We start from the raw sequence: 72,089 nt of genomic DNA, 5'->3' as shown, positions 1-72,089 counted from the left end.
ATGCCAGCCCTTGCACACACATGGGCATGAGCCCCACGCTCTTCCCTGCCCCCATCACCATCACTGCAGCCAGCTTTAAATGCTTGGCTTTGCTAAGAGTCAGATCTGAGGATGGTAGAAAACTCCATTCGGAAGAACTGTTCCTATCAGCATCCGACAGAAGGGCCACACCACCCAGGGCCAACAGTACCCAGGACCACGATGCCCAGAGCCGCCTGAGGAAGTGCTTGGTGGATCAGGAGGAGGAGGGAAGGCAGTTGGGCATGAGTTACTGTGGCTTCTGTGGGGAGGTGGAGAAAGGCCCAATGAAAAGATTCAGGTAACTCATGTTGGACAGTGTCAGCTGACTCGGGCAGACTGCGGGTGAACTTCAAGAGGTAACATGGCTGGTGTCTCGGGGCAGGCTGGTTTGTGAATGAAAGCTTCTAGGGCAGATTGCTTAGTGTTTTCAAGAACAAGCAAGGCCAGAGGAGGCTCAGCCTCTGCACTCATCAGAGCTTCCAGGGCTGGCCTGATTGGTGTGGGGAGGGAGTCAAGAAAGGACAGAAGCACAGACACGTGTATGGAAAAGCTGGGATTGGACGGGCTGGGCTCTGTGCTGGAGTAGTGTTCTCCACAGCTGAACAGGGAAGCAGGGCCATATACAGCTGAACAAGGAGTCAGGTTCACTAGGTCTCAGCAGAAGTCTTCAGGCCATAGCTTATGGGAGAAGTCCACTCTAGGCATTTTTGCATACAGTCTACATTTGTACTTTGACCCAAGGGAGGCCTTGCCATCTCTCTGACGTCAACAATAGTCATCCACTCATAACCTCCCTCCTTCCCTCCCTCCCTCCCTCCCTCCTCTCAGCCAGGGCAAACAAACTGCTAGCAGTCTGTGGTTAGCATTGGCCCCCACCAAAATGCCAGACTGGTCAGGCAGACTGCAAGCTCCCGGGGGCTGAGTCCAGTCACAAATCTGGCATGTGGAAACTTCTGAATATCAAGAGCGATGTAGCCATACAAAAACATTTAGAGCAGGATTCTTTACCAGAGGAAGGAATTGGGGTGGAGAGTCACGAGGAGGGAAGAAGGGGGTGGGGAAGTGAGAAAGCTCGTAATTAAGAAAGGAAGAAGAAGGGGGAGAAAGGAAGAGAAGGGGACTGGAGAGAAAGCACCCACTGGTCCTTCGGGCTGGCTTCCCACTTCCTTGTAGCTGGTGCATTACTTCATGGTCTAGTGGCACCCATGCCAGAGTTCTGTGTGTGACAGTAACTCTTCCCAGTCTTCTGTCACTCAGGAAGTCTCAGAGTGTCCTCTGACCCTCAGGGCAGGGCACGGTTTTCAGCATATTTGCAGTTGACCTCTCACTCCATCCTCAGCAGAACCAAGTCCTCTTCTTGCCAAAATGTGTCACTGGTGATAATTAAAGAGGTTGATTTATGGCCCTGGACAATGGCGCCTCTCAAACACAGGAAGGCAAAGGGCAAGCCTTGCTCAATGATTGAGAAGTTACCTTTTTTTTGCATTTTTATTTGATATTTTACGTATTTACATTTCAAATGTTATCCCCTTTCCCTGTTTCCCCCTTCCCACTTCCATCCCCCTCCCCCACTTCTATGAGGATGCTCTCACTCCCACCTCACTACTCTGGCATTCTCCTACACTGGGGAAACAAGCGTTCACAGACAAGGGCTTCTCCTCCTATTGATGCCCAACAATGCCATCCTCTGCTACATCTACAGGTGGAGCCATGGGTCCCTCCATGTGTACTCTTTGGTTGGTGGCTTAGTCCCTGAGAGCTCTGAGGGGTCTGGTTGGTCGATATTGTTGTTCTTCCCACGGGGTTGCAAACCCCTTCACCTCCTTCAGTCCTTTCTCCAACTCCTCCATTAGGGTCCCCTGCTCAGTCCGATGGTTGGCTGCAAGCATCCTCATCTGTATCAGCAAGGCTCTGGTGGAGCCTCTCAGGAGAAGTTACTATGCCACTAGATATACAGGCCATGACAAAGTCTGAGGGAGCACCAATGGCTGTGTTGAACTCACCATCTTTTCTCGGCAAGGCTCCTTTGGCAACAAGGCTGGGAGCCCAGCTTCAGGACAGCAGAAGCTGTTCAGGGTTTTCTGTCCATTCCCAAGCTTCGCTGAAAGAGCTGACTGCCCAAGGAGCCATGTATGGGGAGAGGGTTGGGAATGTGTTCAGCTAGTTAAATTCAGAGGGGAAAGGGGACTGTGATTAAACCTCCATCCTGGCAGGGAGGTGGAATAGAGAGCTTCCTTAGCCCTTTGGGAACCGGATGTTCTATCTCTGCCCTGAGGGCTGGTGTCAGCAGCTGTCTGGGCTCCCTGCGGGCCTTGGGCTCCCAGTCTTCCAGTGGGAAGACCAGCAGCTGCCAAGATGGACAAGGTGGAGTCTGAGGCTGCCTATGGGAGTTAGAGATGTGCAGAACCCAGAAATGACTTCCCCGAGGGCACCAAGTGTCACACGGCTTCCCCCTCCAAGCCTAACCTTTCTTCCTACATTTGCATCATTCATCCTCCATTTAGAGAGGAGGGAAGCACTGTTTTCAGAGCCACCCTGCCTCCCAGCCTACTTCTAAGCAGGCCTCACACTCTCTAGCTGAGTAGACCAAGAACCTTGTTTGCCTCAGTGTCCGGGCAATCAGAGCAGCTTCCATGCCTCGTCAGGTACTCAAGGCAACTGAAGGGGATGTGTAAGTGTGTAATGCATCCGTGACACACACCAATGCATGCTGATCACCCTGCTCTGGCTTGGGAACTGTGAAGCCAGCCATTAGCTTCTGGGTGGGTTCTGGTGGGCTGGGTCTCTCTGCTAACGGTACAGGTCCTCCGAGTGTCCCTTTCTATATATCATGATCTCTGAAGTGTCTGACAACTGCTCCCTTCTCTTGGTCTTTCCAATATGGAAAGCCTGTCAGCACCTGAGAGCCCTTTATTACCCCAGCATTTGAACTCAGGGCAGGTGGAGGAAACCTGAGTCAGTGGCGACTTCTATATGTAAACTGAGGCTGAAATCTTCCCACAGTGTTCCCATGGCTTTGTGGCTCACCTTCCTTGTGTGGAAAAGAAAGAATGAGGCTCCTGCGTTACTGGAGATGGGTGTAGCGTTGAGCAGACAGGACAGAGCCTGGGAAGGGAGTCTGATAGTGTAGACGGAGCTGGACACTGTGGTGAGAACATAAGGTTTCCGTGAGCAGCTGCTGTCCTTAAATGCCCTGCATGGTAAACCCAAGAGTGTGACCGCAGCCTCCAGCAGAGGTACACTGTTGAACCTGTCCATGAGCTCAGGGCCTGAGGCACCACAGTCACCTGAAGGGACAGCAGTGTGTGACTAAATGTCTGTGGCTGTGAGTGGCTAGTGTGGGGGACAATTTGTTTTGCAGCATTGCCGGTGGCAGTAGCTGACAGATACACAGCTCCCAGCTGGAGTCAGGGAAGGAGCCGAGACCTTGATTTAGACTGGCAGCCAACCGGTTCTTCAGCATACAGCCTACTGGGAAAATGCTTCAGATTCTAGAGGGAAAGACCCTGCACATCTGTGGCACTCAGAGATGGAGTTCTTACCTCCCTCCTCTCCCTAAAGGCCAAAGCTACACAGAAGCAGAGCTGGGGCTAGACTTTCCTGGCTGCTGTTTGTACTTGGCCAGGCACCCAACCCTCAGCCAGTAGGCAATGAGGCCCATAAGAATTGGAACTGTGGCCAAGCTGGGGCTGCGTCATCCTGGGTCTAGGAACAAGTCTGAGGTCCCCACTCACTGGAGTTCAATGTCAGAGAGTGCCATGGCCAAAGCATTACTGTGCTTTGCAAAACAAAGTAGCTCTGTGTGAGTGAGTTAGTGTGTGTGTGTGTGTGTGTGTGTGTGTGTGTGTCCCAGCCACCAGGGCAGTGGTCTGACATGAGTGCTGGAGTCTGACAGAATCACATTTCCCAGTCCTGCCCTGTTGCATTAAATATTAAAAAAAAAAAAAAAAAAAAAGCATCATCTCATGCTAGCCCCAGCTACTCTCTGGCCCCAGAGGTCTCCATGGCTAGCCCCATACAGAGACCGCCCATCTTGTGGCTCTCTTGCTGTGGACTCTGCTCACATTCTCAGCCACCTGCCCCCTGTGGTTATTGTCACAATTCCCAGTAACCGGTTAAAATCAAAACTCGTTAGGCTTATAATTTATCAATCAGATTCTTATCAGTAAATTCTCACCTCACAAAAATGTCCACACAATAAACTCAGAGCCAATTGATATTGATATAAACTGCCCACCTAGATAAGACAAATTGTCCTGTAATTATCCATCCCTTATAAGATATTCACAGCTACCTGTGGCCATTTAAAGCCACACGGATCTGGGTCATCCTTCTCTTCCTCCATCTTCCTTCTCTCCCTCTGTAAGCTTTCTAGCATCTCAAAAACTCTCAGCCCGCCCTCTTTTCCACTGCCAGTCTGAGGCTCTAGCCTTGTCTGTCACCATCCTCTCCTGCTTACAGACAGCAGTCTACACCGTCCCTTCTTGGTTATGACCTTGGTCTCCTGAATCTATCCTAGCTGTGTCGATGGCCGCTGCTCTGTGCATCTCCGGCAACGTCCCAGGACGTTCAGATGCCGCGACCTTCACTCTGTTGTGCAATGGGGGGAGACTGGAGAGGTTGGAAGTGACAGGGAAGGTTACAGGAGGGTCTCTGAGACATGATGGCCAACACCCTGTCTTCAAAACCTACGACAACACACCCTTTCTCAAGGAAGGAAGTCACTGGATGTCACGGACCCCTGATGTCCTCCTCTAGTCTTCAAGTGTAAACACCTACCGTGTGCACCTGCACACACATGTGAACACACTTATATCATGCACACATATAACTTATTAATTAAAATAAATGAGAAAAATAGCTTGAGACATCAGCAAACGTCTCCCTGGTCCTATAATTCGTCTCTGTTAGTTAGATCGCATCTGGGGTTCCCTGCTGAGCTCAGCTCCCAGCAGCAGTCAGGAGGCTCTTATGGGGCTGTTTTCATTTCCTTGTGTTTAGTTGGCTCCCTAGAGATTACATAATAATTGCTAATCCTATGGGGAATATTCGGGGCTTATTGTCAGTTTAGAGACTGGAGGAAGGCAGCCCCAGCCTTCCTCTTTCCACAGGTGTGTGGAGAATGGGGTTGAAACCACACACTGGGAAGCCAGGCAGCCTACACTCAGATCCTGTGTGAGCTCACATGGATTTCTTAACTTCTCTGTGCATTCACTCTCCTGTATTTGGTTACTGTGAATAGGGAGTGATTAATCTATTCTCAGTTTTCCCCCAGAGTCTCTCCAATGAGCTACTACAGTCTCTGAAGACCTGGGTCAATCTGAGCCATTCAGTAAAGATGAAGGGTTCCTAGCACCATCAGGAGGACTGAAATTAGTTCATTTGTACTTGGAGAGTCACTCTAAGTCAGACACCATTCAGAGGCATGTATGATTGTGTGTGCGAGTGTGTGTGAGTGTGTATGAGAGATGGGGGAGAGAGAGAAGAGAGAGGGAGAAGGCAAAAGGAAGGGGAGGGAGAGAGGGAGAGGGAGGATGGACGTCAGAGAAGGGAAAAGCAACAAAATTTAACAGTAGAAAAGGGACACCTTCTACCACTCTCTGAGGCACAAGGGAAGATTACAAGAGCCAGAGGGCTGAGGAGAAGGATCTTCCAGACATGACAGAGCTGCTGGACTCATGAACTCACAGAAGCTGTGGTGACTGGCACAAGATCCACCCAGAATCCAGCAAGGAGAGGAGGGACTCAGAAGGCCATGCCCCAGCTGAGAGCTATTGTAGGTTGAAGAATTATGGAGGGTTATGGAGGGTTGTGGAGGGTTGTGGGGACTATGGAGGGCTGTGGAAGGTTATGGAGGGCTGTGGAGGGTTATGAAGGGCTGTGGAGGGTTATGGAGGGCTTTGGAGGGTTATGGAGGGCTTTGGAGGGCTGTGGAGGGTTATGGAGGGCTGTGGAGGGTTATGGAGGGCTTTGGAGGGCTGTGGAGGGTTATGGAGGGCTGTGGAGGGTTATGGAGGGCTTTGGAGGGTTGTGGAGGGCTGTGGAGGGTTGTGGAGGGCTGTGGAGGGTTGTGGAGGGCTGTGGAGGGTTGTGGAGGGCTGTGGAGGGCTGTGGAGGGCTGTGGAGGGCTGTGGAGGGTTATGGAGGGCTGTGGAGGGTTGTGGAGGGTTGTGGAGGGCTGTGGAACGTTGTGGAGGGTTGTGGAGGGCTGTGAGGGCTGTGGGGGGCTATAAAGGGCTGTGGGGGTTATGGAGGGCTGTGGAGGGCTATGGAGCTTTGTGGAGGGTTGTGGAGGGTTGTGGAGAGCTGTGCATGGTTGTAGAGGGCTATGGAGGGCTGTGGAACGTTGTGGAGGGTTATGGAGGGCTGTGGAGGGTTATGGAGAGCTGTGCATGGTTGTAGAGGGCTATGGAGGGCTGTGGAACGTTGTGGAGGGTTGTGGAGGGCTGTGGAGGGTTATTGGGAACTATGGAGAGTTGTGGTGGAAGGAGGGGTGTGGTCACTGACAGGTTGCCAGTGCTCCAGCTGATGGCCCTATACCCGTGTGCATACAGAAGGTACTCACTGGACTCACTGGTTTACAGAAGAGGGAACAGTGGTAGAAGGACGTGGGAGGAGGTGAAAGAGTGGAGAAAAGGAGGGGGAAGGAGAGGGAAGTAGGGGAAGAGGAAGAAGATACATAAAGTTGGGAGAAGTTTAGGAGCCCTGGAGGAGTTGGAATGGAAAATGGGGACTGAATAATCTAAATGCATTGATTTGTTTATCAAATTACCAATTTACAAAGCCGAAGAGGGAACTGAGTGCGTATCCTCTGGCAGAGCATCCCTAGGGCCCCCTCCCCCTTCCCTTTGCAGAGCCTCTGGGACTTGTCAGGTCAGGGTAGAGAGGAAGGAGACAGTGTGGCCTCAGACCTGGGTCAGCCTGCGCTAGGTCTCCTCCTCTACCTCCTCCTGAAAGTCGCATGTCCTTGAGCTATATCTCTCCTTCCTCACCCCCTCTTTCTCTTCTTCCTCTGTCTTCCCTCCCTCCCTGATTCCTTCTCTTCCTCCCAGCTGCTCTTCCTCTCTCACCTGATTTCCTTTGATGAGGAAAGTGTGAAAGGGGACAGTGAGGCTCACATTCCTCAAGCCCTGGCCTCGTAGAGCCCCTCTACCCACCTCACCACCCTAGGAGGTAGATGCTGCCTGGACCCATTTTAAAGAAGCAGAAACTGAGGCTCAGCTAGGTCAAAGAAGATATGGAAGGTCGCCAGCCTCTGAGGGTAGAGGTGCAATGTCAGTCTAGGTGGGCTTTAGAGCTCACCCCTTTGGCACTGGAAAATTACCTCTGGAGTTCCAAACACAGGAAAATCTGGTTGTGTGTCAGCGCATGCTCAGAACTGAGTTTTCCTGGGGATTCTATGAACTGTTCCTAAAGAGGTCAGAGATAGCCAGAGAGGCTGCAGCCTGTCCTCAGCCACAGTCATCCCAGGACACTGGCTGCAACAACAGCCGGCACAGCGGCAACCAGGTCTTCCTGCTTCCTGTCTCAGCTTCCTTCCGAGGCAAGGGCTCTTCCCTGAGATTCGGTCCTCCCTGGGACAGCTCCCTGGACTTCCTTGTTTTCCTCCATTTGCAGGAGGACCACACCCCTGCAGTAACTCTGAAACCCCTAAGTAGTTCTCTGTCTACATTCCTGTGGCTCTTTGCCAGAAGGGCTAGCTCTGCCTGAGGTCTCCCACTGGAGCAGGAAGTTCTGCTGAGATCTGTCTGTTTCCCCTCCTTTCTTCCGTCCAGAAAATGACTGTGTGAATGGACCCCAGACAGCACACAGGACTCAGATCAGGTCACATCAGCTGCATGCAGAAACCTCCATCTGATACTCAGTCTGACTCTGCAAGGTTCTTCCACATTATAGGTGAGGAGACTTAAGGCACAGAGAGGTTGAGCTCCCTCCCAGAGGACACAGAGAGCTACAGTCCAGAGACTACTACGCCAGTTTTCCTTCTCATCAACATGTCTGGAGACTGAACAAGATAATTAATTTGTGGGATCGGGACCTCTTACCAAAATGGCTAGGATCTTCTTGCCATAGACATCAACAGAACAGCAGGTTGGATTTTATGGCATCTGGACTTCATCCTTCCCTACCACGTCTTCAATCTCCCCCTGCTCTGCTTCTAGAGTCATGCCCACCTACTTGTCCTCACTCCCCGCTACTCTGAACGACACCCCTTCACAGGCACACACAGGTTTAAATCCCTGCACATTTTCCATGTAAGGGGCTCTCCTCACAGCCAGACTGTGGTCATCTTAATAGTCAGGCATGCCTACTTCTGAGCCCGGTGGAGCTGATTTCCCCCAAGGATGAAGGGTGGGGAAGGTTACTGACTCTCATCTGGGTATCCAGCCATGGGAGATGGTCAGTGACCATGAACACTTGCTGTGTAAGTTTAAGGATCCCAGCCCGGATGCCGCACAAATGCCCGTGTGAAAACCTAGGCCTGGCCAAATGACCTTGTCTCTGGAGACCTGGGGAGGATGGAGGAGGGAATTAAATGTGGGATGAGGAAGCATGCAGCTGTATTTAATGCTCATTCTAGCTCATGCCATCCTCACAAATCCCTGGAACAGAAGACACAACTCATCACCCAGTGCACGGGGAAGTCGAGGCACAGAGCAGAACCAAAACTGTGAACCCAGTCCTGGGAGTTTGACACCAGGGCTCTCCCTTTTCACCCATTGCCCCTGGCTGACAAACTCTCAAACTCCCTTGTGCATAGGCCGGTGTGGAGTGTGTGGGACTAACCTGGCCTTTTCTATCTTTCCACCCCAGAAGCCAATGCTCTCAAAAGACAAGAAAACAGGACCAAGGGAGCCTGCCCCTCCCAGAAACCTCCACTGGGGAGGAGGTGGGAACCATCCATTCTCCTGCCTGCCCCTCCTGTGCCTCAACATCCCCATTCCCAAGGAAGCCCTGTTTGTTCCCCTCCAGCCTCTTGGCAAGGGAGGATTTGTAGCTTTAATAATGCAGGTTTTCTCCAGCTGCCTCCCTTGCTGCTCGGTCCCCTCTGAAGATCCTCAAAATTAAAACACTAATCAGGAATTTATTTTCTCATCAATCCTTCCCTTCAGGTTATGAGGCCCTGGGTGTTTTTCATGACCCCCCGGCTGGCCTCTGGGAGCTCTTTTTCAGAGTAGGAGCTGGGGACAGGGAACAGAAAGATGTGGTCCGGATAGGATTGTAAGGAGACCGGACAGAGTGAAAAAGATGACAAGGATAAGGATGGTCTGAGAGGATCGACAATAAACAAGATGGTTCCCAGAAAGAGGAGGTCAGAGAGCCACCTGATTCAGGGAGGGGACAAAGGGAGGGAGCCTGGAATCAGACACACAAGTAAGAGAGGAGGGGGTGAGCAGAAAGCCCACAAGACTAGAGGGAGAGGAGGGGAAAGAAACAGGGTGAGAGATCAGGGAGAGGTGGAAAAGAACAGAAAGCATCTGGCAGGTGAGAGGAGCAGTTGGCGGTGTGGGGGGGATCACAGCAGCCGGGGGATGCACCCCTACAAGCCTGTCCCTTGGGAGGGGGATTGTGAACCATGTCTGTCTTCACAGTGATGTCTGCTGTATGAAAGCAGGATCTGCTGATCTGTGTCTGCATGAGTGAACTGGGCCAGCCCCAAGCTCCTAAGTGAAGTCCCTGAATCCCGGAACACCCCACCCCCGTGTCTCTCTGTCTCTGTCTCTGTCTCTGTCTCTCTCTCTCTCTCTCTCTCTGTCTCTCTCTCTCTCTCTCTGTGTGTGTGTGTGTGTGTGTGTGTGTGTGTGTATGTGTCCCCACCTCTTCTCCTTCCCTTCTTCCTCTTTCTTCGATAGCCATCTGAAGTTTTCTGGACCCCAGGTCCTTCCCTCCTTCCATAGACACACCTCTGAGCAGGCAACACCCCACTATACCAGTCGAAAGCACCTGATCTAGGTGTCTCCAGCATCTTTACCCCTGTGTGAATCTTTCAGCTCACCCTAAGCACTGTGCACAGAATCTGCTTGGTCATGTTTCCTTTACACACTGTGATAACAGGCAAGCTACCCACCCCCTGAAGTCACCAGCCCTCCAGTTCTTCCTTTGGTTGACCTCAGTAGGCTCGCCCCATCCTTGATGGTCAATGGTCCAGACCACTTCAAAGACCCAAAAGAAATGAGACAAAACAAACCAACCAACCAAACAAAGCCAGGATTGCATTCATTTGTCCAGAGCACCAGGGCCTGTGTGTGGCCTGTTAAAGTGGAGTATGCTGAGCCTGGCATTGGAGGGATTTCTGTAGATAGCCCTGAGCCAGCTTTGCCTCTGGCTTCTTCTGCTTACCCACCTGTATAACAGAAGGAGGTAGCACCCACCCATCTTGAGTGCTCAGGGCTTTGCCAATCCTGCATCAGACGCAGCAAACACCTTCCCAGAAGCAGGTTATTCTACAACCCAGCACTGACAGCCCTGCACGGGCCTTTAGCTGTGCTCAAAATTAGCATTGTCCACAGATCTGAACTTAAGGAATATCTCAGTTCTAGAAGGTTTTGTTTACACTGGCATCAGATACAAGTTAAAGTCCAACACAGGCAAGGTCAGTAACCTTAGGCAAGCCACTTAGCCTCTAGTGTTCCCAACATCCATGTCATTTAACATAAAGCTTGAGGCTTAGGTGGGCAGCTCAGAGGAAGAACTGGCCACAGGAAGATGTTTTACAAAGCTCAATGCAGGACCTGGTATAAGTCAGTTGAATGCCAGGAAGCAAGAATCTAGAATGTCAATGTGACACACAGGGGTGACCTGGAGTCCCAGGGTACTATTGATGTTTTCAGGGCAGAAGTTTTCATGGAACCCCAGAGACTAGGTTGGGCCACCCATCCCTAGCAAGCTAATTAAAGCTGGTAATGGTGAATTTCAGAGGGGTTTCTTTCAATGTGGCCACAGTGAGAAGAGAAGCAGATAATGGGGTCCAGAGACTCCATCCATCCTCAGGTACTGACACAGGACACAAGCTTAGGAACATGAGCTTCAAGCTTAATTTGGGTCAGAGAGAAGTATAGGCATTTAGGCTGTCTGGTCAGGGCGTGGGCTGCTGTGTCACTGTCTCAGCCCCTACTTTTGCTTGTGGTCCCACGAAGTTATCACCACTGTTGCCTGAGGAGCCCCTGAGTGTGTTGACTCCACACAGTAGGACTAGCCTGGCTAAGTTGAATAATTGCCTTCACCTGAGGTGCTCTGTCCAGCAGGTCCTATTGTTGTTTCCAGCAGTTAACCAGCCAGTCCCAATGCCCCTGAACCCAAGGCGATGGTGGGTCTAAGACAGCAACTGGGGGCCCATTTGGGACGGAGGAGCAGGACACTAAGCACTGATAAGAGATGCCCAAAGCCAGCTAGATCGTTGGTTAAGGCAGGACCAAGCTCTCATTGCGCTGGTTACTCCCTGTAAAGCAAAAGTAGTTTCAAATGCCCATCAGGGCTACTGGGCAGACACAGAGACCCTGGCTTCTGCCCGTGGGCTTCAAGGCTTGCCAGGTCTGGCATTTGCATCCTCCACCCTGAGTCAGCAAAACCCAGGGCCAAGCCAGGCCTCCCCTTCCTGCCTAGCAGCTTGTTCCTGCCAGGGCCCAGCTTGTCAGCCTGATAGGAAATCAATGTGTTTATGATCTGAGGCCTCTGGTACAAAAAGAGGAGGGAATAGCAATGTCCCAGAACTTGGTCTGCTGAGGTAGCTCAGGAATCCTTCTCATTCCAGACTCAGAAGGAGGCTGAGGGCCCTTCACGCCATACCTCAAAGTCTAGGAGCCACCAAGGGTTCCCTTCTGTTTGAGAACCAGGGTCTGTCACATAATATCTGGCTGGCTTGGTTCGAGGAGGCTCTGAATTCTGACATAACTGCCACCAACTCTAAGTTAGATCCCTGTAAAAAATATTTACCCTGGGGGGAGGTAACTTTTTGTACAGAGGAACCAAATAATTAGGTGGTTATGTGTCCTCGTACACTGTCACCATACTCAGAGGCACCCCTGACACTTCTAGACAGTATAATACAGGATTCACAGATGAATTTAATATCCTAGACTTTAATAGAATGTACCCGAATATGGAGACTTGTGATGGAACACACACACTGGGAGAAAAAATGAAAGCACCTTCCAGTGATGCCCCCTATAAAGGGGGACTAACCTGAAGGAGGCTTGGATCGAATTAACTGCAGGTGGATTATGGGTTTTACTCAACAAGAAAATGTCTGCCATGGAGGGCAGATAGCAAGAGCTGTGGAAGCCAGGGTTCCACACTTAGCACCAGAACATGAGAATTTGGTGCTGGCTGTTACTGGATGACCTGCTGTCTGTCTCAAGTTGGACCAGCCCCTCTGTAGTAGCTAGAAATACGGACGTCCAAGTGAAGGGTGCATGGGTGACCCTTTCATGGGCATGCAGTTCTTGTCCAGGGGCAGGAGTGCCCAGAATTGGGAGGGCCTTTGGTAAAGTCCCTGGATGACTTTGGTGCCTGGTGGACAGAACACACACTGGGAATTGGTGTGTATCTGTCACAAGGGTCGGGTGGGGGTGAGGGCCTTTTCTGGCAGTTTCACCCAGCTTGTCAGCAAGATGTGGAATCGTGGGAGAGATAACGGATACCTAGTCAAACTAGACTAGAAGAAGACTAGTCTCAATGGAGACTCCTGAAGGGTGCTGCTGTTTGAGGCTGAGTATGTGGCAAGATAAGGTGACCCTAAGCAGAAAACACAGGTGTCCCAAGTCACAAGTGGTTCCTCTGAGGACCCCAGGACGCACAGGCCTGCACCCTCCAGGCCCTTCTTTTGAGGGCTACCTTTGATGAGGTACCCAGGCAGACCTCAGAGCTTCTCCAGTGCTGTATTCTAGCTGGAAGAAACTGGCTTCATGAGCCTTGCCATCTGGGTCCTGAAAACAGCTAGTTAGTATTAGAAACAGACCTTGTCTATTTTAAACATGAAGCAACCAGAGGGGAAGGTGCTTCACCCAAGTCACACAGCAGGTAAAATTACAGGCCACACTAGACTGAAGCCTGCAGTTTTAGTACACTTTTCTTATTGTTTGTTTAAGAGAAGGTCTAGTTATGTAGCCCAGGTTAGCCTCAAACTCACTATGTAGCCCAACCAGGGGTTGAGCATTCCTTATTCCTGCCTCGGCCTCCCAGGTTCTAAGACTGCAGGTCTGTACCACCATGTCTGTGCTTCCTTCTGCTCCCCACTTCCCAAGGAAGCCTGCAGAACCTAGAGAAGCATTGACCGCCACCATCAACACACTTGTGGCTACTCCATGGGTTCCTATTTCTACCACCCTTTTCCACCCTTACCCCTACCATTAGGTAGGAGAGAAAGAAGGGCTAGGGGAGAAATCAGTATTGTTAGACTATTTCCTGCCAATTGAGGGTGTCAAGTTCCTTGGGGTAAATTTCGTCTTTGTCATCAGAGTATCTCCATCCAGCGACCAGCATCAGGAGGAGGAGGAGCTTCCACTTCTCTCTTGAGGCTCTTGCATTTATATAGCTTCTGAAGAGTCCCCCAGAATTCCAAACATCATACACCTGCAAAAACTATCTGCAACTGGAAAAATCACACCCTTGCCAGAGCATGAGCCAAATCACAGTTTGCTGCTGTGGACAATTCAAAGCAGCCCCATATCCCACACCTAAGATTAAAACATATTTCCATAATGACTCTGTGTTTTGAAAAAACAAAAAAAAAAAAGAAGCCACCAAAACTCTCACTACCTTGGGCAACAAAATAGTAGAAGGAGGTGTTGGGGTAGAAACCCAAAAGCAAGCCTGAGCCTCAGCGAGAGGAACGTATAGAGGAGAGACTGAAGACCGTGTGTGACAGTCAGGGCAAGGATAGCCTTGTAACAAATGAGCCCAGATCTCAGGCCCTGAGCTCAGGAAGAACCTGTCTCTCCATGTTTGTATGCACCTGTGTGGCCAGGGTCGAAGTCAGCTGTCTTCTTCTATTGCTGTCTGAACTATTTATTTGTTTATCTGGATGTATGTGATATGCATGTGTATGTGCAGTTGTTCAGGCCCATGCCTACATGTGTAAAGGTCAAACCTGGGTGTCTTCCTCTGTGTTATTGTCAGAGACAGGATCGCTCACTGAACCTGGAGCTTGCAGTTTCTGCTAGGCTGACTACACCAGTCTCTGTTTTCCCAGCCATGAGGTTACGTTACATACCACCATACTTGTCTTTGGCATGTGTGCTGAGGATCCAAATTCAGGTCCACACCGGCACAGCAAGCACTTTACCAGATGAGACGTCTTCCTAGCCCTATTTAGACACCTTTAGAACAACCTATTTTCCTGCGAGCTTTGGGTGTGATCTGGCTTTGGGAAGGAGATGCTTTGAGTTCCGATGCTTGGAGAGGGAGCAGATGCCAGGAAGGGGGTGGCTGTGTGAAGGCAGCTTCTTGAAGATCTCCAGCAATGAACTAGTTTGTCACCTCGCCTGGGCTTGTAACTTGCACTTGTTAGTCAAAACAATCTCAATATAATCTGTTTCTCCCAGAGAAATGACACAAAGATGCTCATCTCTAAAGAGCCATGCTTTCTGTTTCTTTCAAATGAAGAGTGGAGGACCCGGAGATTCGGAGATTTGGAGATTCAAGGGTGGGGAGGAACAACCTACCATGAGGAGCCTGCCCTGCCACCTGAGGCCTTGGTGAAGTCCCAGCCCACGCTGCAGGTAAGGGCCAGGTCTGGGTCTGTGGTTGTGTAGCAGTACGGGTCTGTTTCAATGGTTCATACACTACCAAAGACCAAGGGGGCATCCCTGCTCTGGGCTACCGCCTGGGACCATATTGATGTCCAAGGGCTGTGCAGGGATGGTTCCATCCCCCACTGGCTGCTGGGCTTGGGGAAGCTGGCCCAGAGGTCAGTGGGAGATCTGACTCTAGCCCTTTCTGGTTGTAGCATTGGGTGAGTTGGCAGGGTCGGGGGGCAGTGTTGGAGAGCTCATCCTGGTGGTGTGGGTGCAGGAAAGCAGGTGAGATGACCAACTCAGCTGCTACTCGGGGCCAGATCCAGGGCTCAGAGTTGGCCTGGTCGAACATCTGTTCATCTGTGAACTGCTGGAGCAGGTGAAAGGGCCAGTCCTGCAGACCCAAAGCTGCAGGGTCTCCATGACACAGAGAACCAAGAGGATATACTGGAGGAGTCCCTGTGAGGATATAGTATCGAGAGTGTGGCAGAAGCCAGAGGCCTCGAACCAGACCAATGGCTCACTTCAGTGAGCACTTCCAAGTAAAGAAGTGTGGACAAAGGGACAAAGGCATACACTGTGGGACATTGTGAAACACTATAGCTTCCATGGCAAGATGTTATATTTTATTTATCTGGTGGAGAGGTTGCAAGAGGAGAGGGCCAATACAAAGGGACAAGGAAATGGGTGAGATTAGGGTGCATGATGCAAAATTTACAAAGAAGCAACAAAAAGTCTTTAAAAAGAAAAACCAAAAAGAAAATTAGTCTTCTGGGCCTCCTGAGGTTGGGACAGGGGCTCGATTACTTAGTCTACAATTTTGTCAATTGCTTTTCTAAAGTATAATGTTTGCCCTTTGCGGAAAATAATGATCACAGATATCTCTGTCAATCACCCCAAATGGCATGTCTAGATTCTGGGCAGTGGCTAATTCCTGAAAGGGCTTCTATCAATTAAACAGAGTGACCCAGAAACCTACATAAAATTGATATAAAAGCCCCAACACGGGAAGTTCATCCAAGCCCTTAATTTTCACCTGGTTTCCTCTGTGATTAATAACGCCCCACGTTCTGAGTGTGTTTGCCACGTGTCACACATTACTACCAAGTTCTTTACTGACACGTGTCATTGGGCCCGACCCACTCTTAGCTTGGAAGCTGGAGATCTGAGAGACTGATCACCCCTTCTGTAGTAACTTTGATAGTGATTTAGAATCATCTTGATAACAGACTACTGGACTGTGGGGGAGGGGATGTTTCCAGAGAGAACTGGCTAAGGAGGGAAGACCCACCCTGGATAGTGGTGGAACCAGTCCCCTGGGCCAGGATCCCAGACGGAACATAAGGGTCAAGGCAGGACACCAGCTGAGCACCAACTTCATCCCTGCTTCCTGGCTGTGAATGGAAGCAGTATGAATAGCCACCTTGGGTTCTAGTCCCCATAGCAACAGCCGATCTCATGACCACATTTTCCCTGTCATGATAGACTCCACCCTCAAACCATGACCAAAACAGCCCCTTCTTTCCATAAGCTCTTGGGTATTCTACAACAACATCAAAACTGCAATACCACTGGGAAACGATGACAGGCTCTTCAGACCTTTGACTTATTTGAAGAACCTCAAATTATGGCTTCCAGGTGAGGGCGGGTCTGTCAGTCCACACTGTAACAGCTCCAAGCAACAGAAACTTTAGAGTCTCAGAAGGTTTTGATTTATATACACCTGTCAGTGTTCACCACATTCAGGCGTAGCTGAATCCAGGTGCTCAAATGAAGTCCGACCCCCACCCCAAGCTCTCTGACTTTGGTTGAATCCTTAAGTAGATTCTTTATATGTGGTGAAACCAGGTATGTGGCCCAACCAGTGGGGAGGGGTGATGGTGGCAAAATGCCATATTCTGACAATTACAGCCAATGTCCTGAGGCAGGCAGAAGAACTACCTGTCTGGTTGATTTCTAGCAGCACTGAGGTAGCAGGTACAGTTTTAACCTTGACATAGTTGACCGCTGGCTTTGGGTGACTTCCCTTAGCCGGTGAGAATCACTGTCCCCGCTTCTGAGTCTCACTTTCCAACCCATTCACAGCCCACCTGCTCCAAGTGCTGCCTGGGTGGCACCATGGTGACTGTAGGAGCCTCAAATCAGCAAAGACATGGCTGTCCCCAGTGTTTCCTGTCTCTACAGTTAATATCAGGGCCAGACAGGAGATTTGCTCAATGGAACAGGTGAAGACAGCAGGCATAGCTCTGTCTTCTGTCCCCAGCCCCAGGAAAGAGTTTAAAATTTAGAAGCATAGCATGTCCACCCTCTGTTTCTCCACAACCAGCTGGAGGGCCTGCAGGTGAGCCAGCCATTCTGTTTTGCCAGGGGTGAGGCTACCTAACCATATTTTGAATTCTCCACACACTTTCCCCTATGAGTTATCACAGGACTTGGAGATCTCTTACCCCAACCAGTTTATGATCCAGCACAGAGACCAATTATTCTGGCAGATGGAAGTTCTTCCTGTGTGAACTTGGTGGCTGTGGGCAGCAAGAGGTTCAATCCTGGTGGTCTGCTCATCCTCCAGAAGGCCGAAGTTCCCTGCTCTCTAGTGTTCCTCTCCCCGTTCTGGTCCTCCTTCTGGCCTCTGGTCAGATACCTATCCCACCATCATCCTCTCCTGTGATACCTGACATCATGAGGATGCCTGTCCCTACCAAGTCACAGAACTCTTGGGGCTGGGAACAAGACTCTCAGCTCGTTAGCACTGATTCATTATGGGTGTGATGGTTTGCATATGCTTGTCCCAGGGAGTGGCACTATTAGAAGGTGCGCCCTTGTTGGAGGAAGTATGTCACTCTGGGACTGGGCTTCAAGACACTCATCCTAGCTGCCTGAGGATTCTCAGTCTGTTCCTGGCTTCCTTTGGATGAAGATATAGAACTCTCAGCTCCTCCTGCACCATGCCTGCCTGGATGCTGCCATGCTCTTGTCTTGATGATAATGGACTGCACCTCTGAACCTGTAAGCCAGCCTCAATTAAATGTTGTTATTTATAAGACTTGCCTTGGTCATGGTGTCTGCTCACAGCAATAAAACTCTAACTAAGACAATGAGTCTGCCCGGATGATGCCAGCAGAGGGTAAAGAGGTACCAGTTCATCATGCATTTCCCATCCATATATACATTGTGGGCTGGCAAAGACATACTGTCTGTTTCAAAGTGATGCCTGCCAGGGTACAGCACTGAGCAGGCTCTTCCTCCCTGTGCCCCTCCCTTCTCTGCCTTTGTTCTCTTCCTTCTCATGCCTGTATTCACTCAGAGAGTTACTGAGCACCTACTATATGTCAAGTCTTGTGCCCAGTGCTGAGCCACTGCAAACCAGACGGCAAGGTATTTATGCGGGCTGAGACACAGAGAAAGGCTGTGAGCCCAGGCCTCACAGCCATGAAAGTGCAATGGAGTGTGTGCCACTCATGTGAATGATGAATGAGCGGGGAAGGTAGTCTGGTAGAGGAAAGAGCTGGTACAGGGACCCCGGGGCAGGGCAAGACTTGGCTGCCTGGTTTTGAGCGAGCACGATATGCCAGAGTCAGGGTGGGCCAGGGGCAGGTGCCTTAGTTGAGGCCAAAGGCATAGACAGTGGGATAGAAGAAAATGCTTAGAGTCAGTACCCACCCTCCCACACACACACCAGACCACACACACACACAACACATGCACACACTATACCACACATGCACACACCACACACATACAAACACACCTCACACACAGCCCACACTACACATACACACCACACACACACACACACCACACACATACCACACATACATATACACATACCACACACTACACACCACACACATACCACACATACCACACCACACACCACACACAAACACAGCTCACACACAGCCCACACTACACACACCTCACACACAGCCCACACTACACACCACACACATACCACACACACACATATACACACTGCACACATATATACATACCACATACACACACACACCACACACACAAATACACAACACATACAGATATACATACTACACACACACACACACACACACACCACACAGCATGCCAGTAGTCATTCTTGCTCTAGTCTTGACTGGGGAATGAACTTGCTGGGTAGCCTTGGGCCCGTCTCCTATCCTCTCTGGGCCACCTTAACTGTGACACAAATATACTGGATCGAGTAGCAGAACAGTATTCTGTGCTTAGATGCCCTGGGGAACCAACAAGAAATGCAAACAAGAAAAGAGGCACCTGAGAGGCAGGGTTATAGGTCTCCAAAACTCAGCCTTCTCTCCTGTTACCTTGGGAACTTGTGTTGAAGTTGAGGTTTCTGATAATTCTTCAAACCTTTTTTTTTTTTAAAGACAGGTTAGCCCAGAACTCCAGGCAATCCTTCTGCCTCTGTTTCTGGAAATTTGGGATTCTAGACATGCTTCACCACACCACATCCAACTGCCAACTGATTTACATCAGCACTCAGGAAGTTGGAGCCAGAGGATCAGGACTTCTTATCATCTTTGGCTACACAGTGAATGAGTTCTAGGCCAGTCCAGGTGTACGTGCAACCCTGTCTCAGACACACAGAAACAAAACTCACCGTTTGGGCCATTGTACAGGCATGCACAGCCTACCGCAGTCCACTTGGTTGAGACTCCGTGTTCTGAAAGGGGAAAGACACCAGGTAGGAATGGAAGAGACCAGGGTCTCTAGGCCAAGGGCCACTCTACTCTGGAGCCTCAGAGCTGCAGGGACATCTCCATTAGAAGCTGAGCTGACTCACTCAGTACAGACTTGTGAGTTGGCCCACTGCCCAGGCCTTCGGCATACCCTGTAAACTTATCTTTCAGAGTGGTATAGGCAGCCTAGTCGGGGCCAAGGACAGAGAGAACCCCACAGCTAGGCTCAGAGAAGTAGCAGAGGACAGAAATCCAGGGGCTACCCCTCAGACAGGGTTTAAGAGTCAAGGGTAGAGATGTGAAAGACCATGTCTACTCTGCCTGCACTACAGGGAGATGTTTAGTCTTTGAGGGTCTGTTCTACTACTGGGGACATAGACCCCCATTGGCCTGGATGTACCTGGTGGGTGGTACAGCGCTATCAGGAGCAGGGCTTCAGGCTGAATGTGACCACTGTGATCATAGCTAGGTCTGGAACACAGCTGAGGAGATGAGAGAAAGGGGCCCTGGCATGCCCTTTGACCCTCGGACCTGCAGGTGATCTGGCAACAAGCCCTGCCCCTCACTGGACTTACCAGCTCTGCCTTTGTTTACATTCTTGATGCAGAGTTGGAGCATTGGGGAGTGAGGCTTTGAGCTCTGGAACTTTATATTGTGGGTATTTGGTGAGAGTTAAAGACAAGGACCAAAGGCAGGTGATGTCTCCAATCAGAGCCAGAGGCACTAGGGTGAAGGGAAGGAATTGAGACAAAGGGACGTGTTGCTTATCCAAAAGATCCTGAGACCACGGGGATGAATCAGCCATGTCCCAGGCAGGGGACAGCTGGAGAGAAGGCCTCCGAAGGAGACTGGTGGGAATGCATTGAGCTCCAGGAAGCTACCAGAATGTTGAGTCTGGGATCCCTTCCCCCACTTCTCCTCTGCTCCACAGGAGACCGCGGGCTGCAGCCAAAGGAAGATTGAGGAGAAGCTGCGCTCTGAGAACTGGCCCTTTAATAATCCCAGGTGGGCGCTCTGCACAATTGCATTCTGAAGATCCCAGCTTGCTTAGCAGAAGTGGAAAATTACCTTATCGTCTCCTCTGCGGTGCCTTTGGATCCTGATTTCATCATTCAGATGTACAGCGGCGCGTTTTCAACAGGGACAATTTAATTACGCTCAATTTGTGTAACTGAATTATTAAAGACTCATTTAGAGAGAGCCCTGTGTCCACGGCTTGCTGAGCTTCCCAGCTGCTCACATTCAGCATGGCACCCCTTGAATGACCCTGGGTTCCAGAATGTTCTCCCCCTGCCCCACCATCCCCAGCTTGCCTTGTTATTTCATTTTCATCTCGTTGAAGGAAACATCTTTGGCCAGCTTTTGACAGCATCTCCTGTAATAGCTCCCAGGGTTTTTGTATGTTGCGGGTGTGTGTGTGTGTCTGTGTGTGTGCTCCCCTAGCAGTACTGTGGGATGGGCCACAGGGCCTGCAGACCCTGAGAACAAATGCACATGCAGTTAAACCTCTGGGTTAGAGGACCGTCAGCACTTGAACTCAAGACTACAATGGCTCTGCTTCACCAAGGTCTTTCTCTCCCAGGGTGTTTGCCAGAGTTGGACAGAGGCAGGGGAGGGGCTATATGGATTTAGGCCTCTAGTAAAGACTACCAGGGACAGAGTGCTTGAAGACCTGGAGGCCCAGAGCTTCCCAGTCATGAACTGGGGAATGGGGTATAGAGTGTGCATTGAGGTTCTCCAGAGCAGTAGAGACCAGAGGACACGGCATACTCAGTGGCCATTTCTTTTGAATGGAAGCATTTCCTTCTACAAGGAAAGAGGGAACTCAGGAAGCTAAGGGAATTTACAAGGCTCAAGAATGTGCCCAATGACCCCCCAAAAACCTTTACATAAATCGGGATGAGCCCTGGGAAGAGGAGACATTTTGGTGGCATTGCCTGCAAGTTGAGCAAGGAAGATGTTGTGAATCATCAGCTAGCTTTTTGTGGGAAGACTCTTCAGCACTGGAATTCCCAAGGCCATTAGGGGCCTCTGGCAAGGCCTCCTACCAGTGGATGCCACGAAGTTCGCACAGATTTCCCCACCCCTGTTCCATGTGCACATCCCATCTCACCACCAGTGACTACGACAAGAAGGCTAGGCCTGGTCTCTGGAAGAGGCACCACACAGTTAGTCCTCTGGGCTTGTCACTCCAGCCTGGGAACTGAGAGTGGCCCAGCAAGCCTGTTTCGTCCCACTGACGTTCTCTCTCTTACCTAGACCTTCAGGAGCACTCTTCAGGGACCTACCCTGAGACAGTGCTTCCGGGTGACATCCAGTAAGTCACTTGTGATCGAGAACAAGACCAAGGAACTTGGAGCCAGTGAGCCTGACCGTAGGCAAAAAGCAAGACTCAGAAGGACAGGGGGTTCCTGACGTGGACCTGAGCAAGTCTTACTCTTAGGTTCCTTATCTACAATACAGTAATGAGGTCATCATGAAGTGACCTGTAAGGCTTCCACAGGCACGACTCCTGCTGTGGAGCCTTTCCTCAAGTTTTTCCTCTAACCTCGCCCTTCCAGCCAGCTAGCTCCCATTTCCTACTTCCACTTCTCCTTGGAAGCTTTTCCAATACCTGAGCTGAGTTAGGTCTCTGATAATCCTGTCACCCTACGGCCACTGCTCCCTATATTTTTCCTACCTGCCTCTTGTCTTAATCGAGTTGGACCAACACACGACGAGTTTAAGTTTCACCTTGACTGTGTATTCTAGGGTCGGGAGGCCCAGCTCTCAAGCTCCCCTCTGTGTCTTGCCCCCGGGGCTAGCACGAGGCTGGAGGTATAGTTTATGCTCAGTACATGAATATTGACTGACAGGCTGCATTGGACATCAAAAAGAAAAAGTCAAGAAATCAGAAGCCATGTTCACATCTGAGAACTGCAAGCAGCTGGCCTTTTTGTAGGTTACTATGTCCCTACTGAGAAAACAGGAGCCCGGGACTGGGGAGATGAGATGGCTCAGTGTGGAAAGCCTTACAAGTCTGAGGACCTGAGTTCGATCACTGCACTCATATAAAAACGTGGTATAGCGGCATCGATCTGTAATCTCAGTGCTGGAAAAGGGGAGAGAGATCCTGGGGCTCACTGCTGCCCTTTTCTAGCTAAACTAGTCAGCTCTCAAAAATCAAGTTGGTCAGCACTCAACAGGCAGAGATAGGAAGATATCTGGGAGTTTGTGGCCAGCCTGATCTATATTGAGACTTGCAAACTAGAAATAGTGAACTATACTACGAGACTTGTCTCAAGGAAGTGAGAGTGAGTGAGAGAGAGAGGGGTGCGGGGAGAGAGAGAAAAAAAAAAAAAAAAAAACCCTTGCCTTTTCTGTTGCCTTTTTGCCTGGTTGCTGGTGCAGACAAGTAGGATGAGAGCTCCCACTGCAGAGGGGTCCTGCTGAGATTTCCACCCCATTCCCCCATCTCCTGCTGTCGCCTTGGCAACCACTGAGCATCGTTATTGGAGGGTGAGGATTTCAGGTGGCTTGGAGCTGTAAAGCCATAGCTGTTTCCATGTAAATACTGTTAGTGTAGTGAACAGAGACAAGACAATTAGTCCAAGCTGTCAGGGAAGCTCACATCAGGGCCTTCACTCGTGAAGATGGCCCCTCTTTCTGGAGATTTCCCCTGGCTTCTGTGAGTGCTTCGGGGAGCTGTCAGCTCCACTGAAGAAGTGGAGGAGGAATTAAAAATCAGAATCTTTCAGAGAACAAAATCAGACCTGACAACCAGAGTCACTCAAACCAGCAGAGGTTAGCAGATTGCAAATGTGTTTGTCAGAGGGGGCAACGGGTGGGGGAGGGGAAGTCATCTCCCTGGCAACATGGCCGGCCAGGTCTGCTCTGCTCAGCCAGGTCTTCCCTAGAGTTTGAGGCATGATGATTGTGACCTGGGCTCCTTGGGTGATGAGAAGCAGCCTCTCTGTCCATCCCTTTGGTCTTCCAACTTCTCTGAGCACCCTTGTGCCTGGGAAAGTACATATGATCCCATCAGCCTAGCCTTGGCAGACTCAGACTGCCCTGAAACTCACGTCTAATGCCCCAGTCAATCTCAGGGCATCTACATACATCAGAGCTTGAGTCACACCACACAAATGTTCTCAGCTGAGGCCTAACACCCTTTGTCTTCAGCTCCCATCTTGGAATCCCAAATGATTGCCTTCTGTGGTCTTAGTGCCACAATACAATTATCTTTGTGGGTTCCTTTGGAGACTTTTCTGTGGAAAATGATCCCTGAGGGCAGTGATGAAGGGTGTCTGGTGTCTTTAAATACCAGGGTGTGATGTCCCCTGCAGAGAGAATGTGTTATGGCTTCTGACCTTCTGCCGGTTTAGAAATTGCAGATGTGTTTGTCAGAAGTGTGTATATCAGCAGTGTGCATATAAACATGTATGTAGCATGTACATACAGTGCATGTCTTTCAGGGGGCTGGAGAGTTGGCTCAGTGGTTAAGAGTACACACTGCTAGAAATGTTTGAATTCTGGGAATTCACAACATAGTAATTTCAGCTCCAGAGGGATCTAACACTCTACTGGCATTCACAGGTCTCTACTCACACATAGCACATAAACACTTACATTTTGGATTCATAAGTAAATTTTAAAATGTTTCTAAAAGCTGCGTTTGAAATCATGTGACGACCAATAACCACAATATTGGGATCAGAACTTGATTAATACTACCTTGAATTCTCACTGGAAGCAATGACTTGGTACTTCTAACTCACCATCTGCTGTGACAATTGCCTCGGATGGCAAAAGTCAACCATGTGTCACCCATGGGGTCAACTTGGGTTTTACCTCTGAGTCTCCCTTTGTTCTGTAAGGGGAAGGTAGAGGTCTGAGTCAATCATGCATTTCCAGAACTCCTGGTTCTTAGCATATGTCTGCTGAGTGGGTTTTTGCTGCAAACAACATGAAACACTCATTCCTTCTGCCAGTGTGTGTGAAGGGCGCCTGCTGTGTGACAGGTGCTATTCTAGACTGAAGTGCAAATTTCTGGTTTCTTTGGAGACTCAGTTCTGTTGTGATGTTTTTCTGGAGGCTGTCTTATAGAGGATGTCTTGCTGAAGCAGACACGTGGGAAGATGTTTTGCTTGAACAAACATGTGGTGTCTTTCTGCAAAGGGCATGTGATGTTTTGCCAGAGTGGACACCTGAGAAAACACATGATGTTTGGAAAGGGTATAAATATAATACAGCAGACAGTGGAGAACGCTGTGTGGCATTGGTTTGCCTTACCACTCTCTGCTGGCCTTTGTTGGTCTTTGCCGACTCTGGTCTTCACTGATGACATTGTGACATTGGTTTGCCTTGCCTTCTTTGCTGACTTTGTGGAGAGAAACATACCAAAGAACTTTTTATGACATTCTGGCAAGCTCTTTGCCACTTCCTCAAAGACTTGGGCCAATTGGCAAAGCCTCATGGTTTCTTCTGGATCTAACTGGAGTTTCTGATTTGTGAGTGGTATTTGTGAGTGGATTGATTTACCACTTCTAACTCATGTAAACTAAACAGCTCATATTATGATAACTCATATTTGATTCACACACCCCCCAAACTATTTCTAAACAGGTATATATCCTCCTTTGTCATATCAACCTTTCCTTTCCACTATCTCTGATAGGTAATGGGCTAGAAGGAAGGTTAAAGTGTTTAAAAACTCTTATTAACATAGGTTTTTAAAAATAGGAGACAGATGTAAAATCAGTTCAAATTCCTATCTTATGAAGTTTTTGCTCTGAATCCAGATAATTAAAATATTCCAAATAATAGACCACCTTATGTGTTAATTTGTGTCAGACAGAAGCAGGAGAGGGGACTAGACATGGCAGGAGTGGTTTGGAGAATCTTGGTGCAGGTGGCTTCAGAGGAATGGAAGTATGTGGGTGTGTGAAAGAAGGGTTATCTATCAGAGGCAGCAAGCACTGTAAAATAAAGCCAGGTTCTTGGTACGGTGTTTAGAGACTGTCAGATTATGTGGGAAGAACAGAGCAATCAAGTGACAGGGGCAAGGTCCAGATTGGTAATAAGGATGCATGTGCCACTCAGAATGGCCCCTTCTCTGAATTTGGATTTATTTTAGTGATGCAAAATTGGTTTATCAAGTAAACATTACCATTTAAGACATTAATTTTTAAAAAACCCTATGATTATCTGTTTTTAATATTTTGACTTTATATGTTTGTATGCCATGTGTGATGGGGGGATGCCTGTGGATGGCAGAAGAGAGTGTCATATCCCCTGGAGCTGTAGTTGCAAGTACTTGTGAGACACCTGGAATAGGGGTGGAGAACTAACTCCATGTCCTTTGGAAGAATAGCAAGTGCTCTTAAGAGCTGAGCCATCTCTCTAGACCTACATGATCATTCTTAAAATTCATTCCCAAGACAAATTCACGTCATTGTAACATATCTATTTTTACGTATCACTGGGTTTGAATTTTGATGTTCTTAACAAATTTTGGTACCAAAATTATGCTGGCATAATAAAACCAATTGAAAAGTGGCAGTATGTGTGTGTGTGTGTGTGTGTGTGTGTGTGTGTGTGTGTGTTTAGTAATGAAAAGAATTTGTCAGCAAAGCCATCTAAATCTACTACAGCTTCTCTTGTAAAAATATTTTAATCTATGTGTTCTTCTTTTAATCATAAATATTACTCAAATTATCTGTCTTGAATCTACTTTGCCAAGTTGTGTTGCTCTTAATTTTACATGTATTGACATAGGCTTATCCATCTTATACCCTCATTATTCACATGTAAACCTGTAAGACCTGTTGTGATGCCTCTTTTCCAGTTTCCTGGTCTGGGCTCCTCTTGAACACTCATCCCAGGTTTCTGAAGTCCACCCATCTTAGCCTTTTCATTGAGTTAAAGAAGACAACAGTGCTTTGGAGATCCTAGTACTATGCGATGACCACCAAGAACAGTAGTGGCAGTGAATAATAGGCAGCTGGAGTCTAGAAGATAAGGTGTGTGCTTCAAAGGGCAGAGCTGGAGAAGTGACCCAAGTCCTTGGAGGAGCCCAGACGTTTGTGAGTGGATCCCAGACATTGGACGATTAGAGCTTGATTTTGCTTTGATCGTGATTGTGCCCTAATACTTGTCCTTCTTGAAAAAAGAAAATATTTTAGTAGAGCCCACAGTTAAAAGACTTTGAACTGAAAAAAGACTGAGTTTTAAAAGAGATTAGAAATCTTAAAGGGATTGGAATCTTAATATGTAAGATTTTGTAAAGACTATGGGAATCTTAAGGTTATTTAAATCTTGGGGATAAATAATAAAGTAAGGGTTGAGGCTTAATAGTGATGTTTATGTGTCAGGTTAACAAGGGGTCAATTGTACTGGCTGGTTTTGTGTCAACTTGACACAAGCTGGAGTTATCACAGAGAAAGGAGCCTCAGTTGAGGAAATGCCTTCATAAGATCCAGCTGTAAGGCATTTTCTCAGCTAGTGACCAAGGGGGGAGGGCCCAGCCCATTGTGGGTGGTGCCATCCCTGGGCTGGTAGTCTTGGATTCTACAAGAAAGCAAGCTGAGCAAGGCTGGGGAAGCAAGCCAGTAAATAACATCCCTCCATGGCCTCTGCATCAGCTCCTGCTTCCTGGCCTGCTTGAGTTCCAGTCCTGACTTCCTTTGATAATAAACAGCAATGTGGAAGTATAAGCTGAATAAACCCTTTCCTCCCCAACTTGCTTCTTGGTCATGATGTTTGTGCAGGAATAAAAACCCTGACTAGGAGAGGGAGATTTCTATGTTTATGTATGCGTAGTGATGTATGGAAGCTGCATTTATGCAGGAACAATCTTTGAGGAGCACTTGAGGGGAACACATTGTAAAAAACACATGTAAGGGAGCACCCTAGGAGGAGCATATTCAGGAAAGAACCCTGTGAGATGCTCATTATGTATGATAACCTGTGAGAATACATGCAGGGAAGCACTCTGTGGAAAAGGCACAGAAGTGGTACACACAGGCAGAGGAGCCTGTGTGTCCCGCGCAACCGTCTCGCCTGCAAGAACGACGCGGCACACAAAATAGAATCCTTCTGCGGTAAACTTTATTAATCTGGAAAAACCGGTACTTGCTTCACGTAACGAAAAGGACGGGGAAAACCAAGAGATCCAAGGAGACGAACAGGACGAACAAGCTCCACGAGACGGCCGAAAACCAACGAGGGGAAGAGAGGAAGAAGAGAGGAAAAGAGAGGAAGAAGAGAGAGGAAGAGAGGCAGAAGAGAGAGAGAGGAGCTATCCAGCCCGTCCCCTATAAAGGGATCAGTCCTTGCCTTGGACGCAGAGCCCCCTGATTGGTTGAAACTCACCAGGCCCTATGACGCCACGGGAAGAGGCGGAACTCATGAAGCGGAAGTTACCCAGCCTGTGCGCACATGGCTTGTTTACTGCTAACTCCAGCCAGATATCAGCGCCATCTTGTAATGGCGAATGCGTGGGAATGTGTGGGCGGCGCCTCACAGCCGGATATCAGCGCCACCTTGTAATGACGGAAGCGTGGGAATGTGTGGGCGGCGCCCCACACCTGTGGAGTTCACAGAGTGCTGTGCATTTGTAGAAACATTTGAACCTACCCTCTGTGCCCTTTGAAGATGTCTGTGCTGGGAAAAGCTACAGTGCCAATGTGAGGGTTCAGCCAGCACAGCTACCAGGAGACAAACAGACCTGGGTCTGTGTGGAGCTGGTGGGCAGTGAAGAGTACCCTGGTTTTTGGTTGAGATACATGAAGCCCTGGGAACATTAAGTGAGATGGTAGGAAGCTTCCTAGTTTCCCTGGAATCAGGAATTTTCACACCGCTATAAGCACCGCACTGCTCCTTGGGGTGACAGCCAAGTCCCTCCTCCGCAGGTGAAGACATAAGCAGAAGCAGGACCACCCCCAAATATGTAGAGAAGGTCTTCCCAAGCACACAGGCCAAGCCAATAGGAAGTACCTGTTGTCAGACTCTGAACGATTCCAAAAACAGTATATATGGGGGGTTTGCTCAAGAGTAAAGATGCAAAAATCATTCAATCATCTGAGAGCGTTTGTTATAAGAGCTGTTAACACTACCATTTGGGAAGAGATTTTCTCTCTCGAAGCCTCTTGCACCCCGTGCTGGAGCCTCTTGTTGGCTCAGTTCAGCCTGGCCCAGCACCTCGGGGCAGTGGTGGAAACAGAGGTCAGCCAGACCTAGCAACGGAGGTGGAAGAAGCCACTCCCATCTCTGACCAGAGATCTGTGTGGGATTTCTGGTGCCCAGACCCGCCCAAAGTCCCACAGATCTGTACAAAAAAACACTGAGGCAAGGACTGCCAACACAGTCTAAGTGTAAGCACCTGGGGTTCAGGGCAGCCAACATGACAGCACCCTGGGCAGGCATGCCTCAAAATGGTGACTTGATGAGGACGTTCATCAGGGAACAATGAGCAGGACAGACCTTCTCCCAGGCTGTACATCCTAACACTTTTCCAGAAGGAACCTCTGTCCTAACTGTTCATGCTGGTAGAGTAGCCTTCGTGTCTACACAAACAGGCCTCAGTGGGACCAGCAGAGCAGTGTGCAGACCCTTCCTACCTGATCCCTGGCACCCATTTTATCTCTCAGCATCCCTGCACCCCTGTCTCACTCTCCTATGCTCTAGATAGACAGAGGCCACTGTTATCCTCCACCCTCTGGCATATCCTTGATTCCCTCAGTCCCATGATTAGACCTGTACTCTTTCTTCCAATCTCTGCCATAGTGCTCTTGACAGTCAGGTTGTGAGCAAAGATATTTCTCCATTATAAAAAAAAATTAAAAATTACATTTACTCGTGTGTGTGTGTGTGTGTGTGTGTGTGTGTGTGTGTGTGCGTGTGTGTGTGTGTAGGCTAGAGGACAGCTTTGCAGTCCTTCTATCACATGGGTTCCAGAGAATAAGCTCAGGTTATCAGGCTTAGTGGGGAGCACCTTTACCCATGGAGCCATCTTGCAGGCCACCAGTGTAAAGCAGCCACGCCCATTTTCATTCCCTCAGTTACAAATGGATGTTCTTGTTTCTTGTCATGTTACCAGCCCTATCTGTGATTATGATCTTTCTCTGTGATTTTTTTAAATTAAAAAATTTTTATAATAATTATGGTTTCTCATACAATTGTAAGAAACAACACAGGGAAACTCCACATACCCTTTACCTACATTCTTTCAGTGGTAAAGCTTGTAAAAACTATGGGACAATTTCCCACACAGAATATCAACCTGGTCACACTCAAACCACACATAACTTTTTCTCCTTTCTGGGTTCCCTCACACCGGCTTCTAGAGCCTCCCTCCCCCAAGCCATTGCCACCACCTTCTAATCTCTATGGCATCCAAGGCTGTAATCTGTTATTCTGGTAACGTTATGCAAATAGAATCTTTTGCATAGAACATGGAATTTTTGAGAGGATCAGGTTGGGTTGTGTGTGTGTGTGTAAGGTGTATGTATGTGTAAAGTGTGTGTGTATGCAAGGTGTGTGTGTGTGTGTGTAAGATGTGTGTGTGTGGGTGCAGATGTGCATGTAAGTACATACATTTGTGTGTATGCTTTATTTTTAATTGTGGTGCTAGGATTAAACTCTGGGTCATGTGCATGTTAGGTAAATACTCTACCAACAAGCTACACCCCAGCTCCGTGTACATGAGTGTGTCTGTGTGTGTCTGTGTGTATGTCTGTGTGTGTGTGTGTGTGTGTGTCTGTGTGTGTCTGTGTGTGTGTGTGCACATGAGCGTGTAAATCTAGAGTCCAGACACAGCAAAGATTGTCTAGCCCTTTGACTGCCAAAGGATTCTTGGGTTATTGCTGGGATAGACTACACTTGACCACACTTTGGTATTAGCTTTTCAAAGTGTCACTGGCTTCCCGTGCTAGTGCTGTTTCTGCATGTCAGTGCGTAGATTTCAATCTTTGTCATATCTTCATCTAGTTTGAGTATCAAGGTGAAGTTACCTTTACACAGTGAGTTGGGGTCTCCTCCCATTTGTCTCCTAACAATATGTGTGGTGTTCATATTCTTTCCCCTTTAAGTGTTTGTTAGAATTTGAGTCAACTAAGCACAGTGTCCCCGAGAAAGACCGTCTTAAAGGTAGATTTCATTCTCGAGCACATATAAAGTTGTTGCAGTTAGGTCCCTCTTGGCTGAAGTTGACACCTAGTTTATGTCTTTTACAGCATTTCATGATAGTGAAATACCATTCAAATATTCAAATATCCTTTTATTATCCTTTAAATGTATATATGGCCTGTAATAATGCTTCTACTTTCCTTTCTAATACTGGTAAATGTAATTTTTCTCTAGGCTGGAAGACTGTTTTATTCATCATCCTATTTTAATCACTTTTATCTGTTTTTTTTTCCCAAGAACAGATATTGGTTGCTACTCTTACTCATATATATATATTAAAAGGATATATATATATCCTTTTTTAAAAAAGGGACCACAAAGCCCAGAAACTCTCTATAGTGTTACAATGACCTTGAACTCTAGATCTGGTTATGTGGTGCTGGGCTCCAACTCGGGGCCTCATGTTTACTAGACAAGTGTTCTACTAAATGACCCATTTCCCAGGTCTAATCTTTGTACTGTCTGCATTCACTGATTTTGCTTTTCTTCTTTATAATAGTTCCTCAGTTGGACTCTCAGATCCTTCCTGCCCTGGAACCTGCAGTACAGTAAAGATACACTGTACTGCTGAACTGGGTCTCAGCTCTAGTAGCTTAGATCTCTTGGTTTGAGGATTTCTTGTTTATGATAGAAGCATTTATTGATGTAAATCTTATTTTAATCACTGCCTTAGTAGAATTCTACAAATATTGATATAATTTTAATTCACTTTTAACTATGTTTAAAGTGTGGTTTCTTCTTGGATCCAAGTATTCAGATGTGTGCTTTTCAATTTTCTGAACATTTGAGGAATTGTGCATGCACGTTTGTGTGTGTTTGTGTGTGTACACATGCATGTGTGGAGGAAAGAGGCCAATGTCACATGTCTTTCTCTACAGCTCAATCCCTTAATTTTTGACAGAGTACTTCAGTGAACCTGAAACTTACTGATTCCATGGCAGTGGCTGGCCCCAGGTACCATAGCTCCGCCTCCCCAGCGCCCAGATTACCAACACAGCCAGTCACGCCTGAAGGCTGAGTTTTCTCTTGGGCCATGGCCATACAGCATTGTACATTTAACACCAATGTTGAGGCCTGCAGTTAGTCTCTGAGATCAGTCTGCTCTCTGACTTTGGATTCTTAAGCTATGGATTCAAAGCAGCTGTGACCGGAAGTCTGTTCCACTCCAGCACTAAGGCTCCGTCTGATGCCCATGCCTTTTAAGATCTATCTGCTCTGGAGGAGAACACCAGTCCCAGCCCTCTATTAGCCCAGAAAATCATTCGACCTACTGGGGTTTGATAGTAACTAAGTACTTATTCTAGTCTTGTGATTTAACCCCACCCTCCTTTCCTAAGAATCAAACCAGGAGACTTTCTACCACTGGGCTGCACTCTCAACCCCACCTCATACATTATTATACCAACATGCAAATATTGAGATCATGTTTCTACTTAAAGCTGAACCTGTCTATTAACCATCTATCACTCCCTGTCTGCTCTGTCTATATTGGTAACTTCTCACTAATGTCACCAAGTATCTGACAAGAGCAACTTAAAGGAGGAGAGGATAGAGAGAGGCAGAAAGGAAGGGAGGGAGAGAGGGATGGGATGGAGGGAGAGAAGACAGTAGGGAAGAGAAGAAAGAAGGCCTTGTTCTGGTTTGTGTTTTTAGATCACAGTCTGTCACCGTAGTGCAGTATAAGCAGCAGATGTGTGAGGCTGCTGGTCATGAGTGTCCGCAGTCAGGACGCAGAGAAATGAGTGCTGGTCCTCAGTTCGGTCTCCTCTCTTTACCCAGCCCGAGACCCCAGTCCACAGGACTTAATTCATGATGGGTCTTCCCAGAGAAGTGTTTCCCAGGTGATTCCAAAACCACCATGAAGGCTAAGCATCTCACCACCCACTTTTCTGTATTATGTCCTGTGGGCCCAGCTGCCTCAGTGCCCACCGGCTCCTCTCTGCCCAGGGCAGCCACACTGCTGGCCGCTGCTGGCTTTCCTCCCCGTGCTCAAGCTCAGATGGTCCTATGGTGGCTCACCTCTTCTGTCCCCTGGGTTTCACAACAGACCCTGCTGCTGTCCGAAAAGTTTGAAAGACTGAGAAATTTCTGAATTTCTTGCTTCCTTTTGATTAGAAGCTTAAGTCTCTTATGACGTTAAAATGTTAAAAATCTTTTTGCATTACGTGTGTGTGTGTGTGTGTGTGTGTGTGCTTGTGTGTTTGCGTGCACATACCATGGTGACTATATGGTGGTCAAAGAACACCATACTGGAACTAGTCCTCTGCTTCTACTCTGAGAAGCTCCAGGAGTCAGGTCACCAGGCCTGTTATCAAACACCTATGCCAGCCAAGGCATCTCAGCAACACACCCTTATTGTGAAATTTTAAAATAACAAATGCAATTGGGGTAAGAAGCTGTAGTCAGCCCAAGATTAAAGGTTCCTAGAAAAAAAAGGTCCCTGTTGCCTGCTTCTCTCTAGCTGGGAGGCCTGCCACTCCAAAGCTGACATAGAGCTGGAACTGTGGAAAGAGTAGGTCTCAGAATCCTGACAGGAGGATGCTGGGGAGACAGGACATATGTGGAAGATCCGGGCCTGCACGCCTGACAGCTCAGGCCTTCACCTGCTCCCTGTCATGTCCGTCTCCAAGGGGGCAAAAGAAGCCATTAACAGAAAAAGGAAATCGTGAATATGCTCGAATTTCTTTTCCACCTGGGGCTTTGTGGAGGATTTGTTATTATTTTTCCCCGAAACAAGTGGCAGTGAAGCCTTTATTGCCTCCCACAGCTTCCCACGCTCCTTTTAAAGCCACATAATATGTTTTTGAGTTTTCTGTCCATTGCTGAGTCTCCCTGCTTTGTCCTGTACAAAACGACCAGTTTCCATGGCAACCAGCCTTACAGATCAGGGAGACACTGGAGGGACAGAGGTTCTTAGGAGCACATCTAGAGAGGGGCAGAGGCTGGGGCTACGATCAGATGTGATTTGGGAGGCCCCTCAGATGCCATAACCAACCATCCGGCTTCACACACAGGTTGCCATCCAGCTCTTCCTCAGACTGCTCCCAGGAGGGTTTATCCACAGTTTACCCATGGTCAACGTTTACTGAGTGTCTGAACTGCTGACCCGTCTCCATGCCAGCACCTGCTCCCCAAGATACAGAGAGAAATAATAAGAAGGGAATACTGTATTTCAAGGATTACATCTGTTTTAACCATGGTTTCTATTGCTGTGATGAAACACCATGACCAGAACCCAAATTGTGGAGGGAAAGTATTTATTTGGCCTATATTTCCACATTGTAGTCCAACACTAAAGGGAACTAAACCAGAAACTCAAACAGGGCAAGGACCTGGGGTCTGGAGCTGATGCAGAGGTCGTGGAGGTGTGCCGCTTACTGGTTTGCTTCCCCTGGCATGCTCAGCCTGCTTTCTTAGACAGTCCTGGACTACCAGCCCAGGTATGGCCCCACCCACAATGGGCGGGTCTCTTCTTTCAGATGTCTCTAGCTTCTGTCAAGTTGACATAAAACTAGTGAGGACAACATTTCTTAATTTTTAAATTTTTATTTTTATTTACTGAGATCAAATCCCATGTGATTCAGGCTGGCCTCGAATTTGCTCCGTAACTGAGGCTAACCTTGAACTTCCGATCCTCCTGCCCCCAGCTGCTGAGTGCTAGTACCATAGGCATGCATCAACACACCTGTGTTTTCAATACCACAGGGAGGGTCACACTCAAGACTTGAAGCATGCTAGACAAGCACAACCCCGAGCCACAGACCTTAACTTTTAATTCTCAAATAGAAAATCTGTGATTTGGCTACTTTTATTCTTTGCATCTTGGAGTTGTAACTGTAGTTTATCTGAGGTCTGACGCTTCTTGGAAGGTAAAGCCAAGATTAAAGTCAGACAGATGTGTGGGTGCTTCAGCCTCTGCTGTAAACACACCCTACTACTCGGTGTCTCTGCCTCCTAAAGTCTCTTGCTTTATCACAGTTTAGAGACTGTTCTCAGAAAGCTTCTCTTTCGCCTGTGACCGCTCCCGCCAGCCTCCGCCCCCTCCCTCGTTCCCCCTCCCCCTGCTTCTCACCCTACCTTTCTGGCCCTGTGGCTCTGCCTCAGTCCTTTCCCCTCTTTTCTGCAGATAAATGTACCATTAAACTCAAGCCCCAGAAAGATGAAGTAAACGCAGGGACAAATCTCAGCATGGCTTCTGTGCCCCGTGCTGTGTGGGCCTGTCATTAATAAAGGGTCACGTGACCTCGTCTCCACTTTATTCTCTGCCATCCCAACCTGCTCTACCCAGACAGGATGAAAGAGCAGCCAAAATCAGAGACCTGGGGAGTGGAGTGGAGGAGGGGGAAGGGGAACCCCCGAAGGAGAAGGACTCCATAAAATTAGCTCTTGTGGCAGGCTGGGGAGTGAGGGGCCTTTCCTGAGGTGAAAAAGCCTCTCTGAGTGGCTCCTACAGTTGGTCCTCCCTTCTGCCCCAACTTCAGAGATGGCGCCCGTAGGCAGCTGAGGGGATCGAGGTTATAAAGCCAAGCCTGGCACCCGGGAGTGTGAGCAACCGCAGCTGCACTTGCTCAGTAAACTGCTTGGGGTAGGCTTCCCTCCAGACTGTCCCACCCTAGACATATCCCCACCCATCCTGCCCTGCTTATCTCCTAGCTGCCTCTGGGATCCTAGGCCATCTGAGACCACAGGGTCTCCCATCATGGAGCCGCACCACACTTTGTAAACAAGAAACCAAGCCTGAGGAGAGACGCGGCACAAGGGCCATGCAGTAGATCTATCTCCCACTCCCCCATCCCTGCTTGGTTGTGGCAACCGACCAATGTCCAGGCTATTTGGCTGGGTGGCTTACTGAGAACAGAACCCCTGTCCCAGGGATTCTGAGTATGTAAAGACTTTGGTATTCCTCCAGCAAATCGGGGGAACAGGAGGCCTGGCTGCACCAAGGCCTGCAGAAAGGCCCGGGGTTGGGAAGGAGCTGCTTGGCCCTGGTTGAGAACAGAGGCTTGTGTATCTCTGGCACCAAAGCCTGGAAGTCCCTGGCTCCAGCTATAGCAGCCTCCGCTGACCGAGACAAGTTTCCCAGTGTTACCTCTTCTGTTGTGTGAAGCAGACGTGTTCTTGCAATGACTGCACTCCAGGACAGAAGCAGTGAAAGACACCAGGTGGGGTAAGGGGAGGGGGACATAAACACAGAGCCTCTGCAACAAGCCTACCTGCTAGCACCATGTCACCAGGAGTTCTTGGAAGGCAGCAGCGTGGGTGTTCCATAAAGTCCCAAGGATCTATGGCAGCCAGGGACGGAAGCCTCACTTCCTACTCAATAACCTTGGGCCACTGCTACCACAGCTGAGCCTCTGTCCCGAAGGCAAGTGTGTTATGAGTTCTACCTCCCCTCAGAAAGTCTCTAGACCTCTTGAGGCTTCGGTTGCTTCATCTGAGAATAACAGTACTTATTACGCATGTTTGTATGTATATCAAAATCTATGTCTGTCCTATACATGTATACGTCTGCATCTTGTGTGTATATGTCTATGAGTGCAAATATGTCTATTATATGTGTATGCACAATGTAGCTACTATATATATGTGTGTGCCTATCTGCTGGGTAGCTTTTCCTAGGGAGATGTGAACAAGAGTGAATTCACCCAAGAGAGGGCACAGATTACAGACAACAGAAATGAATCCACCCACGTCCAGTTTGGTGAACCAATGAGCTTCTTTGGTTTACTTACAGTAACGTGGGTGGCTCAAAGACAGATATGTTATTGAGAGGTCCACCCCAGCATGTCATGAAAGCTGCATCCCAGAAGCCTCCCTGAATAATGTGCAGTCCACAGAACAGTCCCCTCTCCCTAGAATCCTTTATAACTGTGGTAACCTCAGGGAAGGATGTTGTGAGTCCTGTATCTTTCTGGGCCTCTTGGCCTTTGTGAGTTCTGTGAACTTCTTGAGTTTTGTGAACCTTCTTCCTCCCTCCAGGACAGATTCTTTCAATGCAAAGGAAACAGCTCCCTGATAGCTATCTGTGTATTAATCTATGGGTATCTATCACATATGCCCATGGATATATAAATTCCTAACACTTGTGTGCATATACACGGTCCCTATCAATGACCCGCTAATCTATTTGTGCATATAGAGAGTGTACAGACACAACAATTCCATTGTGTTTGTAGGCTTCTTTGTAAGATTTATGTTTTTGAGACGGGTCTTCCTAAGTATCCCAGGTTGGTCTGGAACTTTCTATATAGACCAGGTTAGCTTTCAACTCACAGAGATCTGTCCTCCTCTTCCTTCCAACTCCTGAGGTTAAAAGGTGTATATCAGTACACCCTACTAGTGTGTGTGTGTGTGTGTGTGTGTGTGTGTGTGTGTGTGCACACTTGAGTGCTGGTATTTGCCGAGGCCAGAAGAGGGCGTTAGGAGGTACAGGTGGTTGTTAGCCACCTAATATGCATTCTGGGAACTAAGCTCAGGTCCTTTCCAAAGGGAGTGCATGTTCTTAACTGCTGAGCCATCTTTCCAGGCTTCTACTATGTTTTATACATATATGTTGAGCTCCCTATACATATTAGACTGGTCATCTAACTTCACTGAGGTACAGCCTGCATGATCTTTCTAAAAGACAGAAAAGCAGCCGATGTCCATGTTATACACAACAGAATGCACTCTTCCCCCGTGTTCTTGGGATAAAATTGACATACATGATTCTTCGTGTGAATTGTACAACACAACAGGGCCTAGCACACATGTTTCCACTCAATTAACAACCATTACCACAACTGCCACCCGTCTAGCACCGCCTGTCAAACACTCCTCCATGTTGTGCTTCTATATGTTTACCTCTTATGAACACGTGATGCTTATGGGACCAGAGCGTACACACGTGTGGTGGTTTGAATGATGGATAGTCCCATAGTCTCAAACATTTGAATGCTTGGGCCCTAGTTGATAGCTCTATTTGAGGAGGTTTATGAGGTGTGGCCTTGCTGGAGAAAGTGTGTCACTGGGTCACTGGGGTTTAGAGTCTCTCTCTCTCTCTCTCTCTCTCTCTCTCTCTCTCTCTCTCTCTCTCTCTCTCTCTCCCCACTCACCTTCCTATGTCTTGTTCCTGAGATCACCATGCCTGCTGCCACATTTCCTCGCCATTGCAGTGATGGACTCAGGAACCCCAGTCCTCCAATAACCTTCTACAACTTTGCCTTGGCCATGGTGTTTTATCGAAGCTCTAGAAAAGTAACCAAGACATCATGGCCTTGTGTGTCTGGCTTTTTTCACTTAGCACCATACTGTTCCAGAGGTTCATCTGCATTCTAGCAGGCATCAGTCTTGCACTGTTTTTTGACTGACAACCAATATTCTATTGCCTGCACACATCATGTTTCATTTAGCTATTCATTCTTCGAGTTGTATCCATGTTTCCACTATTATACACAATACTGTGTGTTCATTTTTGTGTGCACATACATTTTCACTTCTCTCTGGTGTGAGGCAGAGGTTGCTAACTGTAGGTAGGGGGAGGGGGCTGATGGTGAAAACTACACACTACTCACAGTTGCTTGAATTAAAAGGAAGGTTGGAATTTCAGCAGTTGTAATCAGGAACACCGAGAAAGAGGAATAAGAGAGCTTGCAGCTTTGAGGTTGCCAAGCTGCTGAGGTAAAAAGAAAGCAAAGGCTCTACGAAGCAAGTCCTGTACCACCAGACTAGCTTCCATGATGCCCTGGGAGCACAACCCAGAGACGGCTGCTCTTTCATGCCCCTCGGCTTCCTATGTAGTGAATGGAACACACTGCATTATGGGTAAGAATAACTTCTAACAAAAAGATTCCACCCAATCCAGAAAAGAGACCACCCTGGACTGCTCCATAGACAGGCGACAGAAGCGAGTAACCAAAGCAAACCGCTGCATTCTGATGGCTGTGATGGAGCAAGCGCCAGTGAGAAACTGCGCGCTGATCAAGTCATCGCGAGAGTGGGGCTCCGCGTCTAATTAACAGCCGAACAGACACCGGCAAGGTTGGCGATTAGCAGGTTAATGGAGGGGATGGTGAAGAAGAACAAGTAACGAAGTGTAAGTCAGAGGTGGAAAATCAGGTCTCAGCCACCCTTAGCTTGGTAAGCAGTGTCATCTCTCTAGCTGGGTGCGGGGACATTTATAGATCTGTGAGCGTTTCCTTGGCTGGGTTTGCAGTGTGCCCAGAGACTCAATCAATCTCAGTAGAAATCACTTCAATCTCCACATCAAAATCCCAAACTACCTGTTGATTTTCTTCTCTTGGGAAGCCATCCTGCCCGACCATCCCACCTTCGAGTGTCTGTCCTTTCCTTAATGTCCCACCTTTTCATAACATCTCTGGATGAGGCCTGCGCTGGCCTTCCTGTTCCCACACAGTTCCAAACCTTTTATCTCCAACAGTGTGAGGCAATGACCTGGAAAACCACAGACTCGGGTGGACTATGGGTCCCTGGGCCACAATTGATCCTTGTATTTGTCCTTTCACACTTTAGCTGTGCCCAGTCTCAGCACCAATGACATCGTTTCTAAGGGTGACATGGGACAAGCTCAGTAGATGTTAGAGTCAGAAGCATACACACACCTCAGTCTCCCATCCTCTTCAGACACCAGCCCTCACTTGCCTTTATCCTCCCAGCTCAGCCCTGGACCACAGTTCCAAGGCTGTAGAGTAAGTTTATCTTTTCTGGATGTTTCTAATTGCTTTTATTTTTAGTATGTGTGAAGTGAAATGCAGACAGCAGTCAGCAGAAAAAAACACCCAGGAGCTTGTGCTGGGGTCTTTATCTGGCTCAGTGGCACCTATACAGAAGTCTCTCTGTGTGCTGGATGGCAGCTAGGTACACAGCCCCTGTCAGCCACAGCTGCTGGATGACAATGTTGGGATACACAGCTGGGAGTCAGAATTTTTGAGCATTGTAAGTAGAGGTTCATGTGCACTCTTTGGTCTCACATAATATCTGTAGATACTCAGTTGATCCTTTGACTAGACTCTTCAGCGATACAGACCTATGTAGAGTGTGCTCGTGTGTGTGTGTGTGTGTGTGTGTGTGTGTGTGTGTGTGTGCCAGCAGCAGCAGCATCACCACCAGCACCACCATCCCTTTCCAGCAGCCTCTACATAAGGAGCGAACAGCTGTGCTATCGCTGTAAAGGGGCGCATGTCAGGTATTAACAGGTGTTAGCTGTAAGGGGGCGCATGTCAGGTATTAACAGGTGTTAGCTGTAAGGGGGCGCATGTCAGGTATTAACAGGTGTTAGCTGTAAGGGGGCACATGTCAGGTATTAACAGGTGTGCTATCGCTGTAAGGGGGCACATGTCAGGTATTAACAGGTGTTATCTGTAAGGGGGCACATGTCAGGTATTAACAGGTGTTAGCTGTAAGGGGGCGCATGTCAGGTATTAACAGGTGTTAGCTGTAAGGGGGCGAATGTCAGGTATTAACAGGTGTTAGCTGTAAGGGGGCACATGTCAGGTATTAACAGGTGTTAGCTGTAAGGGGGCACATGTCAGGTATTATCAGCTGTGCTATCACTGTAAGGGGGCACATGTCAGGTATTAACAGGTGTTAGCTGTAAGGGGGCGCATGTCAGGTATTAACAGGTGTTAGCTGTAAGGGGGCACATGTCAGGTATTAACAGGTGTTAGCACGTGTCTCCTCCCTCCAGCCCTCCCTACAGGTGAGGTTGACCCTCTGAGTGGAAGTCCACATTTGTCACCTTTTATACCTTCAACATTTGTGGGCCAATAAAACTATTTTAAAAATGAGAACTGCACAGTGAAATTTTAGTCACAGGTGAGATGAAAGAGCTACTGGTGAGCGGTGGCAGGCACTAGAGAAGCTCACACTCAGAGAGGCCACCAAGACACCAAGAACCACACCTTGGCAAAGCTATACCCTGTAGCTGCCAAGAAGAGACAGGATAAGGAGCTCATTCATACCTATGATAGTCTGCAAAGTCAAGAGTTCAAGGTTATCCTCAGCAACATATAAATTCTGAGGCTAGTCTGGGCTATGTGAGAATTTATTTCAGAAAAAGGAAGAAAGAAGAGGAAGAGGAGAAGAAATAATTTTAAAGCCAAGACTGACACATTCTCTCTCTCTCTCTCTCTCTCTCTCTCTCTCTCTCTCTCTCTCTCTCTCTCTCTCATTTACACACACACACAGACACACACACACAGAGAGACACACACACAAATGTGATCATGTAGGCGTGGCAATATCAGGCATCTGGCAGATCTGGGTTCAGATCCTGCCTCTACTGCTTTAGACTGTGTCACCTTGCAAATGTTACTGAAGATCCCTCTGGCTGGATTCCTCAAGAGTGGGCTGGTGGCAGGGTCCAGGCTGTGGCCCTAAGTGAAGACTGTACTAATCAGTACCAGAACGCTCCCGCTGATGAAGCCTGGCCAAGAGTGAGTGTTTATTTGACATTGGTGGTATTTTCCAGCCAAAGACTTACCCAGTCCTTGCGGGCCTTCCTCTGTGTCTGGGCTGACCCTGTTGTCTGCCTTGTCTAGGGGGTGGAGAAGGACAGACAGATGCATGCATGACCAGAGGGAGTGCTACTCTGTGAACATGGTCCCCAGATGGCAGGCATGGGCAAAATGGCTACTTGGCAGTAAGTCTCAGTCCAGCAACTGAACACACAGCAACCAATGTTTGTGTGTGAGGTAGGGGGTCCCCATCATTTCAGAGCAGAGATTGGAGGGTCTTGCTGTGTGGGATAATGGCATTACTCCTGCAGTTCTAAGGAGCCACTGAGTTATATGGTGGTAACACCTGGAAAGCCACAGGACCAGTAAGAGTGGAAAGTATCCAGAGATGAGGCCCATGAAGGGCCTGGCTTTGATTAAACCTCATCCTGTTGGATTAGGGTCTATCCACAACATATATGTGAAGAGAGACAGTGCTATCTGTCATTTTTAGTCTGGTATACATTAAATGTATTGATCATTTTCTCGGGTAGCCAGTGATGGAGGAGGTCACAGGCTGCCAAGTAAGGATGGAGACGGTTGTGGGAAGCCAGGGGAAAGGGCTCTGAGTTAAACTATCCATCTTGATTTTACCAAAAGCCAAACAGTAGCAAACATATCCATTATTCATTCATTTTAGCAACCAATTATTGAGCACCAACTGTGTACCACATTATGTGTAGGGCACCAGACACCTGGGATGAATCAATTACAACCAGGGCTCCCAAGCACCTGGGAGATTGAAGGAAAAGAACCAGAAACAGTAGTGAGGCTGGGGCACCCAGTGCCAGCAACAGTCTCTGCCCAGCTACACCCAGGAAAAGAGAGACGCAGCCTTCTGGCTCTAGGCTGGTGGATAATTAGACTCTGAAAGAAGCCATCTGCTTTGGCCCCTGGGGTCTCCCTGCAGGACTCCAGCTTCAGCCCGACTGGCAGCTCTCACCACTGGGCTACCTGCCAAGGTTTCCCTCTGCCTTCTGCAGTTGGTCCTGGGTGAGGGGCTGGTGTCACAGGTCTCCACTGTCAGATGAGTGGCCCTACCTGCTGTAGGTTCTCCAAGAGGTGGAGCTATATTGGTGGGGAAGTTAAGAAACCACCAAGAGCACCCATGGATCTGCAGGGCTGGAGGGAAGAGGGCAAACACTGCCTGAGCCCCACTGCTTTCATGAGGCTGCAGAATGGTGCAGCTGCCAGCAGCTCCAAAGGAAAAGTCACCTGCCGCGAGAGTGCTTTTGCCCCCAGAACCTGACTTCCAAGGTCACCTTTACCCCCAGTTTAAAGGTTAAGCAACCTGCTGGAGGCCACATAGCTATTGAATGTTGGGAAGTTTTGCACTCAGGTCAGTCTGAGTTCGAGGCCTCCTCTTCCCTACCCATAGGCCAGGGCAGATCAGCTCCTGGCTGGGCATGTAGGTAATCACGTACCTGAGACTCTGCTCATCCTCCCTCTAAAACAACAGTGGAGGACAATTAACTGTGTGATCCTAAAAATGTGATGAGTTAAGTATAACTTGGGGTGGTGCTTAGACACCATAGAAGCCTCCTTTTTACACACAACACTCACTTAAGTCCTAACCCCAGAACTCCAGGACCCCAGAACCCCAGAAATGTGACCTGAAGTGAAGGCAAGAAGCAACAGAGAAAGATGAAGAGATGGCTCCTTACCTATCAGGTAGCAGGCATTAGAAAAAACATTTCCTTCTTCATTCATGTATACACTCACTCACTCATTCATTCACTCATCCATCCATCCATCCATCCATCCATCCATTCATTCATGTATACCCTTCTTACAGTTGAATAGAAGTATCTTTGTTGTGTTTACACACCCAAACGTGAAATGTATGATTTTGCAGATTTTTAACTTGCAGGCCATTGTGACCAATGCTTCTCTGATCAGAAGTGAGTTTTTGTGTGAACATGTGCATTTCTTGCTCTCAGATGGTATCTGCTGGACAATGTGAAATATGTTTAATGGTTTAAGAAATGGTGGCACATGTCTTTAATCCCAGTGCATGGAAGGCAGAAGCAGGCAGATCTCTGTGAGTTAGAGGCAGCCTGGTCTACATAGGAAATTCCAGAACAGCCAGAGATCCTGTCTCAAAAAAAATTACAGATATTGTTGTAACATTTGTCAATGAGGACACTTGTGTCCACAGGGGTTGGGCAGTGGCCCTGCGAGGCCATGATATGGGCAAGCCCAAGAATCTGACTGGCAGCCGTACACACATCAGGCGCATGTGTTACCACACAGCCCACCCATCCCTTCACTGGCATGTTTTTAAAGGTGATCTTTCAGGGCTGAGGATGTGGCTTACCTAGCATGCACCAAGCCCTGGGTTCGGTCTCCAGCACAAACTAGGAGTGTGGTTCGTGGTTACAATGCCAGCACTCAAGAGGTAGAGGTAAGAGAACCAAAAATTTAGAATCTGAACTGGAGAGATGGTTAAAAACACGGACTGCTCCTCCAGAGGACCCGAGTTCAGTTCTCGGCACCCACATGGTGGCTCATAGATGCCTGTAACTCCAACTCCAGGGCTCTAGTGCCTTTTCCTGGCCTCTGGAGGCTTATACATCATATAACATATATAAAACTCATCCAGGGACACCTAAAATAAATCAGTAAATATTTTAAAAAGAAGCCCAAGGTCGTCCTTGGTTATATAGAGAACATAAGGCCAGCCTAGGTGTCCTGGAGACCTGCCTGCTGGTATGTACCTGAACTCTGCATAAACTCAGCTTTTTACTCCCGATTCTGCTTTTTGTCCACTGCAGAGCCTTTCGCTGGCTATGTGATATGATGTTCGAATTCCCAAGTAACTTCCAGTACCTGTTTCCAGCCTCAAGCGTCGGACTTGGGAAAGGCAAGGATATAAGATAAAGCTTAAAGCTGGGCCCAAAGACAGAGGCTAAGATGGCCTTAGATACTCAGCCCACGTTGGCTCCAGGCAAGCTACCTAGCATGAGGCACAAGCTCCCAGTTGCTTTATTTTCCATCTGAGGACAAGGCCAACTGTTCCTAAGGAGCTCCCAGCCCATTGGAACAGGGGTGGGGGTGGGCTGACCTTCACATCTGCTGGCCTTCCTCCAAGCTGCCTCCTTCTCAAAGGCTGGTGAGACTCAATAGGACCCAGGAGCTGGGAGGGGATAGAGCTCATTGTGGTAGAGTTTTAATTACTTCTCCTCTTGAACCTTCGCATTTATCTAGAAGGGAGCGGTGGGTGGCTGCGTGTCTAATTAGAAGTACATCCCTCTTCAGCTCCTCCAGTCATACCTCATCTTCAGCTCTAATGGAGGCTTTAATTGGATCTGGGCATCCATGGGGGGGGGGGGTCAGCATGGCACCTCAGGATCAGGGCAGCTTCCCCCCAGGGACCCCTGCTACCTGGGGTGGCAAGGATGAAGAGACCTTCATAGGCAGGATCATCATGATTAAGGAAAGCTGGTGTTTGATGGTGGCCTGAAGTGGAGGAGGCGAGGCTCTCCCAGGCCACTCCCAGGCCCAGGCCCTCTCCATCACTTGCTAGGAACACTGGGTCCTGGAACATTTCAATGTTTCCTGCCCTGTGTATGGTTCAGTTTTCCAATTCTGGAAGAAAGTGTCAGGGACAGCAATTAGAGGCTAGCCGGCTACAGGGAGGGTGCTGTGCAGCCTCAGGAAGTGCTAAGCCTTCTGCCAGATAATGAGCTTGCTTCTTTCTCAAGGCATCTCCTTGTCAGTTAACACCCCACAGCACAGCCACAGTAGGGGAGCCGAGCCTGGAAATGGTGTCTACCTAAGAAGAGAGGGTGACCTGCAGGGTTGTGTAGGGGTGGACAGGAAGAGGAGGAAAGGCAGACAGGTCAGAGGCCCCTGTGCTGAAAAGAAGGTCTTAGAACCCAGAGTGTCCCATTGGAGCCTTATGACATCGGAATGTGGTCCAGGCTCTCTGAGCCTCAGTTTACTCACCTGTAGCACAGCTTTGACTCAGAGGTGGTATGCCTGGCTGATAGAAAGTGTTTCATGAAGCTAATGGCGCACCACGCCTGTGGTGAGGCACTTGGCACATGGTGACTGCGCAGTAAACCTGGGCTCTCACCCCTCAACCTCAGATGCAAATCTGTTCTGAGCCCTAACATGATACTGTATGTGGAAAGTTCCACAGCATGTGTTATGCTTAATATTAACTGTGAGTGTGACAGGATCTAGAATCCCCGAGGACGTGACTTTGAGGGACCGTCTAGAGTGGTTAGTCAAAGTGGGGTGTGGGCAGCACTGTCTAACGTGCTGAAGTCTGGACTGAAGAGGGAAGAAAAGGCGAACTGGGAGCACCAGCAACCATCTCTGCTTCCAGACTATGGGCACAAAGTGCCTGGCTGCCTCCTGGTGCTGTGGCCACACCTTCCCTACATTGCTGGACAGTGCCCTCCTGCTGTGAGCCATGGTGTGTGTGGGGGGATGAACCCCTCCTTAAGTTGCCTTTGTCAGATACTGTGTCAGAGACAAAGCATAAAGGAATCATGAAACTCCATTTTGTGCCCAAGTCCTTTAAAAATTGTCCATAATTATATCCAGACTGCGCATGAGGCATACAGGAAGCAATCACGGATTTCAGGTTTAGACTTGAGTCTTAAGATGAGTACTCATTGTGTACATGCAAACATCCCAAAATCTAAAAGGACATATGTGTCTCGTCTTCTGTGTTTCTGATAAAAGATCCTGGCCGGGAGTACCCACCAGGAGCTAATAATCCCTGTAGGCCTTAGACTTCCCAGTCTGAGGGATGGCAGCTCGCTCTCTTCCCCTTACACAATGTAACACAATGTAACACTTTGTAACACAATGACAGACAGTACCAGCTGAGGCTCAGAGCGGCTCCCAAATCACCAGGCTCCTGTCACACTCGCTCATCCAGTTATCACCGTCCCGACAGGTACACAGGGTGGATGTCACCATCTTTTGTTTAGTATTTTGTAGCTGAGAAGACGGAGGTCCAGGGAAGGTAAGACAAACTCCTACAGCTCCAAGTCAACGGGGCTTCCCTGTGATCCCTGGATTTGGGAGGCAGAGGCAGAGTGACCAGTTCAAGGTCTATGTCTATGTCGTGAGATCTTGTCCCAACAACAAATGAAGAAAGGCCTTGTAGGAACGGACTAGAGATGCAAACTGTCTCTTGGTAGCTGGTGATATTAAATACTAGTGTGCCCAGGTTGGCCTTGAACTCTGCTGTGTAGCTAAGGATGACCTTGAGAGTTACAGGTGTGTGCCATCGGCCCGGCTTTTTGCAATGAACTATAAAAAGGAAAATTGAAACTAGCAAGGAGCTCTGAATGAGCATCCTTGGGGTTGGGTGGGGCAGGTGTTAGAGGGATTCTTTGAGAGTTCTTAGTGAGTGTACCCTTTGGGTACCTAGTTACAGCCTCCGGGGTCATAGGAGCATGGCTCACAGTCATTTGAAATGAACACTTGGAGCTGCTTGCCTTCTGTCTTTTAGGTAGTGTCCCAGGAGTTTGGGAACAGTGCTAAGATGATCAGAAAAGGTTTCTTGATAAAGGGTAGCCATGGAGGAGGAAGGCTGGACACCCCTACCCAAAGAAAAGTCCCAGATTCAGGCCTATAGTGATCCTAGGTGGTGAGGAGAAGGTCCTGGCCGCAGCAGGGAAGACGAGACCCAGGAGCCTCTCAGAGAGCATTGGTTTTGGGCTGGAGCCTTGAATGCCAGGTAAAATTTGAGTTTCTAGTGACACTGCCCAGCTGAGAGGCTTCCTGGTGTCCAGAACAGCGGGTCAAGTGCTTGCATCTTCTAAGCCAGGTTCACTTAGAGGTGAAGAGGAGGAGGAGGAGGGGAGGGGGAGGAGGGGGAGGAAGAAGAGGGGGGAGGAGGAGGAGGAAGAAAAGGAGGAGGAGGGAGAGGAGGAGGAGGGGGAGGAGGAGGAGGGGAGGGGGAAGAGGGGGAGGAGGAAGAGGAGGGAGGAGGAGGAGGAAGAAAAGGAGGAGGAGGGAGAGGAGGAGGAGGGGGAGGAGGAAGGGGAGAGGAATTACCTAAGAGACTGTTGGCAGACTGGCTTTTGTCCAAGTGTGCTCTGAGGTGCACCGATCCTTCTAGGCCCTCCATGCGAAGTGGTTCCATGAGCTGGAGTTTGGGAAAGGCAGCATCCATTTAGAATCATGGTTGCAGTCGGTACTGTGCTAGCAAGCTTGCACGAGGCCCTGCACACGAGACCCTGGGCTCCAACTCATCACTGCACAGTGCGTGTGACCCCGGCACTGAGGAGGTGCAGGCGAAATGAGAAGTTCAGAGTCATCGCTGCCTAGATAAGAGTTCAAGGCCTGTCTCAAAGTAGAAATACAAACAGAAACAGTCTTCATGAGTAAGCAAAGGTGCCGAGAGGGTCCACGGTAGATACATCATTTTGATTGGGCTTTAACTTAGCTCTTTTGTGTGTGATTTTTGTTTGTTGGGCTTTTATTGATATGTTTTGTCTTTAAAGTCAGATTCACACTTTCTAGCCCTAGCTGGCCTGGAACTCATTATGTAGATCAGGCTGGCTACAAACTCACAGAGATCCACCTGCCTCTGCTTCCTGGGTACTAAGATTAAAGGTGCTTGCCTTTACTTCCAGCCCCCCCCCCCCACACACACACACACACTCAGCCCTCTGAACTAGGTTTTAATCATAAAACACTTGGTCTGTCTCTATCCAGGGGACCCAGCTGTAGATCATAACACATAATGTATAATATGTTCATTCCCAGGCACCCTAACCTGCATGCGACTAGTACAGAATGGTCTCAAACTCAAGGCAATCCTCCTGTCTCAGCCTTCCTAGTTTTAGGATTATAGGCAGGAACCACACATCTGCCTTCTATTTGGCCTAACTCACCTACTCACCCCTCTGTGCTCTGAGCTCAGTACATCCTTTGAGTCCTTGCCCATCTGTAGGAGGGCCTTTCCATGAGCTTAACAGCTGGGAGGGTCTCCTCTCTGCAGTCTTTTATATAATCCTGGAGAGTGAGGGGCCCTGTGAATTCAGTAAGCTTCAGGGATTTCCTGAGATCTGTAAGGTGTTTATTTCCCATCATAATGAGCCCCTGTTTAGAACTGAAGTAACCAACAGAGTGTGAAAGAAAAACAAACAGGCTCGAGCAGACCACTTAGAGGCAACTGTGTGGAGATTTGCGTCAACGTGGAGTTTCTAGGGAGAAAAAAATCAACAGAAAGCCAACTGCTATGTGAATTAACTCCTGAAATGTTCAGACAGTTATCAGAAAAAAAATTAAATCCGTCCTAGGGATGGGTAACCATCCCCCATCCCCACCCCAGAGTGTGCTGGAAGAGGACACTGCTCACTCAGGTTGGGGTAGGGTAGGGGTGGGGCTTTTTCAGCAGTCAGATGTGACTGACAGGAAGTTATGCCACAGTGCCTGCCTGGAGCCAGTCAGGAAAGGAAGCCGGCTCCAGCAGCAGGCACAGCAGGCTACAGTGAAACTCTAGGACCTAAGCCAGACAAGCGACAGTCCTGCTGAGGCCATCCGTGGTGGGGAGTGTGTGGACAAACCACAGAAGGCCAAACAGGGCAGTCTCTGGTCGATGTCACCACACCCAGCACTGGTCTTTTGACTACAGAATTGATAGAAGTGATAAGACCCTACACACCATACTGAGTCTTGCAAATGTTTCCTTTTTGGTATGCCCTTAGCCACTCAAGGCCAACTGTGCTTACTTGAAATAGACAAACGTCGGCCTTCACAGATCCAGCACTCTCTGGGAAAAGGCCCTGTTACATAATGTGAACGCTTGTCTATCTTTCTTTTTATTTTGGATAGCTTTTATCATTTCATGTGCGTTAGTATTTTGCCTTCACGTGTGTTGTGCACCACATGTGTGTCTGGTGGTGAGCCCCCATGTGGGTGCTGAGAATCGAAGCCAGGCTCTTTGCAAGAACAAGTGCTCTCAACCACCGAGCCAACTCTTTAGCCTCGGAGTTTTTATAGATTCCACAAACATCTAGAGGAAAAGGAGTAAAATCAACAATAAGATTTTTCTCAGGGGACATCCTATGTGTCTGGAGAAAGACAAGTGCCCGAAGCCATAAAATGGCTAAGCAAAAATTTACAGTGCCAAGGGTGGGTAGCCTTCCCATGAGCCATTAGCCAGGAAATGCCCCAAAGCCTCCCCCACTCAAAGGTCACCGTTGCTTCTGTTGCTTGTGTGCCAGAACTAGATGAGCCTTATATGGCTGAAAAAGACACATAAGATGGTCACATGACAGAGAAATCAGGCTGAGACTGAACTGGAAACTTACTCCATGCTCTTTCATCATGTTGAAAGCTCTATCACAGGCTGCTGGGGAAGAGTTCGCCAATAATCCTACTTGGTTGAAGATGCTGCATTCAACACCATCTAAACGTCAATAAGGATGTGTGTACTAGTGGCACAGACTGTTTTGGGTACAACCAACAAATTCACTCTAGATTCTGTAAACTTGGACAAAAGCCTGTGGCCTGGAAGAGGAGTGACAGCTGTTTTGTTGAACGGACACGATGTGCTTGTCAAACTGCTCTTTACACGTTTGTGCTGATGACCAGCCACAGACTTCCGCTGTTGGTCTCAACTGGTCATAAAGGATGCATCCTTCTCAAATGACAGCAAGCTGCAGACACTCTCATAACCAACAGATGCACAGCACTGTTGCTGTGGCCGAGTAGCTCCACGGTTTAGACATCTCCACCGCTTCCACTGAGGCTCGGAGAGTAGCCTGGATCGGAGCAGACAGAATGGAAGAGCTGGAGGAAGGAGTGGAGTGCTGTGTAGCAATTTCCTCTGAATTGAAACATTGTATCCCTGAGGTAGGCACCTTAAGACTTAGGAAGTTCTTAAGCAAAATTCTTTTAAGACCCAAGAAGCAAACACCTCAAACCTTGGGAAGTCTCTGAAGCTTTACTGGATTCGCAGCCCCTCGTTCCCCCAAGGTGTAGTGGAGACTGCGGAGGAGAGAAGAGGCTGTGGAGCGGCCTGCAAGGTTTGCAGAAAGATCCAGGGTTCCAGTTTTCATAAGTCATCACCCATGCTGGGCTGGGCTGCGCTGTTTGTGATGCAGCTGCCTCTGTACCCGTCACCTATGCCATTGTGAGTAATCCGAGCAGACTCACTGGTCTACAGCCCCGGACTCTGCCGTTACCTTACTTTAGTCTGTCCCTGGTTCTCTATGTGGGGTGAGTAGACTTTGCACACACGCCCAGCTCAATCTTAAGTATAAAAATGGAATCTCTACCCACTTTTCATTTGCATTTCCCTCATTATAGAAAGAGAATGAAAAACTTTGCGCATGTTTAAAAGCCATTTGTAGCTGGCTGAGATGGTACATGTCTATAATCCCAGCACTCAGAGGTGCAGGGTAATGAGGTATTCAAGGTCATCCTAGGCTACACAAGACCCTCTCCCATAAAACTAAGCAAATGCATGAATAAATGCCATTCGTGGGTTCGTTCCTACACACTGTTCCCTTCCAACCTTTCCCCAACTTTCTTACGTGGGAGTTTTTCCTTTATTGACTCAGAGAGGCTCTTTATAAATTAAAGGATTTCAACCTTCATATTTGATGTGAGCTTCAAATATTTCCCCCTGCTTTTCATTTGCCTTCTGAGTCTATTTATGGATGTTTACCTCTATGTCCATTAATCAAATTCACAGACCTGAGTCTTGTGGAGTTGCTAGATTTGTGCCATATTAGGAGGCTTTCAGAGTTTTAACTCTTGATACAGAATGACTCCCCGAACTGGGGTCTAGCCTGGACCTTCCTCCCTTGTATGACCATAGCCAGTGCCGTCGGCGTCCACCTGTGCCCAGTCTTCCTTAGGCAAACAACCACTCTTGGGTGGTGCTCTGGGCTCTCCCCTCCCCCTCTTCTCTGCCCTGCACTTGACCTAAACCTTCCTGCATGCCCAGCCTCTGCCCTCCCATCATGAAGCCCCTTTTGCAGGTGTATTGAGACCCCTCCCCCCACTTCCACCTCTGCAGATCTTTGCTCCTTAGCCACCTCCTCAGTCCTTCTAGTTCCCACCCCAAACTTTGAGGCTCTGTCTCCTGGTTCTGGCTGGATTGACAGGACTCAGAGATGACACAGTGGTTCACAAAAGGAATAAGGAGAAACAGCCTAAAGAGGGAGGCCAAGACAGAGTGAGGCTTCCAGAACCCTCTGTCCTCAGGTCTCAATAGGGCTTCCTCCTTCACGGCAACTTAGCCAAATTTCTATCTTTATTAATCAAATAACAAATTCAATTAATTACCTCAGATTGTTTTAATTGAATCAAGAGCAAGAACATGGACAGAATCCCTGGAAGTAATGAAGCCTGGCATCTCATGCATCTGGAGCAGAACTGGCCTTCCCCTTCAGCTCAGGAACAGAAAAGCTAGCTGCGCCTCACAGCCAGCCCCCAGAGGCTTCCCCACCACCACCACTGTCAGACCTCCAGTCTCGCACCCATGGCTAGCAGCAGTCTCTGCCTCTTCACAGCACCACTAGCAAGTTTCCCCTGTCCCCCAAACACACCTGCCATTTGCAGAAAAACCAGCATCCGCCCCAGGAAAGGTTGCAAGTGCAGCTGGCTGCCAGACATTTGGCAGACAGCCACACCCTTCTCCAGAAGAGGCCTGAAGGGTCTGAGATATTGTCCCAGAGTGTCATCACCCTGAGCAGGGGTGAGAATTGTATTGTAGCTAACTGGGTTCTTTGAGATCTTTATTGTATATAATTAAAGACAAGGAAACAGATCAGAGAGGCACAGTGCTTTGCCCAGGATTGCACAGCAGGGTGGCAGTCAAACTGTGCACCAGAGCCTTTCCGGCCTGGTGCTGGTGCCAGGGTGGTTAATCTTCATTGTCAACATGACAGATTTAGAATCACCATGGAAACAAGCCTCTGAGCATGCCTATGAGGGCTTCTCCGGAAAGGCTCAACTAAAGAAGGAAAATCCACTCTGAACGTAGGCAGCAGCAACCCAGAGTCTGGATCCTTAAGCTGAATAAAAAGGAGAAATCTGTGGCTGGGGTACAGCTCAGTCAGTAGAGTCTGTGCCTGACATTTAGAAAGCTCTGGGTTGAATTTCCCAGAGAATTTCCCAGCACCGCACAAGCCAGGTGTAGGGACATATTCCTATAATTCCAGGAAGACCAGAGATAAAGGTCATCCTTGACAGTCAAGGCCAGCCTGGGCTAACTGAGACAATGTCCCCCCAGAATGAGGAAGTGAACTGATGAACATCCTGACTGGGGAAAGCATGTGAGAAGCCATCTGAGGTTCTGCTTTCATTGCTTCTCAACCATGATGGACTGAACTCCAATCTATGATCCAGTATGGACCCTTCCTTAAGTTACTTTTTCAGGTGTTTAGTCACAGCCAGGAGAGAATACACTGCCCACACGTGAGTAAGTTCCAGCTTCCAGTTTCTCACTGTCCTGAGCAAGCAGTGCCTTGGTCACCTGACAGCCTGCTCAGTTCACACAGTCTCCTTCATTTGACCTAAACCTATACTCCCTGCCTCCCTCCATCCTGGGCATGCCTCTGCTCCATCCTGATCTTCAGATTGCTATCTTTAAAAAACCAACAAAAAAAAAAAATTCAGGATGCCAAGGCAGACAGAACTCCCTGCTGCCCATGCCTCTAATGTAATATTTTGCTGTGCATTGAATTACTTTACTGCTCTGGGGTGATGGGTTTGTGCCTGAGAACACACACTCTGTGTGTTGCAGAGAGCCAGAGTTTGGTTTCTAGCACTCAGGTAAGGCAGCTCACAACCGTTTGTAATTCCAAAACCAGGAAGATTGGTGCCCTCTTCTGGGTTCTGTGCTCACTGCTCCCCCCACATACACACACTCAAAATTAAATCTTAAATGTTGGGGGGGGGGCAGGCAAGCAGAGGTTTGTGAGTTTCAGACAAGTCAGGACACACACACACACACACACACACACACACAGAGAGAGAGAGAGAGAGAGAGAGAGAGAGGTAATAATATTACTGCATTTCAAGTCTTCTGGTCAGGCAGCTTGTCCAACTCTTACACTGCCCTTGGAACATGCTCACAGTGTTAAAATGACTTAGCAATCCCTACTTCTCAAGACTGCTGAGGATGCGGGAAGTGCCAGGAACTGGTCCCCCAACACCGCTGTACCCCACACACATCCCCACACCTACCTTGCCAGTCATCTTACAGAGCTGGAACCCCCTCCACTGTCCTCCAGCAGAGAGTCTTCCTTCTCTAGAAACGTGCACTACACGGGGAGACCTGTGTCCATCTCAGCCTCCCAATATGACTAAGTCTATTTTCAGCCAAGCTCTCTCCTGTGCGACTGTAACACAGTTCTCCTGAGAGCCCGGAGTCCATTTTTTTCTGGCAAAAACCTTCCACTCAGACTAATCCAGAGCCACAGTAGGGTGAGAGGACAGGAGGGGGAGAGCCTCCTTTAGACGAAGCTCCTGCTCCCAGACCTGTTCTCAGTAGAAAACATGGGACCTCAAAGGATAAACCTACCTGCCCAAGATCCACCCAAGGCCACAGGCTAGCTGGTGCCCTGGAAACGAACACAGGCAGTTCACCTCCTCAAGGGACTCGAGACACGGAAGTGTCTCTGAGGAAAATACGTAAGAGGTTGCAGTAACATTTAGGGACATTGACAGATGTCCTGTTCCCCTCTTGAGTATAGCCACACTGGCCCCAGAGCCCCCTGAATCTTCTAGCAGGCTCCAGAGCTTCTAGACCTCCTCACCCACCCTCAGTGCCCTGTGCAGATCTTCCGGGTTAACACCACTCCCAACTTGTTCTGGCAGTTTCCGGTGTTTTATAAGTACTATTTGGAGTGGGGTGTGGGGGGGGGTTGGGTGGTCAGAACCACATTACCTCCCTGTTCTGGAGACCAGAAATACAAAATTACAATGTGAACAGGCTATACTGTCTCTGGAGGCTCTAGGCCCCAGGGGGACAATGGTATTTTCTGCCAACCCAGATGCTGGCTCCAGGAAGCCTTGACTTAGCTACAGTGGTATCTGCCTTTGAGTGGTACTTTCCTAAGAAACTGGGTTTTTCAGACTTTCATTATTTGTATCCTTTAAAGGCCTCTGTGGTTGGATTTAAGGTCTACCCCTCCTGCAGGACTTTATTGTGATGTCCTGGATACTGGGCACAAGACTCCTTTTTCAAATAAGACCAAACTTCCAGATTATAGAGCCAGTTGATGAGTACCAGGATCACTGGAGACTCTGCTTCCAAAACAATAAGGTAGAAAGTAATAAAGGAAGATACCAAATATTGACTTGTGGTCTACACACGTGTAACATGACAAGTTCACTTGCTTGGTAGAGCTGTCCTTGGTCCTCCCCAACAGGTGCCTGTGATTGTATCCTGTGACCTCAGTTGACCTCACACGGCATCCATTTTGCCTTCTGAATGCAATGCTATTCAGTTCCCGTTCTATAGAGAACAAAACTCCCACAGGAAGAACAGTGTGCTCCATGATGGGAAGACCACGGAAAGCAGGGTGCAGGATCAAGCTCGTAGGCAGAGACAATTCAGTCTGACATCTCACACACTGAGGGAGGTGTGAATGCTGTGGCCCACATATGGAGCTCAGAGGACAACATAAAGCGGTCAGTTCTCTCCTCCCACCATGCAGGTCCCAGGGACTGAACTCGGGGTGCTACCCATGGAGACATCCCCTGGCCTTCATATTTCTAGATCTGCTCATGGAACTCTCCACCCTTGCTCTGTTTACCCAAGAGCATCACTTACCTGGTGATACCAGGCATGGCTGGTATTGCATAAAATCAAAGCCCGGGACAATTCCCTCAGCACCAACCCACCCTGACCTCTCAGCAGCCCCTGGGAGAGGCCCATGGGTGTTGTTGTCACAAGAAAGAGTGGTGCAGGTGAAGAAGTGGAGGATCACACAAGACCCCAGGGCCCCAGCTCCTGACACTTCAGTGCAATGGACAGCCCAGGTCTTCAGACATAAGATTCTAGTTCATCCAGTTCAGACCAGGCTCAGAGCTCAGTCACTCAGATAACAGTGAATGGTCACCCCAGATGATGGATTATTTTTACCACATTGAAGAGCAAATTTGCTTCCCACCCATTTGCTAAGTGAGAACGGACTAGCTCAGAAGCTCCCTGGGGCAGGGTGCTAAGCCCTGTATCTGTTCCAGAACATTCCATAACTAGCTCCAGGCCTGTGTGCTATGCCTCTGGCTGCAAGGACCTGTGCTGATGGATCCTAGTCACTGCTACCTGGGCAGTGCTGGCCAGAGGAGATGGAGGTGGCAGTGGGCAGAGAGCAGCTCAGAAAGAGATAGGATGAAACCAGTACAGTTCTGAGGGGCAACAAGGCTTCTTGTCACCTGCCTAAGGAAGCACCCTCCTTCCCTAGAAGCTGGGTTTGAAAGAGAAAACAGCATCCTCCCCCAATCCTCCAAGATGGTTCATTTGGGGATTAGATGGGGCAGAGATAGGGCTGAAGAGGCTCCTGGGGTTTAAGTTGGGGCCTTTTGGTGAGCGCAGACCACCCCAGCAGAGGGAGCAGATGTCCCAGGCTGGTACACTTCATCTTTATAAATAGTTGTACTTGCTGGAAGCCAGTGCAAGGGCAGACCCAGTATCTCTGACTGACAGGCTGAGTCTTGTCCATCTGCTCATATTAGCACTGCCTTCCTGCCCAGCAGCCCAAGGCTACACCAGGGTTTCATGCATCCAGAACACAGCAGCCCAGCATATGCTGGCCACATGTGGTTGGTGATATGTGAGTTTCATGAGCTCAAGAATAAGAAAGGGCTTGGGGACAGACACTTGCTGGAGCCAATGAGATTCTGTCCCTTGGAGGTAGCCCAGAGAAGCTGGGACTATGTGACAGGCATGTAGCAGCCAAGCTTGGGTCTCGGGACAACAGGCTCCGCTGTTCTCCTTGTCACCTAGTTGTCTGGATCCTAGTGTCCATCGGGGATGACACAAACTGGGTGCCATAAGAGCCAAGGGTGACTTAGAATGGCCTTCCCTTATGATCGTCTATATGTAGAAGCTTCTCTGTGTGGCGTCTGGAGTCTCAGGGCTGGGGCGCAGCTCTCTGGAGCAGCTGCAGTCAAGAGATGCTTCTCCTCCAGAGCAAGAGCACCGCTTGTTCACGGAGTACGTGCGTGGCGCCTGAGAGGCTAACAGACCCACTAGGCCTTCTGAAAAACCCCGAGGGCTTTGACCTTTGGTGTCAGAGAGGGATGCTCCAAAGCACGGCTCCACGAGGGCAGGGACTTAGTTCAGCCATATTTTCATATCTGGTGGCATTTAAATAACCGGTATCAAAGGGACAAATGCCTAAGTGAACAAGTTACCTTCCCCCAGCATCCTCTCTATGCTCTCTGAAAAGGTTGGGGACAGTGGACAGCATGCCACCTTGAGGTCAGACTCCCTACATTTTGCCTCTTGTCCAGTGGGTGGCCTTGGGTAGGCTCCTTGGTGGCTCTACTCTAATAGCCAAGAGATTATCCTCCTTCCCTGCAAACACACCATGATGCCCACACTTTGGTCCAGCATGTAAGAAGTATCCCATGAAGGACACCTGCCTAGCCATTAGCTCTTTTCTCCAGATGTGTATGATCTTATTTCCTTGTCTCCATGAAACTGAATGTGGTCTTAGATCGACTCTAGCCAATGCAAGATAGCCCAGAGTCATATGTCACTCCTTGATAGAGTTCTAAGAGCCCATGTGGCAATCAGCATGTCCTCTTTTGCCTTTGCCACAAACATGGTGATAAAATGGAGCCACATCCTGCCCCTCTCCCTTCAGAATGAGGATGTGAGCTAGACCCTCCAGAGGGGTTGGACTGGAGGAGACACATGGAAGATTAGAGGATGGTGATCGTGATCCTCAGCTCCTTACTACTGTGAAGCTAAAGAGTCCCTTCCCATGGCTCTTGACCTTTCTTTACTGTGCACCTTACTTTGGTTAATACAATAACAGAAAAAGAGGAAGTAGAGGTGTGCATAGATCTGGCCTTTCTTCCCAGCTGGAAACACTAATGCTACTGTGAGCAAGTCTGCAATCGCTTCCTAGAAGGAAGAAAAGCCACAAGGGGAAGGTCCCAGCCATCCCACTAACAATGCCAGACATGTAAACAGAGCCACTCTAAACCAACAAGACGCCCTCTGAACTGGAACAGTCCACAGCCACATCTCCGCTAACCCAGAGAATTGAAAGAACTATTGTCCAGGCATCTCTTGGGCCACATGTGTCACAGTTTAGCAACAAATGTACACAATACATTTTTGATGACAATGTAGAAAGGTCAGACACCCTTGTAATACATTGTATTAAATTGTTATTGTTTTTGAGCCACTGCATTTCAAGTGGTTTGTATTCGGCAAAGGTAACTAGCTGTTACAATGTAGCATGAATGAAAATCAGACGTCAGAATACTGACCATAGATGTCTAAGGATATTTATTACTCTGGTATAATCTAGCTATGTATTTAATCTAGATTAATACACGGCTTCCTTTCTTTTTTATTCTGAATCCTCAAGATGAAGGGACCAGTCTCAGTCTACACTGGTGGAAAAGAGATACCAGTTTCAGCAACAGACCCTTGTGTCTTCAAACCCCAGCCTTGCCCTTCACCTCTTACTCTGGCTTTCTGTCAGGATCCAGCTTTGCCTGATGGTGGCCATCTTGTGTTGTGCTCACCATGGTTGGATGTCAGTATCTCTGGTCTGTTTATGCAACAGTTTCTCTGTGTACTATTAATAGAACAAACCATCTCAGTACCACGGGATGCTTCACTGGCTCCAGGGCTATGCCAGAAGCCTTTAATACTGGCTCTAGACAGATCACCTGCATTCTGGCTTTTTATGAAGTCATTTTTGTCCTGACTCTCTTGTGCTCCTTTCTGATCCTTGTAATTGGCATCCACTGGTCTTGCTGCCACCAGGGACCCACATTCTTGTCCCAAATTCCCCTACAAATTACACTCAATGCCATCTGCCCCCTCTACTCAATCTCCCGGCACCCTGAGGCCAATTCTCACACAGTAGGACCATGCTGTTCCAGAACATTTTCTCACCTCTTAATTCTAGGACCTCACAGTGCCTCAGTTTTCTCCTCTGTGAACTGGGAATAGAAACAAGGCCATGAGAATTCTGAGTTTACAGTGTCCTATGTGGTGCTTGGCACACAGTAGACTGAATTCTGAAGTTGCAGCTCCTCCATCAACTGGTAGAACATTCTTGAACAAGTCACTGGCTTTTTGTTTGTTACCGCAGCAAACCTAGCCCAAGCTAAAAAATAGACTATTTCCTTTTCCGTTCTCTCTGAGAAAGGAGGCACAGTGGAGATCAGTTACAAGATTTCTCCTCTTTTTTAACCATTTCCTTCCCGATCATCTCTCCTATCTCTGGGTCCAGGGAAGAGCTGCTCTCCTTGTTCATGTCCTTGAGAAGGTTATTCACTGGCTTTCCCAGCCTTGATTTCCTCCTCTATGAAATGGGAATACAGCTATCTTTTTCACAAGATGGGTGGAAAGATATAAAGAGGTAACATAGCTAAAGGTGTATGCTTCCGGTGGGTTCTGAAAGGGTGTCCATTCCTCCTCCTCCTCCCCAAACTAGACAGTTCCTCAGAAGGGAAGGCCAGCTATGTTTTGTGCTCCTCTCCCACTCATACTGAGCCTGCTGCTCATATAGAGTCAGTGAGGTTGGGGGAGGGGCCTCATCATGAAGTCGTAGCAGATCCCAGTGACCCCAGATCTGCCAGGTCACCTCAAAGTGGGGAAGCCTGGTACTGCTGGTGACCCTAAACTGAAAGACGGAGTGAAGCTCAGACATCTGGGAGACCTGTGAGCATCTCTTCCTCCCCCTCCCCTCCCTTGGCCTGTCTCCTTCCCTTCCAAAAGCAGGCTCGATGACTGCTCAGAGCAGTTTCCATGGTGATAGCATTTGAAAGTTTCTAGGAGCAAAACAGAAATAATTCTCCCCTTCTCCTCTTCCCTGCCAATCCATGGGAAAGGAGCTCATTTGAGAAAGAAGGTAGGGTGCAGGGCTAACAGGCAAGAGAAGCATACCTGGAAAGCCCCTGCCTGCTTCCACCCCACCCCACCCTTCGAGACTGGATGGAGGGTTGGTGTTGGGGGCAGTGAGGAGAGGAAAGCTACTGGGAAAAGAGAAATGTATGACCGTGTGTGAGCATACACCCTCATAGCGCAGTGACACTGCTGGAAATTTCCACTGACCCTTGTCACTAACTAATGGAGAAGAACTGGCTATCTGTGGGACCAGCTGGGCCCAGAACCAAGACTCCATCTACATGCTAAAATCGCTAAATTACAGCATTTTCTGCTTCAAATAACAATGCCACAGACTGGGAACATTAGAAAAAGGCTTATTTTGGCTCAGGGTTCTGGCCCAAGGTCAAGGCACCATGTCTAGAGGCCTTCGTGAAAGCAGAGTCCTGAGATGGCACAGGGGTGACAAAGGGACAGAGAGTGCTCTCAGGTGCACCTTCTGCCCCCCCCTTCTTATAAAACCAGCAGCACTCAGTCACACAAGGGCCCCTTCATGACCCTGCTTTATCCTAATTACTGTTCAGAGTCTCCACCACTAAACACCACAGTCAGATTAAGTGGTGGATTAATAATTAATAGCAATGGGGACTCCTTTTCAGTCGCAGAGTTCTAGAAGAAGGGGCATTCTATCTAAGCCACCGTGATTTCTGGGGTGACAGAGACAGGACACAGCTACGTTTTGATCACAGTGGCTTAAGAAGTTTCTCCAGCCCGTCTGAGCCTCAGTTTTCCCATTTAGACATTTAGCCCCAGGGGCTCATCCAAATGAGCACCACTGTACCCTCCATGTGGGGCTCAGCTAGGTGCGGGGGTTTGGAGTGAAATTCAAAGCCTGCAGGTACGAGGGAGTAGCTGGTTTTCTCCGTTCCTCCTTTTGCCCTCTCCCAATGGGGACGATTTTCCAGCTTTCTCTTTTTTCCCTCTGTAGAGACACCTTGATGTGATAGAAATTTCCAGGTCCTGAACAAGACAGCCTTGGGTGCGAGTCCAGCTTGGGTGCCTACCCACTGTGTGTTTTGGAGCAAATGCGGTGAATTCTCCTGGCCTCCACACGCTCCCTTGTAATTTGGGGATTGGATAATGCCAGCCTCACACTTGTGTGATATTTAAATGAGAGCATTCAGTCCAGCCTCCAACATAGACCTGCCTCATAGTTCCTGCCCAGAACACCCAGCATGGGAGTCGTACCAGTACTTTGTGCTTTAGCAGACAGCTCCAGCTGGGACATCTCTAAGTGAATCAGAGAAGCATCAGCTACGGGGGCAGGGAGCAAGGCAGGCCTTTTAGATGTGAATTGTTTTTGAAGAGACCTGGTGTGATTCCTGATTACTGCTGACTGATGGAATCAGAGTCTGGCTTTCCATAGCTGTGGTCCTAAACAATAGAGGCTCCTAGTGTAAGTCCAGAGCCCTCAGAAAGTGCTCACCCCTCCAGCTCTAGACCTCTGCCCCTTCTCCTTTTTCTTTGCTGGTTTAAGAGAGGACACCAGCTGCAGTGTTTTCAAAGACCCATTTTAGTCCTAGCTTTGCAACTGGTATGCTGTGTGTCTTTTGACAAGGCCATTGTCCTTTCTGAGCTGCAGCTTCCATATTCTGAAACAGGAAGGCTTGGAGCCTCCCACCCATTCTTCCACGGCTACACTCTGACTGCAATGACACGAGGAGTCCTTTCCACTTCTCCAGCCTGGTCTGGGCCCCTTGCACCTTACCAAGACTCATCTTAAACTCCTTGTTTCGACCCCATCACTGAGAAGGCAATGGGGACACTTCTAAGACTGCTTACAGACTTCTAGGACAAGGTCAGCATCTTCACGAAGTCTCTACAGTCTTCAGCAGGGCCACCAATGTTACACGACCTGAATTCCCAGGACACAGGAGACCAGAGCTACCAACTGGTTAAAAATGGAAGGTCTCCATTCCAGGAAAAAAAAAAAAAAAAAAGAGTCATCTGAAATCCCAGAACCTATGGAGGAAGGGGCACAGGGAACACCTGACAGCCATTCTGCCAGTAGGTAGCCATGTTCAGGATCTTACCCACTGTTAAACCTCTCTGGAAACTCCTCATGGATTCACCTAAAGGTGTGTCTTCTGGATGATTCTAAATCATCCCAAGTTGACAATGAAGATGGACCACTACATATGTCCTAGTTAGGGTTTCTATTGCTGTGATAAAACACTATGACCAAAAAGTTGGGGAGGAAAGGGTTTATTTGGCTTATACTTTCATATTATAGTCCACCATAGAAGAAGTCAAGACAAGAACTTAAACACAGCAGGAACCTGGAGGCAAGAGCCGATTTAGAAAGCACAGAGGAATGCTGCTTACTGTGGTTTGCTCAACATGTCTTCCTCAGTCTGCTTTCTTATAGATCCCGGGGCCACCAGCTCAGGGATGGTACTACCCACAATAGACTCGCCCCCCCATCAATCACTAATTAAGAAAACCTTACAGCTGGATCTTGTAGAGACATTGAAGTTCCCTCCTTTCCAGCAGCTCAAGTTTGTGGTAAGTTGACACAAACAAACAAACAAACAAACACCTAGCTAATACAACATCTTCGTCTCAGAATATAGTCCAAGGAAGCCAGTGCTTCCCAAACTCACTACTGATAAAGCTGCCTCCAGACCCTCCAAAAGGCAGCAAGATTTTGGGCAGGTTACTAGTGCCCGGAGTTGGACCAAACCACCAAGCTTTAAGGACCTTCGGCCACAGCCCAGATTATTGGTTAATTTTCTCTGTATTGTGACAAACAGAAGCAACTGAAGGAACAATAGAAGGAAAGAAAGGCTTCCTGTGGCCTGGAGAGAATAGCCCATTGTGGTGGGGAAGCCAGGCACATTTCTTAGAGGCCAGGACACAAAGAATGGAACTGGAAATGGGGGTCACACTATAACTCTCAAAGACCTGCCCCTAGTGACCCATGTCCTTCTGTTCCCAAGGTCCTTGTTCCCTCTGAAAGGTGATGAGCACCATCTTCACTGTGTTAGCATCAACATTCCAGCCCCCAACCACATACTTTATGCTTACAAAATCTAGGACTTCCTCCAGCACAGCTCTGACTTCTTCCACATCCCTCCTCCAAACCGGTTCTAAAGGACTCTCTTAGTTTTCTTGTCTGCTTCTGTGAGAAAAATCCCCACAACAAAAGCAACGTAAGGGACAAACAGTTGGTTTTAAATACCAGTTCAAGATACAGTTTATTACGGTGGGGAGTCCAGAAGAAATGTGCCTGAAGCTGCTTGTTGCATGGCATCCTAAAAGCATGATAATGCCCAGTTGCCTTCAGACAATCCAAGATCCCCTACTAGGGGAGTCGTGCCACCCACAATTAAGATGCATCTCCCACATCAATTACCATAATGAAAACAATGTCCCACAAGCATGCACAGAGGTGAGTCTAGATCCTGTCCAGTTAACAGTCAATGTTAGTCATCCCATGGACCTAAGAACCACACTGCAGGTTGTCAGAGCAATGGCTCTACTCCTCAGGACCTTCTATTTTAAATACTTGCTGCCATGATCAAATGCCCGACAAGCATCTTCGGGGAGGAGGAATTTATTCGGGCTCATGGTTTTCAAGGAACATGTCCATTGTATTGGGGAATGTGTGGTGGAGTTCATCCCAAAAGTCAAGAGGCAAACTATCAATGTCAACAAATCCTCCTGCTCACCAGACCATGGTTCCAAAGGTGCTACAACTTCCCAAAGAAGCAACCCCACTGTGAGCAAAGATTCAAACACAGGAGGGCTGGCTAGATGTCTCAGCAGGTGAGAGTGCTGCTTCCAAGCCTGACAACCTAAGTTCAATTCTGAGAACCCACAGGGGAGAGATAGAGAACTGACTCTTGCAAGTTGTCCTCTGACCCCATCCCCCCACACACATTGTAACATGCATATCCACATGCACATACTAGATACATTTTACTAATGTTTTTAAAAAACGTGTCTAAACACAAGAGATCATGGGAGTCTTCTTACATGCAAATCATCCAGCAAAGGCCTGCCTGTGGGCCCTTGACCCCCAGGAGCGAGACCACGCTCAGTGCCCTAGCCTCAGACCACTCAGGTGCTTCTGGCAAATGCTGCTCAGAGCTCCTTCTGAGTCCGTTGTCTCCCAAAGAACACTGAGCAATAGGACTCTGTGGATCTGGCATGAATTTCCTTTTTTAATGAAAAACTTATTCTGACAAGTCATTCTGACAAGAAATGGATGTCAGCCTGACTCGACAGAAAAGCGTCAGCGAGTAGTGGCTGGCTGTGACACTCGGCATTAATTATAGCAGCAAACCTTCACAAGGTCCCCCCTCAGTCAGGATGGGAGAGGCCTGCACATCCTGTGGCTGCCTCCCCGGGATTCAAGTCAGCCACCCACCATCATAAGAGCTAGGTCAAATGATCTCTGGATTTCCAATTTTATAGTTCCAAGCCTCAGTGGAGTACAAGATTCACAAGAGTCGGGTGGGGGCAGGGAAGTTGCATTTGGCAGGCCCCTTATGTGCTAGAATACAACCCTTCAGAGAAGGAGCAAGGGTCACAGGGTCATAGTCACCTCACCACAGAACAATGTAAAACAGACGCAGACTGGGAAACAGAGACGTGTGAGTACCTCCGAGTATCCCTGATGTGCAGTCACTAGGCCAGACCTCTTTTACATTATGTTGTCGGGATGTCAGCCCATTTTAAATATGTGACAACTGAGCCTCAGGAGAGTTAGAGTCACCTATTAGGATCACACAACTGATACAGACCCATCCTCTGCAGACCACAAGTCTTGACAAGAAGGGTCCCTGAACCTCCCTCCTGAACCTCCTGAAGGTCCCCCATCTACTCATTCTCAAGCTTTTGGTGGCTGTCTTAGGGCTTTACTTCCGTGAAGAGACACCATTACCAAGGCACATCTTATAAAAGACAACATTTAATTGGGGCTGGGTTACAGGTTCAAAGCTTCAGTCCTGTATCCTCAAGGTAGGCAGGCATGGTGCAGGCAGAGCTGAGAGTTCTGCATCTTCGTCTGAAGGCTGCTAATGGAGGGCTGACTTCCAGGCAGTTAGGATGAGGGTCTTAGAGCCCAATTCACAGTAGCACAAGGCCACACCAACTCCAACCGGGCCACACCTCCTAATAGTGCCAATCCCTGGGCCAAGTATATGCAAACCATCTCAGTGGCCTGTACGGTCTTGGAGGTGTGTGTGTGTGTGTGTGTGTGTGTGTGTGTGTACACATGCAGATGTATATATGTGAAGCCAGAGGATAATCTCGTGTTACTCTTTGGCATACTAACCTTTTGTTTGTTTGAAACAGGGTCTCTCACTGATCTGGAACTTTGCTGAGTAGGTGAGTCTGGCTAGTGGGCCCCAGAGATCCACCAGCATCAGCTTCCCCAGCACTGGGGTTACAAACATGACACCCTGCTTTACATGTACATTCTGAGGTGCTCACACTCAGGTTCTCATGCTGCAAGACAAGCACTTTACTAACTGGGCCCTCTCTCCCCAGCCTCCCGTGCATTCTTACTGACTAAGGAGGCCATGTCGGCATAGCCTGCTATGCACAGATCCAGAGGTTCGTCTTTCCCACAGGAGGCAAGCCTGCTTTCCACCATCATGATTTTCTACAGATCTCAAACAAAGACAGACAGCAGGACATCAGGTTAGCATCAGGTCCTTCCCAAAGTGTTCCAGAACACCGGAGGCACTCACCAGAGGGAAAGTCATTAGGCAAGACCCATGAGGGCGTGGGTCTTCAGACTAGAGGTAGTTCCTCATGAGGGCGTGGGTCTTCAGACTAGAGGTAGTTCCTCATGAGGGCGTGGGTCTTCAGACTAGAGGTAGTCCCTCATGAGGGCGTGGGTCTTCAGACTAGAGGTAGTCCCTCCTGCTCGCCCCACCCCAACCCCTGCTCCTGGTCCCAGCTGTGCCGAAGGGGAGCTGAGCAACGCCAGAGTGGAAGGGGTCTCCTCGGTGACAGAAATCCCCATACACATATCTTGCCTCAAGGACCCTTCTGTTATGTCTTGAAATCTAGCTTTACCCTAAGATACTCATAGCACCTCAAGTCTGTCAGACTGCCTCAGCGTTCAGAAGCTGAATCAGACTTTGTCTTCTTGAATCAGGGTGATTCTATATAGCCCAGGCTAGCCTGAAGCTTGCTTCTAATCCTCTAGCCTTAGTCTTTTGTGTGCTGGGACAACAAGCATGCCTAGCTTGGTGTGATTTTCCTAAAATTACATTTATTTGTTTGTTTGTTTTGTGTATGCACCCATGCACACACATGCTACATAGCATATGCGTGGCAGTCAGAGACACCGTACAGTTAGCCTTCCCTTTGCCCATGTGGGTCCCAGGAACTGAATCAGGTCATCAAAGAAGGCTTGACAGCAAGGACCTTTACCTGATAGCTTAGTCACTATTCTGTTACTGTGATAAAACATCATTGCCAAGGCAACTTACAAGAGAAAGCATTTAATTGGGGTCTTGCTTGCAGTTTCAGGGACTTATTGGCGTTATGGTGGGGAATGTGGTGGGCAGTCAGGTATGGTGCTGAAAGTTTACATCTAAGCTATAAGTTGCAGGCAGAAAGAGAAAAGCAAAACAGAGCCTGGTATGGACAGTCAAAGCCGACTTCTAGTGACACACTTCCTCTAACAAGGCCACACCCACTTTAACAAGGCCACACCCACTCTAACAAGGCCACACCCACTCTAACAAGGCCACACCCACTCTAACAAGACCACACCTACTCCAGCAAGGCCACACCTACTCTAGCAAGGCCACATCCCCTCCAACAAGGCCAGACCTCCATCAACAAGGTCACACCCACTCCAACAAGGCCACACCTCCACCAACAAGGTCACATTTGTTGTCCTAATTCTTCCCAAAGAGTTCTAAGAACTGGTGACCAAATATTCAAATATATGAGCCTATAGAGGCATTCAAACCATTATACATGCAGAGCCATCTCTCTGTATACACACACACACACACACATACACACACACACACACACACACACACACACACACACACACACACACACCTCCGCCCCTGCCCTCATGTAGCCAAGGCTGGCCTTAAACTCACTATGAAGATGAAAACGACCTTGAACTTCTGATCTTTCTGCCTCACGTCCTACGTACTGGTATTACAGGTATGGGCTTTGTAAGTGCTACCCACTGAGCTTCATCCCAGCCCCTAAGTCCAGCCCTTAAATTTCAAGAAACCCATCCTGGAAGCCGGTGGGCAGGGCTATGAGAGAGCTCAGTGGTGATCCTGAAGGGGACCTTGGGGACTCCTTAAGGGCTTTTAAGCTAAGCAATCTTGTTCTTCATTACATCTAATTTCACGTGTTGGCCCCTTGGTGTCCTTGTACAAGAGCTATGCTGATCAGTCTTGATTGGGGTCATTGTCGAGATACAGTAGGGAGAGCGGCAGCAAAAGAGAGAAGGCATGACTGTACCAGAAAAGGCAGAAAGAAGAGGTTAGGGACACATGGTGGGTAAGGGCCGGTGGAGGGTTGGTGGCTGAGTCTATGCCGAGTATTGTACCCAGGGGCAGCCAGAGAGAGCATGGCTGACTGGGTAACCTAACTTCCCCGTTCCTCAGTTGCCACCTCTGTAAAATGGAACTGAAAACATGGACTTGGGGTGCTGTGGGACCTCAAGATTGTGTGTGCTCACTATGTGAGAAGGACAGCTGTTGGGTTTGGTAGTGACAACTCCACTCAAGTCCCCAGTTTTCTGCATACCTAACCCTGGAGAACAGGGTAGAAAAGGGAAATAGAGGTAAAAGGGACAGGTTGGGTCAAAGAAGACACCTGTCCCACCATAACCCCATTGGAAAGCACTGGCCCTCCTGTGTGGTGGACTAACCCATCCGTCCTCTCCTCTGACACAGGTTGAGGTCCGACTTCTTCTGTAACTTTGTTGTCACCATGATCACACAATAAGAAGCTTGCAGTGACATGGCCCATCAAAGTGGTCCACCAGAGATCTCTCTGAAGGTGAACATTCATCTACAGCCCAAAGACAGGGAAATGAAGCAAGAAAATGGGAAGGGAAGACAGAAGGAAGATGTTCTCTAGAACATCCTGGAAAAGAGCTGATGTTTCTCTTTCAGTTAATTATCCTTTTTCAGTGGCTTGGACCTGAGAGGCAGAGAAGAAACTCATTTTTGTTAAAAACAGCTCCAGCCACTCTTGGAGACCAGAGTCTGGCCTGCTTGTGCAGAGTGGACTAAAAGTCAGGAAGAAGCAGGGGCATGACTGCCCAGGACACCAAAGAGCAGTTACCCACCCACCCTGCCCTTCTGATATCAGGAGGCCCTGGCCCTACACAGGCTGATAGGCTAGGGCTGTGTTAGAAGCATAGCCTCTTTCCCTGAGTGTTGGCAGGGGAGCAGAGAGTAATGGTAAATTAGTGCTGACTTGTGCTCAGCTCTATTTCTGCATTCTTATACAATTCAAGACCCCTCTGACTAGAGAATGGTGCTGCCCACAGTGGACTGGTCTTCCTTCTTCCTACATCAATTAATTAACTTAAGTAGGACAGTTCCCTACAGACATGTTTATAAGCCAACCTGATAGAAACAATCTCTCATTGAGATACCCACCACACTCCAGCTATTCTATATCCCCTCAAATTACCATTGAAGCCAACCATCACAGGAGGCAGGAGGCAGCAGGAAGCCATATCTTCTTCAAAGTCAGGAAGACTGATAAGGAGGACTCTTAGTCCAGTGCTTCATCCTCTTTCCAATATGGATTCTTCAAAGGAACAGGTGTGGTGTGTGTGTGTGTGTGTGCGTGCGTGTCTGTGCACGTGCAAGACAGGGACAAGTGTCCTCAGTGCTTTCTTTCTAGACATGGCCCTCAATCTTCCCTCATCTCATCATGTCCTTGCCAGTCCTTGGGACTAATCTATTGGAAATAGTTTATCCAATAATCCATGCTAAAGTCAGTGGTTGATTAGGTGACAATCAATGATAAATACTATAATAAATGTACTTATACTTTTTGTGGTTTGTTTTGTTGAGGTTTTTGCATTCTGCTTTCTTTGAAATACCATCTTCCTGTGTATTCCTGGCCCTGACTCTTGAGTGCTGAGATTACAGGCATGTGCCACTGTACCTGAGCTTAGACATGCCTTCTGAAACAGGGTCTCACTGTGTAACCCAAGTTGGACTCACCTGCCTCCGGTTCCAGAGTTCTGGGATCATACGTGTGTACTACAGTTGCTGGGTTTACTTAAATTCTTTGAAAGCGTTAGGTTTTTCTTTTTTTTTTTTTTTTTTTTTTTTTTGTCTTTTTAATCTCAAAACTTAAATAGATATTCTGTTTTTAGTAACTTGACTCTGAGACCCTTTGAAGTTGAACCTAGATGGAGGCAGAGGGCTAGAGGAAGGTCTGTCCAGGCCACAGTAACCTCTCAGTCTACCAGGGAGTCCAGCTCCCCAAACCTCGGAGTTCCTGAACCATAAAGAGCTATGATGTCCCAGCAATTGTCCCTAGCTTGTCTTAGCCCTGGCACCCTGACTCCATGTCACTTGAATGTCACAGCAGGAGCTATCAGGGGATGTTCCTGAGCTGATGTGTATCCCGGAGCCTCTGGCGTGGAGCAGAAGCCTGCTGAGGCAGAAGCTGTGTGATCCTAGGAACTAGACTTCAAGCTCTCAGCCACAGACCTGCCCAGTGCACTCCTCACAGAGAGCAGGAAATTGAAACTTATTCCTAGGCAGTTCTGTAGGCAGATCAGGACCCCTGATTCAGGCAAAATGGGTCTGTGTCAGATGGGTCCCCAGGTCATTCCTCATTCAGCTGTAGTCCCTACGCTTAAGCACCTGCTATAGGCAAGACTTGCCTCTGGCTTAGGCTGAGCACACCTTATAATTTCTCTTTGAACTAAGACAATTATTGATTGTGCCTTTACCAATGAGAGTCCCTAGTTTACCCCCTCCAAGCTCCATCATCTCTGGGTTTTACAAGGTCCCTTAGTGTGGATGTTATTCTGAATAGCAGGAGAAGCAGAAGCTGGCTGGCCATTCACCCAAAGCCCTCCTTATCTACTCTCTCCTGCTTGCTGCCTAGCAGCTCTGCCAGGTCCCATCCAGTCCAGAACTCTATGGTCCAGGAGCTGTACTAAATGGAGATCATCTCAGACCCCCAAGTTCTTGCCACTGCCCAGCTGTGACTTCCTGCTATCCCTGGATGGGACCAGTATCAGCATCACTTCTTGAAGGCTGAGAGAACAAAAGTACCTCCCAGAAAGCTTCTGGATGGAGCCCATACATAGCTGGAGACAGGATGTTCTGAAATCAGCCACCAGAGATTTTGGGCAGGACAGCAATGAAGTGTAAGCTATCTAAGATCTAACCTACACTGGGCTCTCTCTACCCAAAGCACCAAACCTCACCTGTCCTTGGCTCACTAGTAGGGAGGTGCCTAGTTAGTGAGGAGAGAAAATGTTTCTGAAAATTGAAGCCCAGGGTGGAGAAGGGAGGGGCAGAGAAAGCTGAGAAGGGCAGTCTCCCTGATGACCAAAGGCTGGGATGGCGGAGCCACAGGTGACCAAACCAATCAAAGGAATTCAAAGAGCTGCCGCTGGGGTAGGCAAGGCCCTGACCAGCAAAACAAGGCAGAGCCCTGGCGAGGGCAGCATCTGGAAGCGGTCAAAGAGGTTTCTTGCTTGTAAAAACAGGAAAAAAAATCTCTACTTTCTATATAGCTATATGAGGCTGTGACATTTTGGAGTAGTGGCAGTCACTTTGTGACTATCCATGAACATCAGATTTAAAAAAAAAAAAAAAAAGAAAAGAGCCATGAGCACGAGGGACACTCGCATCACAGAGTTAAGTAACTCCTTTGGAATGTCTTATCTCTGAGCCAATTCAGTTCTTATGGCTCTGGATGTCAATCACTTGCTGTCTACGGCACCTTGTTTTCCTCTCATTGGCTTGGTCTGATGTGGGTGCCCTAGTTAGAAATGGAAATGGGCCAGACATACAAGGAGCTTAAGCAAGTAGGACAACCAACCAAGATCCTTACCCGCCAAGATCCAAGAAGCAGGAATGACTGGTAACCAAGCTTCCCCTAGCCAGAGAAACCAAAGAAGGCATTGTTCTTCTCTAGAGCTCTAGAAGGTTCTGATTCCCACCCTTGAATCCTCAGGGACTTAAGGCTAATGGATCGACCCACTGTGGTGCTCCCAACCATGGAGAAGAGTCCTCTTCTGCATACACTGGAGGTAGCAACCACCATTTAGAGCTTCCCATCTTCCCTCTAGAGAGACTTTCAGAAATCTAGGTATAGACTAGTAGTCTCAGAGATCCTGGGAACTTGTAACTCCAGTTGGGGACAAGAGTAGATAGCATGAGACTCATTCAAAAATAAAAATAAAACAGAATATAGATTCTGATTGGATCCAGTCTTGAGATGAATTGAGCCCCGACCTTGACTCTAATTGGCAAGTGACCTTGAGCCTTTTGTGGATTCCTCAGGGTCTCAAGGTCATCGAGAATCAAGGGCTACTGCCTCCAGGTCACCATGGCAGGCATAGAAAATTCTAGATTTCAACATGGCTTTACTTGCTGCCCAGGGGACAAGCCAACTCTGTCCTGGTCCTCTTCCTCCCATCCTGAGGATGGCTCCCAGATGATGTCCCCATGGGCCCCAGCATCTGCTCAGGCTGCTTGGCTCACACTCCCAGGCCTTTCCCCATTTAACAATAGCTTAACTATTTGTCATCTGTTCAGAGATTCCCAGTGACCTTCACTTGGTCTCCTCATCTGGACCAGAATCTGCCCATCACTTGCTTGCTCACGGGCCAGTCAAAGACTTCATTCCTAGGCAGACATAAAATACAGACAGTCTCAAGCCATAGGATGGAAGAGTATCCCACAACACCTTCTCTTTCCCCCCTGAGATCATCCCCAGCTCAGTGCTAACCACACCGCATCACTACCCCGAGCATGGCCTCCAACTGATGCTATTTCCAAGACCCCTATTGGTGGGGAAGCTGAGCCACCCATGTATAGCCTCAGGGCTATAGCCAGCAAGGAGTCCAGCACCCAGGACATCTTGATCCCATCCTTACTTAGCTCTTTGTGCAGCAGACTTCCATCTCACCTGCTCCTCAAATTCACCAGGCTAGCCCGGCTCTCACATCACAATAGCCTCTTGATCTGCATGTGCGGGTGTCTGTGCTAGACCAGGTCTAGGGTCTCTTCATCTCCCAGTTGTGACCTTTCCCATATCTGCTTCTGTAGGAGGCCCCAGGGGGACGTTTGCCCAGGATTTCTGACTCAGCTCCCCGGACACTACCACTAAATCATTTTTATAGGACATGGGATCTTTCTACCCAGTCACCTTTTTGAGGATACAAAGTGTCTTTCAGACCAGGGAGAAGACATGAGGACTCATGGGGTTATTCACTACAAGATTGATGGGGCTGCTGATCCCATTAACCTATTATTGGCCTTTCCCTACATTAGCAGCCAGACAGGAGACCTCAGGCTTCAACTGTAATTCCCCTGAGCCAGGGGCCCTATTTGTGGGCTTAGCCCCAGTCTCAGGGGCTCACTAAGCCCTTCTGCACCAATAAGGAGCAAGGACCTTATCGAGCCAGCAATGCTACAATTCACATTGCCTCTGAGCTTCCTGAGGCCACTGTCGTGGAGAGCGCTTTCTCGCCTGATAAAAGGGGAGAATGTGGGAAGGATTGTAGAATGGGACGGACGTCTGGGAGAGGACAGTGGATGGGATGTAAAGTGAATAAGTAAAAAAATACAATTTAATTAAAGGATATTAAGAACAAAAAAGAAAAAGTGATCCCAGGCTCAGGGGATGGCTCAGCAGGTAAGAGGGCTGGCATGAGTGAGTACCCATCTCAGCAACTGGGCATGACCACACATGCTAA

Source organism: Micromys minutus, assembly GCF_963924665.1.
Source record: "Micromys minutus genome assembly, chromosome: 17".
Classification (NCBI taxonomy): domain Eukaryota; kingdom Metazoa; phylum Chordata; class Mammalia; order Rodentia; family Muridae; genus Micromys; species Micromys minutus.
Note: the sequence above shows the minus strand (reverse complement) of the source record.